General features: G+C 43.8%; 1 protein-coding gene across 2 annotated transcripts; it reads left to right on the top strand.

Moving 5' to 3' along the window:
• The first annotated feature begins 3,705 nt into the window (after positions 1-3,705).
• LOC306931051 (sodium-dependent phosphate transport protein 2A-like) lies at positions 3,706-42,956 on the top strand. 2 transcript variants are annotated; one of them, XM_079512229.1, is made up of 12 exons: positions 3,706-3,908; positions 4,596-4,772; positions 5,904-6,059; positions 8,396-8,539; positions 11,473-11,584; positions 12,782-12,977; positions 14,756-14,851; positions 18,553-18,673; positions 19,723-19,890; positions 20,299-20,415; positions 40,641-40,765; positions 41,607-42,956. In XM_079512229.1, exons 1-12 carry the CDS (start codon positions 3,848-3,850, stop codon positions 42,210-42,212), a joined length of 2,079 nt encoding a protein of 692 aa, XP_079368355.1. In that variant the 5' UTR covers positions 3,706-3,847; the 3' UTR covers positions 42,213-42,956. The 2 variants fall into 2 exon arrangements, with proteins under 2 accessions (XP_079368355.1, XP_079368356.1); XM_079512230.1 differs by lacking the exon at positions 3,706-3,908 and having other exon boundaries at positions 4,642-4,794.
• The last annotated feature ends 19,124 nt before the right edge of the window (positions 42,957-62,080 follow it).

Raw genomic sequence — 62,080 nt, 5'->3', positions numbered from 1 at the left:
CATGACATGGAGAGCAAAATACAGCACGAGAATATAGTTTCACATGCGGCTATGCACACACCACGCATAGACTTGTTGGTGTACTGTGCAATGGCATTTGGCCTGGGCCCTTTATAGGTTAATATCCACAGTTTATCTGTAGCGTCCGCAATTAACCTATTGTTCAAGCTTCGCACTCGGCACCAATACAAATGAAACCACCAGTCCGCACTGGACTAGTAGGCTGATATATTATTTATTATTGGATGCAGCAGAGCAGAGCCTTTGCTCGCTGCATGTTGATGCAACATATGATACGTTTTAAAGTTGTTAACAGTGATAAATAAACATGAACAATCGGATAGATATCCGTGTAGTTTCCATGCAGGCACAAGCTGCATTTCTCACCTAAGTATAGTAAAAATCACACCCGTGTGAACTGAGTGGTGCAATTACACATTTATTGTTATAGTTACTGTACATTAGAACAGTATAGTATAGTTTGTGACAGTTTATCACAAACTATACATACACCAACTGAGTACTTTTTCAATTCGGCTTTAACTCTCAACCCAAACAAATGATATAAGGTATTTGTATCTATTCCTCTACATGTCCCTAAGGTATTTCTATGTAATTCAGGGTCTTTGGATTTTTCCATATCGTCTTGAAATATCTCCAATCTGATCTTTTGCCACTATGCCTAACATCTGTTGAGGAATAACTATAAAGATTGATTATATAGAGATTGATTCACTCTGACGTGATATCTGTTATGTCAGTGACGTCACATACTAACCATAGCAACCATGCTCGTTTTTTTTGGTTGCTAACCATAGCAACCATGCTCGTTTTTTTGGTACGAACAAACACGGGTACATGGGTACGAAGCCAGTTGTTGGAGTGGTTTGCACCACTCAAAATCACACCCGTGTGAACTGAGTGGTGTAAGGTCTTATATAGACTGATCAGCTGTGGTCTGACGTAATGTCTGACGTAATGAAATCACACCCGTGTGAACTGGGTGACCATAGCAACCATGCTCATTTTTTTTGGTACGGACAGACACGTAAACTAACAAAGCCAGTTGTAGGAGTGGTTTACACCACTCCAAAAATGATATGCGCTAATAAGCGGTGACATCATCGTTTCTCAAAAGCTCCATTTGAGTGGCCGAAAACGCCGTTTGCGTGTGGCTGAAAGGACCAAACGCACAAAAAAATTTGCGTTTTGCAAAAGATCCATATACGTGTAGCCTGGGTCTAAGTGTCAGAGTTTGGGAGTGCTCGTTGGATATCACTCAACAGTGACACCTGCGTACCACCTGTTTTGAATTTGCACATAATGCAGGAGGCAGCAGGAGGTTGCTTTACTAAAAAGTGCTTCCACTTCCAAACTCCAATACTTAGGAAAGTATCATAAATAACATGTCTATGGTGGATTTTTATTAAACAAAAACCTTACAGATTGAAAGAGGATAATTCAAGCTTTCTGTACAGCTGCAATGTTGGTGAGTTTGACATTGTTTAATGCAATTATATAGGACTTTTCTGTTTGGATGAATGGGCTGTCTATGGGAAGTTGAGTGTCTTGCCCAAGGACACTTCGACATGTGGACAGGAGGAGCCGGGACTCGAACCACCGACCTACGGATCATTGGACGGCCTGCTCTACCTCCTGAGCGACAGCCGCCCCATCTTTAACTCTTGAGGGTGTAAAATGTTATGCTCTCAAGAGTTACATTATTGTTAAACATCTGCATTACTTAAGATGTTTACACAAGTACAGAATGTAACACACACGCACGCACGCACGCACGCACGCACACACACACACACACACACACACACACACACACACACACACACACACACACACACACACACACACACACACACACACACACACACACACACACACACACACAATCGGAATGCAGAATTTGTTATCTACAGCAGCAGTCTGTGCGTGCAGCCTCGCTGAGTAAGGGACATAGCCTACATACAATACCACATCATCCAAAGACACGTTATTTTGTTCAGCTGCGGTTGAGTTTATAGTAGCAGCATTTCCTAAAGCAGTGGTTTTCAACCATTTTCACATCAAGGTCCATTATTTATTTGACATTTCAGTCACGGAACCCGATTTGATGAGATTTAGCGGACCCAAGATGGCCAAAGAATATTTTGTTGTTGTTGGATAGGATTTTAGCTGCAGGGACCACCTGGAACCCCCTTAAGGTCCTCTGGCGGTCCCCAGACCACTGGTTGGAACCCCCTCAAGGGCCTCTGGCGGTCCCCAGACCACTGGTTGAACCCCCTCAAGGGCCTCTGGCGGTCCCCAGACCACTGGTTGAACCCCCTCAAGGGCCTCTGGCGGTCCCCAGACCACTGGTTGAACCCCCTCAAGGGCCTCTGGCGGTCCCCAGACCACTGGTTGAACACCACTGTCCAAAAGCATCACATAAGGTGCTGCCACACTATCGAAAGAGCCGCGCACGTTTTTAGACAGCTGGTGGATGGAAAAGAAGCTCCACCTCCGCGGACTTTTTGCGCGACGGCCAGATTCCCGGAAACGCTCTCCTCCGCGCAAAAAGTCAGCGGAGGTGGAGCTTCTTTTCCATCCACCAGCTGTCTAAAAACTCGGAATTTAAGCTGCGCAGAGCTTAAGAAGTGCGCAGCTTAAGACCGTTTTGCGCTAAGGTGTGGAGACGGTGATACAGCCTGCTGTAGAATTTCCACAGAGAATGCTCGTCTAGCCACAGTAATTACTGTAATTAAGTATACTGCCATTAAAGCAACATCTGCGTCATCGTTATCATTCTTTTCTTCACTGGCAGCATATGGAAAGGAAAAGCTTAGACATTTGTACTGTGAGAGTGGCCTTTAGTGAACTGGATGATTTCAGCCAATTGACACCATTGAAATCTGACTAGCATCTTCACTTCAGTTAAGAGGATGAGACAGTCAAAAATGTATAGAGGGTATGCGAGACTTGCGAGTGACATCATCAACATACAACAACATAGCCGGAGGTTATGCGGGAACAGCTACTGACAAAAAAAACCCCTAATTTCTGGCCTTGACAGCCCATGCATCCAAACCGAAAAGTCCTATCTGATTGCATTGAAAGACGTTAAACAACGTTAAAGGGGTTGTGACATAAAAACAAAGTTTTTGTTATTATTTTGTTTTTAAGGTTTTCTGAGCTCCATTGCACCCAAACAACGTTTAACATTCAGTAGATGTTCTGTGTGCTCTGATTTTCCTGCTGTTTGTGATGTCACAGCATGCAAATCCCATTATATGTCAATATATGTTCCAAACCCCAGAGAAAACTCCAGACCACAGAAAATCCACTGAATGTTCAAAGTTCAGGTTGTTTGGGTGTAATTGAGGTCATACAACCTAAAAGAAAAACGAAAAATTAAAATTAATGAAAATTAATGTCATGAAACCTTTAAACTCACTTTGCCACTCGATTTGCCACTCGATTTGCCACTCACAAACAATACCCTCTAGTCTATATGACTGTTGTCTTATTGATTCTGGCGAGATGTTAATTTGTTAAAGCACATTAACAGCCTCCTGGCATCTGTGCTGAAGCGGTGACATTATTGCATCAAGGACAGCTGCCAATTAATTACAAATGCAGGCTGACTTTGTTCCCCTGGTAATTGCTCATTTGTTGCTCTCAGCACCTGGTGAAATGGCTGTCTACAAACAAGGCATTTTGCCCTCTGTGTCTGTTTCCTTTAAACTGTAGGTGGTTAATGGATTCATTTATCTTTACATGCATTTCTCCCCCCCCCTCTCTCTCTGCGTGGTTTTCATAATTTTTCTCAGCCACAGTCGAGTCGAGACCCACTATGTCGTCTCGATCAATCACAATAGTGTCCTCCAGGAGGAGCCTGGTCGTGGACTACAGTGGTAAGGATTTTACACTCCACTGCCGTCGTTCACACAACACGCAACGTGTAACACAAAGATGTGTTATGTTGTGTCCATCCAGCCGTCCGCCCGTGGCAAAGACTACCTTGGCCTTGTCTGTATAGGCTTAGATTTTCAGTTTTACACACCATGATTATAATGTTCTTATTTTGATGATTTGATCATAAGACCCAATTACTCAAAGTCAGGTTCTTCCGAGTATGACTGACACTGATTTACTATGACACTGAGGGCAGTATTATGCGTGTCTTAAGTACCAGGTCTTATGACTTAACTTAAGACCTGGAGGCGTGGTCAATGCTGTTTGGAGGCGTGGTCAAATGGTATTGACCACACCTCCAGGTCTTAAGTTAAGTCATAAGACCTGGTACTTAAGACACACATAATACTGCCCTATATGTACATGTATGGCACTGCACATTAGGAGCCCACGATACTTGCGGGCCCATTTGGGCCCATTTGGTTCCATTTGTACACTCTCAGAGTTAGACCATGCAGAGTTAGACCATCATTATTAGACCTGTTATGGTTATTCAGGGCTAGCGCTTTATGTGTTTTTGGTAATATTATTGTCCGCTCATTTTATATGTCCATGCATGGCAAAAATTTAATTTTGACAAAAATGTCTGCCAGCCTCATGGTTGTTGTGTTGTGTTTTGTTGTCAGGGGTCGTGTTGTCGTCCTCCAAACCCAAGCTACTGATGGAGGAAGACAGGGAGTCGGGGCTTGGCTCCACCCTAGACCTAATTGGCAGCTGTGAGGGTGACAACAACAACAACACCTCCCACCACATCTCCCAAAAAACTCCACCTGCGGATGCAGACGTCTCCCTCAAAGAGACAGGTACAAGGGAACATTGTACCGGGTGGGTAGAAACCTTGTACATAATATTATCTCCATATTTCATTCATAAAATTAATGCCCTATTTAGTAATTTGTCATGACAGTTTCGTTGTGCAAAAGTGACGAAAATAGTTCATGTACGAGCTCAAGTCGTTGCATTGTGAGGAATTGTAAGCTTGTAGATTAGCTATTTTTTTTGACAATTTCTTTTTGAGTGGTGCAACCACTCCAATGCCCAGCTACAGTATGTCCGTCCATATGGGGTACCATAGGGTACCAACTACCAACAGGTAACAAAGTGGCGCTGTTGAGCTTCACACTGTGCACAGGTGCATGATGGGAAGCTGAGTTTTTAGCAGCCATTACGTGATTTCTGGTGTGACAGTACAGTACAGTGACAGTAGAGTACAGTAGAGGGACCCCCTGGGGACCCCCACATGGTAACTGTAATTTCTCGACCGTTTCGGACGCGGGGCGTTGACCACACACAGGTTAAGAAAATGGTGTCTGACCCCTCCCATCATCCCATGTACTATACCCTGAGTATCAGGGTAGTATCAGGCCAGAGGGCAGACAGGGTAGGGGTCGAAGGTTTTGAGGTGATGTTCTTCCCCTCTTTTGCTCTTTTGCACTAGGTATGGTGGTGTGTGGTATTTTAATGTTGTACGGGTCACTGTGTGCCTTTGTTGTCTTGTATTGTGTATTGTATTGTATTATATTGTATCTATCTGTATGCTGCAGGGCGGGTCCTTGGGGTCCAAGACAAATGTCTCCCTCGGGAGACAAAATAAAGAAACCTTGACCTTGAACCTTGAATATTACAGAGGTCTTAACGAAGCCCTTTTTTCAAATTAACAGATTATTGATTAATAAATAATTTTGTAGTGCATTCAAATTTCCCATTGACTTACATAGGAAAATGCAAAAACTCACATCAAGTATTTTTCCCTCAGAAACCGTTGGAGCTACAGTTACCACACACACACACACACACACACACACACACACACACACACACACACACACACACACACACACACACACACACACACACACACACACACACACACACACACACACGACTATCACTTTTCACTTTTCAAACATTATCTGACCCTTTGCTTTGAGCAGACAACTCTGCCGAGACATCCACTGGCTTCAATCCACATCATCAAAGCATCAAGGACTCCTGCATCAATATCTCCAAGGCCCCTCTGCTCCTCCTCCTCCTCTTCCTCTTCGTCTGTTCCCTGGATACGCTGAGCTCTGCCTTCCAGTTGGCAGGAGGTAAGACAAGTGGACCCTTCAGTCCACGAATGAGTCACTGACTAACTATAGTGAGTGTTATTGCAAGTGGTACCCCAAATATTCTATTCATAATATCACATCTCTCTTTAAAACCTTCATTGTGATACAGATAATTAGGAACCTAAAGTGTGTTTGTTCAGTTGCACCCGAAAGGCTGACTCTGGTCCAGTGGACTCTGACCCAGAAAAGGTTGAGAACTCTGGGCTAATGAATGAATCACTGACTAACTATTAGAGTTGTTCACATTGTCCTGATACGACCTGTACAGTAGATGGTGGATATTCGACCGGCGCCGACTGGGGGCTAGTGTGGTGTGTGCGATATGAAATGTGAGCTTACCATAATCACAGTAATCCTTTTTTCACCCAGTGTCAATTATCTAATGTAATCCTGGGCGCTACTCTTCCTCTGCCAACCTGGGGGGGGGGGGGGGGGGGGGGGGGCTGACTGACTGACCTCATGCGTCCTTCTATGCATGAGGAGTCCAAGCTGCGTCTTTTCACCTGACAGGAGAGAGTTGACCCCGGCCGGACGTAGCGCGTGGATGGAACACGTTATTCTGACCAGTTCCTTTCCCCTCCATCAGGCTGGCCATGAGGAGGTAGTTTAGAGACCAGGATTACTGCATGTTTTTTGTGAGGGTATATCTACCCTAGGGGACACGGGGAGAACATGCATGCAAACTCCACAGAGAAAGGCCCTTTCGCCAACCCCGCCTCAGGTATGGGCACTGATGATGCGGAGGAGAGAACACGCCCCCAGCGCCCACAGCAGGAATCAAACCCATGCAGGACCTTCTAGCTGTGAGGCGACTACCGACTGTGCCACCGTGCCCCCCATAATCACAGTAATACTTGATCATATTCCATCATATTCAAGGGCTTTTGGAGAGAAATGAAACAGACTCCATGCAGTCTCTTTCAATAGAGCCAGTAGCGTAAATGTCGACGGTGCAACCGGTGCGATGCACCGGGGCCCAGCGCCCCCAAGGGGCCCATGAAGGGGAAGAAAAAGAGTCAGGACGACGGTGAAAGCCTGGTTTCAGGGGCTATCGGTCGCAGGAAGAGTAACACCAAGGATTCGTCAGTGATGTCACTGATTGCTTGTTTATAAACAGCTTCAAGTCCATACTACTTCCGTGTTGCATAACAGTGACATCACTGTCCACTCCTTCTTGGTATTTTTACCACCTTGTTTCAACGTGTGTGTTTGTGTTCATGCGCTGCCTGTCAGCAGCACAACATAGCTCAGCTGTAGCCTATTCTGTCACGTTCCGTCACGCTAATGAAACACTAGATGGGATTATTATGTCATGTCAGCACTATCAGAAGATGTAACCCAGGTAAAGTAATGTCACTCTGCAAGTTTAACTAAAGTTTTTTCCATCTGTCCAAAGTCATTTCTGATAGCCTGTAGGCTGCAGCCTTGCAGTCCTACAGATACACAGATACAGAATGATTGAAAGTGAAACATGCAAATTGATTGAATATTTTACTATCAGATCGCTTAGGTACAGTTCAAAGACGCATTTGGTACAATGAAGCGCTACGCATCATTTTACATCGCATCGCATCGCACCCCCCCCCCCCCCCCCCCCCCCCCCCAGCACATTATTAGTATTATTATTATATTTTAGGGGGCCCACAAAAAATATTTGCACCGGGGCCCACTGCCAGGTAGTTTCGCTACTGAATAGAGCACTGCAGAGCACTGTCAAATTGGTCTACATCTATTATAATCTTACATATCTAATCCTCTTAAATAAAAGTTGTGAAAACGATATTACCATTTTATCCCATTTAGACCTGAGGCTGATTAAAAAAAGGCTTCTAAATCCTGACAGTTTTCTGAAAAACCTATGTTTCTATGTCAGTCGTGCTCAACCTTTTCCATGTCAAGGACCCCCAGATTTATCTGAATTTGGCCGCAGACCCCCATCTGAAAATATGTAGTTTCAGGGACCCCCCCCAACCCCCGCCCCCCCCAGAAGCAAAGGTATGAGTTAAAACGTTCATTGTGACAGAATATATTCAAAGATTTGTGTCACATTTAAAAAAAATAGCAGATCTACAAGCTTGTATCGCAGCACTCGGTGCCTCTGCTATTTTTCAATATATAAAGTTTTAAATAATGGTTAAAACACCAAAAGGGGTTCCCGGGGTTAATGTTAAGGTGGCGCGTGATCAGGTGTACTGTACCTCTGAGATTGATAACCGTGTGTGCATGTGCCCATCCTCCTGACCGCTCTAGGTAAAGTAGTGGGGGACATCCTCCAGGAGAACCCTAACCCTAACCCATCCTCCTGACCACTCTAGGTAAAGTAGCGGGGGACATCCTCCAGGAGAACGCGGTGCTGTCCAACCCCGTGGGAGGCCTGGTGGTGGGCATACTGGTCACTGTGCTGGTCCAGAGCTCCTCCACCTCCTCCTCCATCATCGTCAGCCTGGTGGCGTCTGGACGTGAGTGGGCTGAGAGAGACGTGTGTGTGTGTGTGTGTGTGTGTGTGTGTGTGTGTGTGTGTGTGTGTGTGTGTGTGTGTGTGTGTGTGTGTGTGTGTGTGTGTGTGTGTGTGTGTGTGTGTGTGTGTGCGTGTGCGTGTGCGCGCACAGAGTGAATATATGCCATCTGTTCGTCTCGGTTGGTCTATAGGGCTCTTTCTGGAGATGATAAATCAAATCAAGCTTTATTTTATATTAAGCTTTTATTTAATTTTCTTAAATTATATACTCAACCTCAACCTCCATCATCGTCAGTCTGGTGGCATCAGTCTAAACGTGAGTGGGCTGGGAGGTGCGTGCGTGCGCACGCGTGCATGCCTGCGTGCTGTAGAGTGAATATATGTCATCTGTTCACCTCGGTTGGTCTATTAGGGCTCTTTATGGAGATGATGAATCATATCAAATATAACTTTACTTTATAGAGCACATTTAAGTGCTGTATGTATGCAGTCAAGTCAACGCGTCGACAACAACATTGGCTGCTAATGGATGGAGGTCACCTGTATGCTGCTGCCTTTAAAGAGCTTGTTTATCCGTATAGTGAGACTGCTCTGAAACCCTGTGAATGGAAAATGGATAGCATTTATATATAGTGCTTCTTCTACTAGTGTTTCCAAACACTCAAATGCACTGAAGAATGTACTTTCATTCACCCATTCGCACATGCCGCCCGCAACGGTGGAACACCATTACACATTAGTACGTTGTGTAACATGTAGTCAGTCAGTGGTGGTATAAAAGTATCAATGACGCAATTTATAAATGCTCTGTTAGAAGTAAAAGTCCATACCTCTCATATTTACTTGATAAAAGTACAAAAGTATTGGTCAAAAATGTACTTAAAGAACCAAAAGTAGAAAGTACTCAATACAGTATGCTAATTATGTATGTTTTGTAATAATAGTAATAATAATAATCAAAATCTACAAAGTAACTAGAAGTTTTCAAATAATTAAAAGTACAATATTTGTATCCGAGATGTAGTGGAGTAGAAATAAAGTATTGGAAATACTCCAGAACAGTACATGTACTGTGTGTACATAAAGTTCATTCACACATTACACTGCTCTTCGGGAACAGTGGTACAGTACACACCTGGTAATTTGATGTGTTACCATGTGTTGTTCTTGCTTAGGCCTCACTCAGACCTTTACTGCATTGCTGTATGCTTGTTGGATGAATGTTGTGTAGTGTCATGGCCGTCCCAATGCATTTCCAATGGAAGTCACATGGTTTTGTAGTCCACAAAGCTGTTACCATACAAGCTGTTGTATGGCTTTCGGCTGTGTTTCGACTGTGCCCCTCCCCCTCATACAACACAAATGTTGTGTCAAACCATGTGACTCCCATTGGAAATGCATTGGGGCGGCCATGACACTACACAACATTCATCCAACAAGCATACAGCAATGCAGTAAAGGTCTGAGTGAGGCCTTACTCTGGATTAAGAGCGTCTGTAAATTGTAGTTATAAGGACCAGTTACAGTAACATTTCTGTTTACTTGGTCCGTGTCTCAGAGGAGGGCTGTGGACAGTTCAGAAACCATGACTACAGTGACATCAGCGGTAGCTGGTAGGAAGGTTTGGTCATTTGAAACAAGATAATTTTTTTATAAACGAATGCAAGAACGTTGGCTTCTATTTGAGGATGCTACCTTTCCATGCAGGATGAAAAAGGTCGCAGTTGTGTTTTGAAAGGTTTCTGAATTGCCCTTCTTGCCCTTGCACCAATGAGACATATGCCATATTTTATTAAAGTATAAAGTAGTAGGACCAATTATGCGATGATACGTAAGGTTGAAAATGGGTGATGTGCTCCATTTAGAGTTGTGTCTTGCTCAAGGACACTTTTAGACACACGCAACCAGAGCTGGGAACCGGTTAACACTCTAGACCAGGGGTATTCAACTGGCGGCCTTGTGGCCCTTGGAAAAAAATATATATATTTTTTTTTCTTAAAAAAAAAAAGAACTTCCAAGGGCCACAAGAATGAAGGTTACAGGTATGGTGTGTGCGATATGAAGTGCAATATGAAGTGAGAGAATACCACTTCATATTCAAGGGCTTTTGGAGAGAAATGAGACAGTCGTTAATGTCAAGGCAATTATGTTTATGCACTGTCAAATAGGTCTACATCTATTCTAAGGTAGCATACCGGTATACCTGTATAGACATATTATCCTGCTCATAACTTTGCAGACATGTATTATATACTGTATACATGAATCATGATTGTAAAAAAAAAAAGCATTTTGAGAACCCACAAAATGTCCATGTGCGTGAACGCTGTGCGGCCCCCCCACACACAATCATTCTACAGTTGTGGCCCCCGGCCTGATCTACTTGAATACCCCTGCTCTCTAGTCCTCCTAAGCCACTGCATTGCATTCACCATACTAAAAGTGTGTGTGTACTAAAAAAAAAAGTGTGTGCGTGTGTGCGTGTGTGTGTGTGTGTGTGCTTGCGTGCGCGTGCACGTGCGCATATGACATGCATGGATGCCCTAAACATTAAACCTCCCTCTGGAGTTAATTGTCTTGCAAATTGAAATCGGCTCTCATCGCCTATAAAAGTTTGGATGCCATCTGAAAGGTGAAGGGTCATATCATATTTAATCATCAACTTGCATATTATCACCCCATGTAACTAACCCATGTGCACTGTGTGTGCGCATGCTCCCACATCCGTGCGTGTGCGTGTGTCAGGGGGATACTCACAATGGCAACCTTCCTTCCTCACACACACACACACACACACACACACACACCCCCACCAATGTGGTGTCCTTTACACTTATGTAAATGTATTCTCGTTGTAATGCCTGCAGGTGAGAGATACTCCATGAATTATGGCTGCGTGCCACATATGCATAACAGCATGTCTCTGTTTCACAGTACTGGGGGTACGATCAGCCGTTCCTATCATCATGGGCTCCAACATTGGAACGTCAGTCACAAACACCATGGTGGCCATGATGCAAGCAGCCGAGAGGGATGACTTTAAACGGTGTGTTCGGGTGGTAAGATATACAATCCATGACATGCCGCTATTCATTGCCTCTGTATGTGACTTGAAGCCTATAAAGCCTGATTTAACCATCCCGATAGCGATAGCAGAGCATGTCAGAATCACGTTAGGTTTTACAGCTGTGAATCATGCTGGTGAAATTTGTTTTCGTGCAAGCTCCGTCTTTTGGGTTGTTTGCTATAGGGAAGAAAGAAGGGGCGGGGGGCGTGCAAGGAGAAAAAACAAACAAAGATACTGTAGACATAGCATAATAAGCAAGAAGTATACGTGAGGTTAGACACAAGGTTCAAGGTTGTACTTTATTGTTACATCTTGTGTACATGTACATAAGAGTAAAACTTATTTTTGTCCTTACAGCAGCATATAGATAGCATAACATTCAAACAACAAAACACAGCAAGCACAGCAAACAAAGAGCATTCAAAGAGTAAAAATAAAATAGTAACATATGTACAGCATGTGCATGTTTTCCCTGTAGTAGCAAAAGTTAGGTAAACTTTATGTGAACAGCTTCACAGTATATATATATATATATATATATATATACCGTATTACAACATAATTTAGAAGGTGCAATTTGAGGTTATGTTCCGTATATACATATACGGTACATATAAGGTGCTACAGTGGCAATGCATTATAGGCCCACATACAGTAGTAGCCAAATAATATTAATACACTTTATTTGTGTAGAAACATTACGTGACATGAAATGCAGCTCAAAGTGCTTTGCAGAGCAAAAAAGCATGACGCATAAATCAACATTAAAATAATAGCAAAAAGGCGGTGAATCACACAAAACAGTGAGGACATGAATAACAACACAGAATTAAAAATCAACTAAAAACTAGAGTGAAGAAATAGGTCTTGAGCTGTGCTTTATAGCTATCTAAAGCTATCTAAAGCCTGTCTAATGGTGTAATACATTTTAACTTTAACAAAAAAGTCCACCACAAGCCAACATGCCAATCACCCCTGCAGAACTTGACATAAAACTCATAATTGAAAACATGGTTCATTACCTCATCTGTGGCCTGTTGTGTTGAAATACACATGTTTTCTCTAATTACGTATTGATTGTACGCAGTGTAAATGCTCCAATAATTTTATATACACACACACACACAATACTGTGAAGCATAACATTGGAAATGAAATGATTAAATCCATGTATAGTGCATTCGCTGGGGCCACGATCCATGACTGCTTCAACTGGCTGTCGGTGCTGGTTCTGCTTCCCCTGGAAGTGGCGAGCGGCATGATCTCCCGGCTGGCCCACCTCATGGTCACCTGCTTCAGCCTGCAGAGTGGGCCGGATGCTCCTGAGATGCTCAAGGTCATTACCGAACCCGTCACCAAGCTCATCATACAGGTAAGGAACCAGGCGGCGTTCATTTAAATTCTCAGAGAAATCATTTACAATGATGCCGAGATTACACAAACAACAATGATACAACAACACAAGAACAAAGAAACACAAAAAGTTAACAACAAAGACCTAAAAACTGTTACATGTTGACAGCAATCAGTTAAAACAGTTACGTATGGCCTCGGCCATGGCTCAGTGGTCCAGGCACCTTGGCTGGCAATCCAGTGGCCCTTACTGCATGTCTTCCCCCATCTCTCTCCCCATTTCCCCATTTCCTGTCAGCCTACTGTCTGTCCCTCCATAAAAAATATAAAATAAAGGCGAAAGCCACAAAAAAACATTAAAAACAGTTACGTACATACAGGTAATGCACGATTATTAAGTATGTTCCTAAAATGGCCAATATTGATGCTAGGGTGTTCAGTTTAAGTTCTTGTTGTAAAAGATGCCAATAATTGGGTGCACCAATGCTGAAAGCAGCATTTCCCAGCTCAGAGTTGGCAAAAGGAGCCAGAAGGCCTAGCCAATCACTGGAGTGAGTTAAAATGTGACTAGGTTTCTGATGTAGCATGGATGAGAAATAATGGTGGTAGTTTTCCAACCAGGGCATTATAAATTAAAAGGTGACAATGATTACTCATAAGCTCAGTGGTGGAAAATGTACTTTCATGTTTTGCTTAAAGCATGAAAATATGCTTTAAGTACCAAAAGTAAAAGTACTACTACTACTCATTGTTGTTTTCAAATCTATAAAATGTATAACAAACTTCTGAAAATAGCAGGTCTACAAGCTCAAACTGCGACACACTGTGAGCTTGTAGATCTGATATTTTCAAATTACTGAAATATATAGGGTTGAAGTGGTTAGTGTCTTTTGCAATTATAATCTAAATCTACAAAGTAACTGGTATTAAACTAAAGTTTTCAAATAATTATAGTGGAGTAAAAGTACAATATTTGCCTCTGAGATGTAGTGGAGTAGAAGTAAAAGTACAGAAATGTGGAAATACTCCAGTGAAGTAAGCATACCTCAAAATTGTACAGTACTTGAGTAAATGTACTACTTAGTTAGTTCACAGCACTGACATATAAGCCCAATTGTCCACTGGTGACCAATTAAGCTGCTATAAGAGGCTGCATTTTATGCACAGGCTGGGACAGTATAACGTGGAAAGAAAATGTTATGGCACTTTTTCATCGATCCTCTGTGGAGAGTGCATTGACATTTTGTTTTGTTTCATGGTATGGCTCATTATCATTGGTTAATAAGAACAAACTCCATAAAATCATCAACGTGTCCAGCAAAATAGCTGGGGTACGATTTGAGAGTATGACCTCAATGTATGAGACCCGGGTACTCAGGAAGGGGAAAGCTGTTACTAGGGACAATACACACCCGTTACACAGCCAATACCATCTCTTACCAACCGGGGCGACGGTACATGGTACCTTCCCTGCAGGCTAGGGCCTCAAGATCGTTTGTTCCCATAAGTATAGGACTTATGAACAAGCAGGCCCCGTCTCAGTTCCGTGCATAAAGTGTGATGTGATGCCTCTTGGAACTATGACTGGTGGCCTTCTGTTGGCATTGTTTCTTTATTGTCTATGTACTGTGATCTGTTTGTTTCCATATGTTTTATGTATATCCTGATGACTGCTGTGCACAAAACAAATTTCCAAAAGGACACAAAAAGTATCTATCTATCATGTATTCGAAGCAGATCGAATACACAAAACATGGAGAAGTTTAGACCTTATTTTGCTCTTAATTTCCCCCACAGTTGGACAAGGATGTGATCCTGGGTCTCGCCATGGGAGATGAAAGCATGAGGAACAGGAGCCTGGTGAAACGCTGGTGTCAGGCTGACATCGCCATGGTATTCAACATTTATTTACCACGGGTCACATCACGCTGGTGTCAGGCTGACATCGCCATGGTATTAAACATTTCTTTACCATGAGTCACATCACGCTGGTGTCAGGCTGACATCGCCATGGTATTAAACATTTATTTACCATAAGTCACATCATGCTGGTGTCAGGCTGACATCGCCATGGTATTAAACATTTATTTACCACGGGTCACATCACGCTGGTGTCAGGCTGACATCGCCATGGTATTCAACATTTATTTACCATGAGTCACATCACGCTGGTGTCAGGCTGACATCGCCATGGTATTAAACATTTATTTACCACGGGTCACATCACGCTGGTGTCAGGCTGACATCGCCATGGTATTAAACATTTATTTACCATGTGTCACATCACGCTGGTGTCAGGCTGACATCGCCATGGTATTAAACATTTCTTTACCATGAGTCACATCACGCTGGTGTCAGGCTGACATCGCCATGGTATTAAACATTTATTTACCATGTGTCACATCACGCTGGTGTCAGGCTGACATCGCCATGGTATTAAACATTTATTTACCATGTGTCACATCACGCTGGTGTCAGGCTGACATCGCCATGGTATTAAACATTTATTTACCACGGGTCACATCATGAACGCTGTTTAATATCCTCTGTATACACATGGGTTTTCTTTTATTGTTAGTGGTTTTCAACCCTTTTCTTTGCCCATTATTAATTCAGCATTTGAGCCACGGACCAGTGGGACCACCGTTTGATCAGATTTAGCCTGTTCTCGAGTCGTTATATAAGATTTTATCCACAATTCTGTGCTGTATTGATGTGGTACCATATAGGAGAGATAACAGGCAAAGGTTACAAAAATATTTTACATTCTCTATTATTGCTCTCAAAGTTAAAGATCTACAAGGGTTCATTTGGTTACCAACTCTCCCATCATTAAGACCACATGGAACCCCCTCAAGGACCACTGGTGGTCCCCGGACCACTGGTTGAAAACCACTGTTTTATTGTGTGGAAGCAGTCTAGTTTTTCTTCATTTTTGTCTAGTCTAGTAGACATTTTGAGGGGCAGGTGATCAAGTGAAAAAAGGCCACCTTGTGCGGCGCATGGAACATCTGGCTGCCTTAATAGTTAAAGTGTGTGAGATTTATAGATTTTTGGGTATAAATAATATATTAGACGCTTCTAATGCAGAATTGGTCGATGTCACCAATGTGCCGCATACTGTTTTACACTGTACAAAACAAAAATAAAATGAACAAACTGTACAAAAAACTAACTCTCAAAGTCCAGAGGGCAAAAGGGCAGGTGATCTAGCACAGGGGTGGGAAACTTTGACGATGGAGAGGGTCACTATAGTTCCACACTCACTCCAGAGGGTCACTATAGTTCCACACTCACTCCAGAGGGTCACTATAGTTCCACACTCACTCCAGAGAGTCACTATAGTTCCACACTCACTCCAGAGGGTCACTATAGTTCCACACTCACTCCAGAGGGTCACTATAGTTCCACACTCACTCCAGAGAGTCACTATAGTTCCACACTCACTCCAGAGGGTCACTATAGTTCCACACTCACTCCAGAGAGTCACTATAGTTCCACACTCACTCCAGAGGGTCACTATAGTTCCACACTCACTCCAGAGGGTCACTATAGTTCCACACTCACTCCAGAGGGTCACTATAGTTCCACACTCACTCCAGAGGGTCACTATAGTTCCACACTCACTCCAGAGGGTCACTATAGTTCCACACTCACTCCAGAGAGTCACTATAGTTCCACACTCACCCCAGAGGGTCACTATAGTTCCACACTCACTCCAGAGGGTCACTATAGTTCCACACTCACTCCAGAGGGTCACTATAGTTCCACACTCACTCCAGAGAGTCACTATAGTTCCACACTCACTCCAGAGGGTCACTATAGTTCCACACTCACTCCAGAGGGTCACTATAGTTCCACACTCACTCCAGAGGGTCACTATAGTTCCACACTCACTCCAGAGGGTCACTATAGTTCCACACTCACTCCAGAGGGTCACTATAGTTCCACACTCACTCCAGAGGGTCACTATAGTTCCACACTCACTCCAGAGGGTCACTATAGTTCCACACTCACTCCAGAGGGTCACTATAGTTCCACACTCACTCCAGAGGGTCACTATAGTTCCACACTCACTCCAGAGGGTCACTATAGTTCCACACTCACTCCAGAGGGTCACTATAGTTCCACACTCACTCCAGAGGGGCCACATTGCATATTACTGTCGTAGCAAAAATAGCCGATCTACAAGCTCAAAACACGTCGCAGTTGCCCATGCATGCTCTATAGCAGGGATCGGCAACCTTTTGGACATGAAGTGCCATGTTTACAATTTCTTGCCAGTCAGTGTGCCACATCAACACTAACTTTAATGACGCCACATCGAAAATGTAATATTTTCAACTGATTGTGTAAAACAACCTTTATTTCTCATTCTTTGGAAATGTTTTCTTCACATCAACATAATGATCATTAGACTTAACCCAACTATCTCCCAGACTCCCTCCCAGTCCCCAGTCAGAGTTTGAATGAATATAGAATTATATGCATGGGACTTCATTTAACTGACTAAATGTTATTGAATAATTAATTTTAAAAGAAAACCCCTGTCTCTCACACTTATGCCAGTGTGCCACTGATCACACTCTCCTGTGCTAATGTTGGCACCCGTGCCTAAGGTTGCCTACCCCTGCTCTATAGCACTACCTCGTGTCTCTCTGTGCACGGCCCCTGGGTTCATCATGCTCTATAGCACTACCTTGTGTCTCTCTGCACAGCCCCTGGGTTCATCATGCTCTATAGCACTACCTTGTGTCTCTCTGCACAGCCCCTGGGTTCATCATGCTCTATAGCACTACCTTGTGTCTCTCTGCACAGCCCCTGGGTTCATCATGCTCTATAGCACTACCTTGTGTCTCTCTGCACAGCCCCTGGGTTCATCATGCTCTATAGCACTACCTTGTCTCTCTCTGCACGGCCCCTGGGTTCATCATGCTCTATAGCACTACCTTGTGTCTCTCTGCACAGCCCCTGGGTTCATCATGCTCTATAGCACTACCTCGTGTCTCTCTGTGCACGGCCCCTGGGTTCATCATGCTCTATAGCACTACCTCGTGTCTCTCTGTGCACGGCCCCTGGGTTCATCATGCTCTGTAGCACTACCCCTGCTCTATAGCACTACCTCGTGTCTCTCTGTGCACGGCCCCTGGGTTCATCATGCTCTGTAGCACTACCTCGTGTCTCTCTGTGCACGGCCCCTGGGTTCATCATGCTCTATAGCACTACCTCGTGTCTCTCTGTGCACGGCCCCTGGGTTCATCATGCTCTATAGCACTACCTCGTGTCTCTCTGTGCACGGCCCCTGGGTTCATCATGCTCTATAGCACTACCTCGTGTCTCTCTGTGCACGGCCCCTGGGTTCATCATGCTCTGTAGCACTACCTCGTGTCTCTCTGTGCACGGCCCCTGGGTTCATCATGTTGCCCATGCATGCTCTATAGCACTACCTCGTGTCTCTCTGTGCACGGCCCCTGGGTTCATCATGCTCTATAGCACTACCTCGTGTCTCTCTGTGCACGGCCCCTGGGTTCATCATGCCAAACCATGACTGCCTTTCCTCACACGTTCCTACCTGTATGGGTCTGTTTCTTCAGCCCACAGTGAACGTGAGCTCCAGTGGTCCAGTCAACTGTAGCAGCGGCGCTCCCTGTTGGCTGGTTGATGACATGACCTCGATTAAACAGAACTTGACTACAGAGATCAGCGTTCAGAGATGTGAGTTAACTTGTGCAACTCAGTACCTCATTGTTTTGATATGAAACATATGCATGCCTATTATATTGTGCATTACATGAAATGCTTTTATACACTATGCTTTAGATAGAAGTATTACTCAATTTGCAGTCATTTTTATCAGCTTGCAGAGCTGATCAATGATCAGACTGTCTAGTCTAGTCACGTGTGGTCTAGTATCGATGTAGTGGCGAGATCTTCGTGATTGGCTGGCCTCTAAGCCAATGGGAGACTAGCCCTATAGGCTACGGCCAATGGGATATTTCTGGCAGAAACCCTTGACGGCTGATTTCACCAGACGGCACCGGAATTCCCCTCCCATCCACTTGCATTGAGTTGCTCACCCAGCGCATGAGGCGTTTTCACCACCTCTTACCGATTGGAAAAGTGTTTGGCTACGTCATCGCATTGCATTCAATTCAATGGAGCTTTCACGAACCCGCTGGGCCATAAACATGAACGAGCACCGCGAGTCACACGTGCGGCCGTGAGTCACCCATAGAGACATCATCGGCCCAATGCCGCTCGAGCTGCAGTACCTACTTTCGGCCACCATGTCCATTTCGCTTCAGTGTTTCCTCTCGGTGGTCGGGTCTTGATTTCACGCTTCTGCTGGGACACTAAGCTAGCCTGGCTAATAAGCCAGACTCAAATAAATCACACTGTCGTGTGGCAATTCTTTTTTGCCAGCGGCTGATTCGGTCTGGCTTATTAGCCAGGCTAACACTAAGCCTCACGGCCAGTGGGACAGTAAGCCCCACGGCCAATGGGACAGTAAGCCCCACGGCCAATGGGACAGTAAGCCCCACGGCCAATGGGACAGTAAGCCCACTCTCCTCTCCCCCACCGCACCATGACTAGAGACTGCAAACGAGACTATAGAAAGCCCCACTAAGCTACAATATGCAAGAGAATGGAATGCAAGCTGATATATAAGACTTGAGTCATTTCTTGTTCATCTGCAATCTTTTTGCCAGTGTGAAATGGCGTGCGCTGAATGATTCATCCCCAGTGTTGTCTACTGTGGTCAGGCAGGCACCTGTTTGCGTCTGCCCAGCTGTCAGACCTGGCTGTGGGGCTCATCCTTCTGGCATGTTCCCTGGTTGTCCTCTGCACCTGTCTGGCCGTCCTGGTCAAGTTGCTCAACTCCCTTCTGAAAGGCCAAGTGGCAAAGGTCATCCAGAAGGTCATTAACACAGGTGGGAAAACCTTGATTATTATTTTTTTTTTAAAGAAAATGGCTTGAGTCAGTCATGCGAGATAGATCAAGGTACATATTGGGGTTAGGGTTCAGGTTAGGATTAATCCCAGTGGTGTAAAGTAAGTGTACATTTACTCAAGTACCGGTCCCGTACTTTATACATTTTATAAATTTTTTACATTTCATACACATGTGAAATGAGTGCATAATGCATAATGAGTATACTTTCTACTTTTGGTACTTGTATACATTTTGATAGCAATACCTTTGTGTGAGTACTTTTTCTACCACTGGTTAATCCTAACACGTAATCCTATAACCAACAGCTGACAGCAATGAAGAATGAGTAGCAAACCAAATAATAAAAAATGGTATATTAATATCTGATCTCTCTCCGCCACAATAGATTTACCGTACCCATTTGGCTGGCTGGCTGGATATGTGGCCATGTTGATGGGAGCAGGGATGACATTCATTGTCCAGAGCAGCTCTGTTTTCACTTCAGCATTGACCCCACTGATAGGTGAGTGACCCTTTGGCCCACGTGTAATAAAAAATCACAGCACTCGTGTGAAGTGAAGGGCGCTAATATATTAAAGTCTAACTCATGTTGATTAGGTGATGTAATGGTGATGTAAAACAAACGGTGCCAACACAAATATTAAATGCCATTAACAATAAAGAGACAATATGACGAAATGATGGACAATATGACGTAAATTTTCCCTTCATTGTCAATGGCGTTTTTAAAACAAACATTGAACTAAAAACAAACATTAAACCTGTATATAGGACTCAAAAATATATATTATGTCCTTGAAATAAAACTCATAACTCAATCACTCAATTATATTAAAAAACACATACAAATAATAATAATTATATCATGACAAAATCCAACTCTCTATACTACAGTATCTGTTGTCTTGCAAAATATGATAGCACATTTCAATACAACTGTGGACTAAGGAAATTAGTTGTATTACACATTTGTCCACCAACTAGAAAAGACCGACTGTTCTGTATCTTGCTAAGGTTTCTCACAGCAGGGACATGGTGTTCCTGCTGTGGACAGACCTTAGCTGAGATTCGTTCCAGGATAAACAAAAACAAAACAAAAACAATGCTTTTCATACCTGTTGCCTGCAGGCTAGACTTACAGTAATCCAAGGCATGATTCTTCAGGCAGGCGTGATAAGCTTGTTTACTGCTGTCCTTTTGGGCGTCTATATTGCTTTGCAATTCATGTAACCCACAGGGGGGTTACTTATATTAGATGACCTCAGCATCTCAGCAATGGAAACCCAATCAGAAAGCTCTTATAGCAGTGAAACGATTGTGTTCATTCCAATGATGTATCAATATCATTTTTGAGAAAGGCTTATACCAGGGGTCCTCAACTAGAAATGCTGAAGGTCCACTAATCATTTTTGAAAAAGACTAAGGTCCGGTCCCATGCCACGCAGCGCGGGCCACGCAGCGGCCAGCGGAGAGCGGGGCTCTATATTTTTTAGTACAGTCACACCAAGGCAAGCTTATACAAATCGGATCCCCTCCCAACCAACCAATACTGGGGTGCAGAGTATGGAAATAAAATGTTTCACAAATATTCCCCTCCAAAAATTCACAGCAAATGAGAGGTGTTGTGTTGTTTTTTATGCCCCTGTCCGCGGTCCGGTCGTGGACCGCGGTCCGCCTATAGAGCGTCGCAGTCCCGCCTCCTACCCTGGACCAGGAAATGAAACCCAATGCATTATTCTCATAGACATTTCTTAAAGTATTTATTTAAAGACGGTTATGCCGCGGACAAAGCCAACTCGAGTCGTGACAACTCATGACAACACAAACAATATTTTGGACCAAACAAATAATTACAAAGAAGAAAAACAACAAAAAAAGTGTTGTAACCTGCCGTTTTTTTCTTCTTTCTAATTATTTGTTTGGTCCAAAATATTGTTTGTGTTGTCATGAGTTGTCACGACTCGAGTTGGCTTTGTCCGCGGCGTAACCGTCTTTAAATAAATACTTTAAGAAATGTCTATGAGAATAATGCATTGGGTTTCATTTCCTGGTCCAGGGTAGGAGGCGGGACTGCGACGCTCTATTGAGGACCCATGGCTTATACAGTGTACTACCAGCAGCACCAAAACATATCTCTCTCTCTCTCTCTCTCTCACTCTTTAAGTGCCCTTGAGTCGGAGAAAGGTCCTCTCAAATCAAATGTGGTATTATTATTATTTACCTCGGTCTATTGTCTGTCCCAGAGTTATGTCTAACTCTGTAAATTCGGCAATGGAAACCCAATCAGAAAGCTCTTATAGCAGTGAAACGATTGTGTTCATTCCAATGATGTGTCAATATCATTTTTGAGAAAGGCTTATACAGTGTACTACCAGCAGCACCAAAACATCTCTCTCTCTCTCTCTCTCTCTCTCTCTCGCTCTCTCTCTCACTCTTTAAGTGCCCTTGAGTCGGAGAAAGGTCCTCTCAAATCAAATGTAGTATTATTATTATTTACCTCGGTCTATTGTCTGTCCCAGAGTTATGTCTAACTCTGTAAATTCTTTTTCAAGTTTTTCTTTGACTTTACACATCCATTTTATTGAAAACTAAATACAATAAATCGTGCTCAACTTCAAATCCCATAACATAATGCAGGGAGCAGAGAGTCATGGAAAAGAACGTAGGCATTCCATCTTCAGGTGCGAATAGTGAGGATTTATTTATTTGAGCACGTTTTACCTCCCTGCCCCTTAGAGTATATACTCTAAGGCTCTAAGCCCTGCCCTTGGAAAAGAAAGCTATTAGGAGGATGCTCAATAGCTTATTCCAGAGGAGAGTGAGGATTATAAATACACTTTCCCCCCTGCCAATGCCCCCCCCCCCCTCCCTCCCTCCCCATCCTCCAAAGTAAACTGAACTGAACCAGTTGACCCTGATGAAGGCCCATGCAGGCCGAAACGCGTTGGTCGTGTTTTTAAACCCTTGTTTTTAATATTTAAACTAATCAATGAAATAAAGGATTTTTCTACTTCTACTGGACAGAGCTGCCTTGGACCCTCTTTTAAGTTCGCCACCTTATACTTCCACAGTGACATTGACTCAAGGTATAGAACTTTTTAAGAACTCTTGTGCTTTGTGAACTGAACTGAATTGGACTGGACTGCACTTGACATCATTTCACTTGCACTTGACACCTATTTCTATTTCTATTCTAAGCTCCATCTCGAAAGTGATGGAAAAAATAGTCTATGAACAGGTTGAAAAGTATCTTGCCACTAATAAATTATTGTACGAGTTCCAATCTGGCTTCAGAACATCCCACTCCACTGACACATGCCTTCTCTATTTGAGCGACCACATCAAACAAGAGGTGGACGCTGGCAAATACTGCGGCATGGTCATGCTGGACCTCCAAAAGGCTTTTGACACAGTGAACCACTCCATACTAGTTAACAAGCTAAAAGCAATTGGTTTCGATAGCACATCAGTGAGCTGGATGCAATCCTACTTGGAGGGGAGAGCACAGATGGTGGAAGTGAACGGAACACTGTCCCCCCCCCCTCCCAGTGAGCTGTGGCGTTCCACAAGGAAGCATACTAGGGGCTCTACTGTTCCTAATATATGTTAACGACATGACTTCAGCTTGTGACTGCAACTTGTTCCTGTTCGCAGATGACTCGGCACTGCTGGTCTCGGACAGGGACAAACTGCAGGTTGAAAATGCCCTCAGCTCTGAACTCGGTAGAATCTGCACCTGGCTCGCTGATAACAAACTATCTTTACACCTGGGAAAAACTGAATCCATTCTCTTTGGATCTAATAGTAATCTCAGCAAGGCAAATGGCTTCTTGGTTAGAGTGGGTGACAATGTTATCACACGTAAAGATGAAATTACCTACCTAGGTTCCATCCTGGAGGCTAATCTTTCCGGTGATAAAATGGCCACCAACGTAATCAAAAAAGTCAACCAAAGAACAAGATTCCTTTACAGGATCTCCTCACTGGTCGACAAAAACACCTTGAAGACCTTAACAGGAGCCCTTGTACAAGGCTTCTTTGACTATGCATGCACCTCCTGGTACCACAGCACCTCAAAGGCCCTTAAAACTAGGCTCCAGACCTCCCAAAACAAACTGGTCAGGCTCCTACTTGGCCTCACCCCCCGAACCCACCTCACCCCTGCCCACTTTGACAGACTGGCATGGCTTAGGGTCGGCGACAGAGTACAGCATCTTGCAATGGGTCTGGTCCACAAGATTCGATACTCCACCAAGATACCCATGTACCTGTGTAGATACTTCCTTAATGTTAACGAAGTCCACACCCACAACACCAGAGGGAGTGCAACGAATCATGTTCAACCCAGATTCGGCACAAACAAGGGACTAAATTCTTTTCGCTCCTATGCCACCAAAATGTGGAACGCCCTACCAACAGTCATTAAGACATGCGAATCCCTTGACTCCTTCAAAACCGCTCTCAAAGGGCACCTACGGATGGCTGCAATTCGAAACTGGCCCCCGTAAAATCTGAATCCCCCCCCACCGCCCCCCCTTTTTTCTCCTCACTGTATATGTTTCTTTTCCCTTTATACCTCCATTATGATGAATTCCTGTACTGTTCTTTGTCTATATAGAACTGTCTATTTGTACGTCTCTAAATGTTTTGATGAATTGAACATGGTGGACCCTGTTGTAAACAAGTGTAATGCTTAATTGGGTCGTCCACTCACAGTTAACAGCCTTTGTATTGAGTTTGTGCTTGAAATGTACTGTAATTCTGCAAACTGTTAATAACATTTTCAATCAATCAATCAATCACTTTTTAGAATGCACAACACACTTTATTATACTGTGCTGTAGCTGTTCCCACTGAGCATCTTTATTATACTGTGCTGTAGCTGTTCCCACTGAGCATATTTATTATACTGTGCTGTAGCTGTTCCCACTGAGCATCTTTATTATACTGTGCTGTAGCTGTTCCCACTGAGCATCTTTATTATACTGTGCTGTAGCTGTTCCCACTGAGCATCTTTATTATACTGTGCTGTAGCTGTTCCCACTGAGCATCTTTATTATACTGTGCTGTAGCTGTTCCCACTGAGCATCTTTATTATACTGTGCTGTAGCTGTTCCCACTGAGCATCTTTATTATACTGTGCTGTAGCTGTTCCCACTGAGCATCTTTATTATACTGTGCTGTAGCTGTTCCCACTGAGCATCTTTATTATACTGTGCTGTAGCTGTTCCCACTGAGCATCTTTATTACACTGTGCTGTAGCTGTTCCCACTGAGCATCTTTATTATACTGTGCTGTAGCTGTTCCCACTGAGCATCTTTCAGGCTTTTAGACGTCTAAAATGTGTCTAAATGGCCGTCTAAAAATGGGTTATAAATGGTTTAAAAATGAGTTTTTTTCCACGGTCTAAACTTAGATTAGACTTTGAAACAACGTTGTTTCATAGTCTCCAATGCACAGCTATGTGTGCCTGTCTGTCTGTCTGTCTGTCTGTCTGTCTGTCTGTCTGTCTGTCTGTCTGTCTGTCTGTCTGTCTGTCTGTCTGTCCGTTTGAGTACGGAATGCAGCTGCCTGCAGGCCCCAGCGATGCTTTTGGGCAACATTTATATTTATATTTTTTACATTTTTTTACAATTTTTTTCTGTTCTTTTTTTCACCTAAACATCATCATTGATGTTCATTGTCTTACAATGCCATTGGTCAATGGTCATGATATTTGCATATAAATATCCCCCACAGAGGCAGAAATTCACACAACTTCAAAATCTCTGGACTGACATTTCTTTAAACAATTTATAACCTTTAACCTTTAACCCTGAAAAAAGTAAATTAGAATGTCTAGAACATGTACATTTATTATTGTGAAAGAAATCCCCCAAATGTAAATTATTAATTTATTATTCTAATTGTAATAATTATTATAAATGTGCATAAAATGTGCATATTCTTTTTAAACATATTTTCCTCTGCAAAGTACTCGTAGTACAAAGTAGTAGTAAGGTTGAAATCTCTTTTTTGCAATTAGAAATATACTGTATCCGGGGCTTGTAGGAACCTACATGGGCTTGCCCACTTCCAACCCATGCAAGTTAGCCCACATGTAGACCATGTTGGAACTAGGCTTGCCCACTTCCAACCCATGCAAGTTAGCCCACATGTAGACCATGTTGGAACTAGTATAGGCTTGCCCACTTCCAACCCATGCAAGTTAGCCCACATGTAGACCATGTTGGAACTACATAGGCTTGCCCACTTCCAACCCATGCAAGTTAGCCCACGTGTAGACCATGTTGGAACTAGGCTTGCCCACTTCCAACCCATGCAAGTTAGCCCACATGTAGACCATGTTGGAACTAGGCTTGCCCACTTCCAACCCATGCAAGTTAGCCCACGTGTAGACCATGTTGGAACTAGGCTTGCCCACTTCCAACCCATGCAAGTTAGCCCACGTGTAGACCATGTTGGAACTACATAGGCTTGCCCACTTCCAACCCATGCAAGTTAGCCCACGTGTAGACCATGTTGGAACTAGGCTTGCCCACTTCCAACCCATGCAAGTTAGCCCACGTGTAGACCATGTTGGAACTACATAGGCTTGCCCACTTCCAACCCATGCAAGTTAGCCCACGTGTAGACCATGTTGGAACTACATAGGCTTGCCCACTTCCAACCCATGCAAGTTAGCCCACGTGTAGACCATGTTGGAACTACATAGGCTTGCCCACTTCCAACCCATGCAAGTTAGCCCACGTGTAGACCTAGCCTGGTTAATAAACCAGTGATATTAGTCTGGCTTATTAGCCAGGCTAGTGTAGACCATGTTGGAACTAGCACTTCCAACCCATGCAAGTTAGCCCACGTGTAGACCATGTTGGAACTAGGCTTGCCCACTTCCAACCCATGCAAGTTAGCCCACGTGTAGACCATGTTGGAACTAGGCTTGCCCACTTCCAACCCATGCAAGGTAGCCCACATGTAGACCATGTTGGAACTAGGCTTGCCCACTTCCAACCCATGCAAGTTAGCCCACGTGTAGACCATGTTGGAACTAGGCTTGCCCACTTCCAACCCATGCAAGTTAGCCCACGTGTAGACCATGTTGGAACTACATAGGCTTGCCCACTTCCAACCCATGCAAGTTAGCCCACGTGTAGACCTAGCCTGGTTAATAAACCAGTGATATTAGTCTGGCTTATTAGCCAGGCTAGTGTAGACCATGTTGGAACTAGCACTTCCAACCCATGCAAGTTAGCCCACGTGTAGACCATGTTGGAACTACATAGGCTTGCCCACTTCCAACCCATGCAAGTTAGCCCACGTGTAGACCATGATGGAACTAGGCTTGCCCACTTCCAACCCATGCAAGTTAGCCCACGTGTAGACCATGTTGGAACTAGGCTTGCCCACTTCCAACCCATGCAAGTTAGCCCACGTGTAGACCATGATGGAACTAGGCTTGCCCACTTCCAACCCATGCAAGTTAGCCCACGTGTAGACCATGTTGGAACTAGGAGCAGTTTAACCACAATTTTAAAATAACCAACCGACAAGCTCATTTTGTAGAAACTTCTCTTATGGGGACCTCTGACGCAAAATTCTTTTCAGATGGGGTCCAGTGTCCACATCAATGGGCTCTATGCACACAGAATAACTCTTCCACATCAATGGGCTCTATGCACACAGAATAACTCTTCATCAATGGGCTCTATGCACACAGAATAACTCTTCCACATCAATGGGCTCTATGCACACAGAATAACTCTTCATTAATGGGCTCTATGCACACAGAATAACTCTTCATCAATGGGCTCTATGCACACAGAATAACTCTTCCACATCAATGGGCTCTATGCACACAGAATAACTCTTCCACATCAATGGGCTCTATGCACACAGAATAACTCTTCCACATCAATGGGCTCTATGCACACAGAATAACTCTTCCACACCAATGGGCTCTATGCACACAGAATAACTCTTCCACATCAATGGGCTCTATGCACACAGAATAACTCTTCATCAATGGGCTCTATGCACACAGAATAACTCTTCATCAATGGGCTCTATGCACACAGAATAACTCTTCATCAATGGGCTCTATGCACACAGAATAACTCTTCATCAATGGGCTCTATGCACACAGAATAACTCTATGCACACAGAATAACTCTATGCACACATAATAACTCTATGCACACAGAATAACTCTATGCACACAGAATAACTCTATGCACACAGAATAACTCTTCATCAATGGGCTCTATGCACACAGAATAACTCTTCATCAATGGGCTCTATGCACACAGAATAACTCTTCAATGGGCTCTATGCACACAGAATAACTCTTCATCAATGGGCTCTATGCACACAGAATAACTCTTCATCAATGGGCTCTATGCACACAGAATAACTCTTCATCAATGGGCTCTATGCACACAGAATAACTCTTCATCAATGGGCTCTATGCACACAGAATAACTCTTCATCAATGGGCTCTATGCACACAGAATAACTCTTCATCAATGGGCTCTATGCACACAGAATAACTCTTCATCAATGGGCTCTATGCACACAGAATAACTCTTCATCAATGGGCTCTATGCACACAGAATAACTCTTCATCAATGGGCTCTATGCACACAGAATAACTCTTCCACATCAATGGGCTCTATGCACACAGAATAACTCTTCATCAATGGGCTCTATGCACACAGAATAACTCTTCCACATCAATGGGCTCTATGCACACAGAATAACTCTTCATCAATGGGCTCTATGCACACAGAATAACTCTTCATCAATGGGCTCTATGCACACAGAATAACTCTTCCACATCAATGGGCTCTATGCACACAGAATAACTCTTCCACATCAATGGGCTCTATGCACACAGAATAACTCTTCCACATCAATGGGCTCTATGCACACAGAATAACTCTTCCACACCAATGGGCTCTATGCACACAGAATAACTCTTCCACATCAATGGGCTCTATGCACACAGAATAACTCTTCATCAATGGGCTCTATGCACACAGAATAACTCTTCATCAATGGGCTCTATGCACACAGAATAACTCTTCATCAATGGGCTCTATGCACACAGAATAACTCTTCATCAATGGGCTCTATGCACACAGAATAACTCTATGCACACAGAATAACTCTATGCACACAGAATAACTCTATTCACACAGAATAACTCTATGCACACAGAATAACTATGCACACAGAATAACTCTTCATCAATGGGCTCTATGCACACAGAATAACTCTTCATCAATGGGCTCTATGCACACAGAATAACTCTTCAATGGGCTCTATGCACACAGAATAACTCTTCAACAATGGGCTCTATGCACACAGAATAACTCTTCATCAATGGGCTCTATGCACACAGAATAACTCTTCATCAATGGGCTCTATGCACACAGAATAACTCTTCATCAATGGGCTCTATGCACACAGAATAACTCTTCATCAATGGGCTCTATGCACACAGAATAACTCTTCATCAATGGGCTCTATGCACACAGAATAACTCTTCATCAATGGGCTCTATGCACACAGAATAACTCTTCATCAATGGGCTCTATGCACACAGAATAACTCTTCCACATCAATGGGCTCTATGCACACAGAATAACTCTTCATCAATGGGCTCTATGCACACAGAATAACTCTTCCACATCAATGGGCTCTATGCACACAGAATAACTCTTCCACATCAATGGGCTCTATGCACACAGAATAACTCTTCCACATCAATGGGCTCTATGCACACAGAATAACTCTTCCACACCAATGGGCTCTATGCACACAGAATAACTCTTCCACATCAATGGGCTCTATACACACAGAATAACTCTTCATCAATGGGCTCTATGCACACAGAATAACTCTTCATCAATGGGCTCTATGCACACAGAATAACTCTTCATCAATGGGCTCTATGCACACAGAATAACTCTTCATCAATGGGCTCTATGCACACAGAATAACTCTATGCACACAGAATAACTCTATGCACACAGAATAACTCTATTCACACAGAATAACTCTATGCACACAGAATAAATATGCACACAGAATAACTCTTCATCAATGGGCTCTATGCACACAGAATAACTCTTCATCAATGGGCTCTATGCACACAGAATAACTCTTCAATGGGCTCTATGCACACAGAATAACTCTTCAACAATGGGCTCTATGCACACAGAATAACTCTTCATCAATGGGCTCTATGCACACAGAATAACTCTTCATCAATGGGCTCTATGCACACAGAATAACTCTTCATCAATGGGCTCTATGCACACAGAATAACTCTTCATCAATGGGCTCTATGCACACAGAATAACTCTTCATCAATGGGCTCTATGCACACAGAATAACTCTTCATCAATGGGCTCTATGCACACAGAATAACTCTTCATCAATGGGCTCTATGCACACAGAATAACTCTTCCACATCAATGGGCTCTATGCACACAGAATAACTCTTCATCAATGGGCTCTATGCACACAGAATAACTCTTCCACATCAATGGGCTCTATGCACACAGAATAACTCTTCATCAATGGGCTCTATGCACACAGAATAACTCTTCATCAATGGGCTCTATGCACACAGAATAACTCTTCATCAATGGGCTCTATGCACACAGAATAACTCTTCATCAATGGGCTCTATGCACACAGAATAACTCTTCATCAATGGGCTCTATGCACACAGAATAACTCTTCCACATCAATGGGCTCTATGCACACAGAATAACTCTTCATCAATGGGCTCTATGCACACAGAATAACTCTTCCACATCAATGGGCTCTATGCACACAGAATAACTCTTCATCAATGGGCTCTATGCACACAGAATAACTCTTCATCAATGGGCTCTATGCACACAGAATAACTCTTCCACATCAATGGGCTCTATGCACACAGAATAACTCTTCCACATCAATGGGCTCTATGCACACAGAATAACTCTTCCACATCAATGGGCTCTATGCACACAGAATAACTCTTCCACACCAATGGGCTCTATGCACACAGAATAACTCTTCCACATCAATGGGCTCTATGCACACAGAATAACTCTTCATCAATGGGCTCTATGCACACAGAATAACTCTTCATCAATGGGCTCTATGCACACAGAATAACTCTTCATCAATGGGCTCTATGCACACAGAATAACTCTTCATCAATGGGCTCTATGCACACAGAATAACTCTATGCACACAGAATAACTCTATGCACACAGAATAACTCTATTCACACAGAATAACTCTATGCACACAGAATAACTATGCACACAGAATAACTCTTCATCAATGGGCTCTATGCACACAGAATAACTCTTCATCAATGGGCTCTATGCACACAGAATAACTCTTCAATGGGCTCTATGCACACAGAATAACTCTTCAACAATGGGCTCTATGCACACAGAATAACTCTTCATCAATGGGCTCTATGCACACAGAATAACTCTTCATCAATGGGCTCTATGCACACAGAATAACTCTTCATCAATGGGCTCTATGCACACAGAATAACTCTTCATCAATGGGCTCTATGCACACAGAATAACTCTTCCACATCAATGGGCTCTATGCACACAGAATAACTCTTCATCAATGGGCTCTATGCACACAGAATAACTCTTCATCAATGGGCTCTATGCACACAGAATAACTCTTCATCAATGGGCTCTATGCACACAGAATAACTCTTCATCAATGGGCTCTATGCACACAGAATAACTCTATTCACACAGAATAACTCTATGCACACAGAATAACTCTATTCACACAGAATAACTCTATGCACACAGAATAACTATGCACACAGAATAACTCTTCATCAATGGGCTCTATGCACACAGAATAACTCTTCATCAATGGGCTCTATGCACACAGAATAACTCTTCAATGGGCTCTATGCACACAGAATAACTCTTCAACAATGGGCTCTATGCACACAGAATAACTCTTCATCAATGGGCTCTATGCACACAGAATAACTCTTCATCAATGGGCTCTATGCACACAGAATAACTCTTCATCAATGGGCTCTATGCACACAGAATAACTCTTCATCAATGGGCTCTATGCACACAGAATAACTCTTCATCAATGGGCTCTATGCACACAGAATAACTCTTCATCAATGGGCTCTATGCACACAGAATAACTCTTCATCAATGGGCTCTATGCACACAGAATAACTCTTCCACATCAATGGGCTCTATGCACACAGAATAACTCTTCATCAATGGGCTCTATGCACACAGAATAACTCTTCCACATCAATGGGCTCTATGCACACAGAATAACTCTTCCACATCAATGGGCTCTATGCACACAGAATAACTCTTCCACATCAATGGGCTCTATGCACACAGAATAACTCTTCCACACCAATGGGCTCTATGCACACAGAATAACTCTTCCACATCAATGGGCTCTATGCACACAGAATAACTCTTCATCAATGGGCTCTATGCACACAGAATAACTCTTCATCAATGGGCTCTATGCACACAGAATAACTCTTCATCAATGGGCTCTATGCACACAGAATAACTCTTCATCAATGGGCTCTATGCACACAGAATAACTCTATGCACACAGAATAACTCTATGCACACAGAATAACTCTATTCACACAGAATAACTCTATGCACACAGAATAACTATGCACACAGAATAACTCTTCATCAATGGGCTCTATGCACACAGAATAACTCTTCATCAATGGGCTCTATGCACACAGAATAACTCTTCAATGGGCTCTATGCACACAGAATAACTCTTCAACAATGGGCTCTATGCACACAGAATAACTCTTCATCAATGGGCTCTATGCACACAGAATAACTCTTCATCAATGGGCTCTATGCACACAGAATAACTCTTCATCAATGGGCTCTATGCACACAGAATAACTCTTCATCAATGGGCTCTATGCACACAGAATAACTCTTCATCAATGGGCTCTATGCACACAGAATAACTCTTCATCAATGGGCTCTATGCACACAGAATAACTCTATGCACACAGAATAACTCTATGCACACAGAATAACTCTATTCACACAGAATAACTCTATGCACACAGAATAACTATGCACACAGAATAACTCTTCATCAATGGGCTCTATGCACACAGAATAACTCTTCATCAATGGGCTCTATGCACACAGAATAACTCTTCAATGGGCTCTATGCACACAGAATAACTCTTCAACAATGGGCTCTATGCACACAGAATAACTCTTCATCAATGGGCTCTATGCACACAGAATAACTCTTCATCAATGGGCTCTATGCACACAGAATAACTCTTCATCAATGGGCTCTATGCACACAGAATAACTCTTCATCAATGGGCTCTATGCACACAGAATAACTCTTCATCAATGGGCTCTATGCACACAGAATAACTCTTCATCAATGGGCTCTATGCACACAGAATAACTCTTCATCAATGGGCTCTATGCACACAGAATAACTCTTCATCAATGGGCTCTATGCACACAGAATAACTCTTCCACATCAATGGGCTCTATGCACACAGAATAACTCTTCATCAATGGGCTCTATGCACACAGAATAACTCTTCCACATCAATGGGCTCTATGCACACAGAATAACTCTTCATCAATGGGCTCTATGCACACAGAATAACTCTTCATCAATGGGCTCTATGCACACAGAATAACTCTTCATCAATGGGCTCTATGCACACAGAATAACTCTTCATCAATGGGCTCTATGCACACAGAATAACTCTTCATCAATGGGCTCTATGCACACAGAATAACTCTTCCACATCAATGGGCTCTATGCACACAGAATAACTCTTCATCAATGGGCTCTATGCACACAGAATAACTCTTCCACATCAATGGGCTCTATGCACACAGAATAACTCTTCATCAATGGGCTCTATGCACACAGAATAACTCTTCATCAATGGGCTCTATGCACACAGAATAACTCTTCCACATCAATGGGCTCTATGCACACAGAATAACTCTTCCACATCAATGGGCTCTATGCACACAGAATAACTCTTCCACATCAATGGGCTCTATGCACACAGAATAACTCTTCCACACCAATGGGCTCTATGCACACAGAATAACTCTTCCACATCAATGGGCTCTATGCACACAGAATAACTCTTCATCAATGGGCTCTATGCACACAGAATAACTCTTCATCAATGGGCTCTATGCACACAGAATAACTCTTCATCAATGGGCTCTATGCACACAGAATAACTCTTCAACAATGGGCTCTATGCACACAGAATAACTCTATGCACACAGAATAACTCTATGCACACAGAATAACTCTATTCACACAGAATAACTCTATGCACACAGAATAACTATGCACACAGAATAACTCTTCATCAATGGGCTCTATGCACACAGAATAACTCTTCATCAATGGGCTCTATGCACACAGAATAACTCTTCAATGGGCTCTATGCACACAGAATAACTCTTCAACAATGGGCTCTATGCACACAGAATAACTCTTCATCAATGGGCTCTATGCACACAGAATAACTCTTCATCAATGGGCTCTATGCACACAGAATAACTCTTCATCAATGGGCTCTATGCACACAGAATAACTCTTCATCAATGGGCTCTATGCACACAGAATAACTCTTCATCAATGGGCTCTATGCACACAGAATAACTCTTCATCAATGGGCTCTATGCACACAGAATAACTCTATGCACACAGAATAACTCTATGCACACAGAATAACTCTATTCACACAGAATAACTCTATGCACACAGAATAACTATGCACACAGAATAACTCTTCATCAATGGGCTCTATGCACACAGAATAACTCTTCATCAATGGGCTCTATGCACACAGAATAACTCTTCAATGGGCTCTATGCACACAGAATAACTCTTCAACAATGGGCTCTATGCACACAGAATAACTCTTCATCAATGGGCTCTATGCACACAGAATAACTCTTCATCAATGGGCTCTATGCACACAGAATAACTCTTCATCAATGGGCTCTATGCACACAGAATAACTCTTCATCAATGGGCTCTATGCACACAGAATAACTCTTCATCAATGGGCTCTATGCACACAGAATAACTCTTCATCAATGGGCTCTATGCACACAGAATAACTCTTCATCAATGGGCTCTATGCACACAGAATAACTCTTCATCAATGGGCTCTATGCACACAGAATAACTCTTCCACATCAATGGGCTCTATGCACACAGAATAACTCTTCATCAATGGGCTCTATGCACACAGAATAACTCTTCCACATCAATGGGCTCTATGCACACAGAATAACTCTTCATCAATGGGCTCTATGCACACAGAATAACTCTTCATCAATGGGCTCTATGCACACAGAATAACTCTTCATCAATGGGCTCTATGCACACAGAATAACTCTTCATCAATGGGCTCTATGCACACAGAATAACTCTTCATCAATGGGCTCTATGCACACAGAATAACTCTTCCACATCAATGGGCTCTATGCACACAGAATAACTCTTCATCAATGGGCTCTATGCACACAGAATAACTCTTCCACATCAATGGGCTCTATGCACACAGAATAACTCTTCATCAATGGGCTCTATGCACACAGAATAACTCTTCATCAATGGGCTCTATGCACACAGAATAACTCTTCCACATCAATGGGCTCTATGCACACAGAATAACTCTTCCACATCAATGGGCTCTATGCACACAGAATAACTCTTCCACATCAATGGGCTCTATGCACACAGAATAACTCTTCCACACCAATGGGCTCTATGCACACAGAATAACTCTTCCACATCAATGGGCTCTATGCACACAGAATAACTCTTCATCAATGGGCTCTATGCACACAGAATAACTCTTCATCAATGGGCTCTATGCACACAGAATAACTCTTCATCAATGGGCTCTATGCACACAGAATAACTCTTCATCAATGGGCTCTATGCACACAGAATAACTCTATGCACACAGAATAACTCTATGCACACAGAATAACTCTATTCACACAGAATAACTCTATGCACACAGAATAACTATGCACACAGAATAACTCTTCATCAATGGGCTCTATGCACACAGAATAACTCTTCATCAATGGGCTCTATGCACACAGAATAACTCTTCAATGGGCTCTATGCACACAGAATAACTCTTCAACAATGGGCTCTATGCACACAGAATAACTCTTCATCAATGGGCTCTATGCACACAGAATAACTCTTCATCAATGGGCTCTATGCACACAGAATAACTCTTCATCAATGGGCTCTATGCACACAGAATAACTCTTCATCAATGGGCTCTATGCACACAGAATAACTCTTCCACATCAATGGGCTCTATGCACACAGAATAACTCTTCATCAATGGGCTCTATGCACACAGAATAACTCTTCATCAATGGGCTCTATGCACACAGAATAACTCTTCATCAATGGGCTCTATGCACACAGAATAACTCTTCATCAATGGGCTCTATGCACACAGAATAACTCTTCATCAATGGGCTCTATGCACACAGAATAACTCTTCATCAATGGGCTCTATGCACACAGAATAACTCTTCCACATCAATGGGCTCTATGCACACAGAATAACTCTTCCACATCAATGGGCTCTATGCACACAGAATAACTCTTCATCAATGGGCTCTATGCACACAGAATAACTCTTCATCAATGGGCTCTATGCACACAGAATAACTCTTCATCAATGGGCTCTATGCACACAGAATAACTCTTCATCAATGGGCTCTATGCACACAGAATAACTCTTCATCAATGGGCTCTATGCACACAGAATAACTCTTCATCAATGGGCTCTATGCACACAGAATAACTCTTCATCAATGGGCTCTATGCACACAGAATAACTCTTCATCAATGGGCTCTATGCACACAGAATAACTCTTCATCAATGGGCTCTATGCACACAGAATAACTCTTCATCAATGGGCTCTATGCACACAGAATAACTCTTCATCAATGGGCTCTATGCACACAGAATTACTCTTCATCAATGGGCTCTATGCACACAGAATAACTATTCATCAATGGGCTCTATGCACACAGAATAACTATTCATCAATGGGCTCTATGCACACAGAATAACTCTTCATCAATGGGCTCTATGTACACAGAATAACTCTTCTACATCAATGGGCTCTATGCACACAGAATAACTCTTCATCAATGGGCTCTATGTACACAGAATAACTCTTCATCAATGGGCTCTATGCACACAGAATAACTCTTCATCAATGGGCTCTATGCACACAGAATAACTCTTCATCAATGGGCTCTATGCACACAGAATAACTCTTCATCAATGGGCTCTATGCACACAGAATAACTCTTCATCAATGGGCTCTATGCACACAGAATAACTCTTCATCAATGGGCTCTATGCACACAGAATAACTCTTCATCAATGGGCTCTATGCACACAGAATAACTCTTCATCAATGGGCTCTATGCACACAGAATAACTCTTCATCAATGGGCTCTATGCACACAGAATAACTCTTCATCAATGGGCTCTATGCACACAGAATAACTCTTCCACATCAATGGGCTCTATGCACACAGAATAACTCTTCATCAATGGGCTCTATGCACACAGAATAACTCTTCATCAATGGGCTCTATGCACACAGAATAACTCTTCCACATCAATGGGCTCTATGCACACAGAATAACTCTTCATCAATGGGCTCTATGCACACAGAATAACTCTTCATCAATGGGCTCTATGCACACAGAATAACTCTTCAATGGGCTCTATGCACACAGAATAACTCTTCAACAATGGGCTCTATGCACACAGAATAACTCTTCATCAATGGGCTCTATGCACACAGAATAACTCTTCATCAATGGGCTCTATGCACACAGAATAACTCTTCATCAATGGGCTCTATGCACACAGAATAACTCTTCATCAATGGGCTCTATGCACACAGAATAACTCTTCCACATCAATGGGCTCTATGCACACAGAATAACTCTTCATCAATGGGCTCTATGCACACAGAATAACTCTTCATCAATGGGCTCTATGCACACAGAATAACTCTTCATCAATGGGCTCTATGCACACAGAATAACTCTTCATCAATGGGCTCTATGCACACAGAATAACTCTTCATCAATGGGCTCTATGCACACAGAATAACTCTTCATCAATGGGCTCTATGCACACAGAATAACTCTTCCACATCAATGGGCTCTATGCACACAGAATAACTCTTCCACATCAATGGGCTCTATGCACACAGAATAACTCTTCATCAATGGGCTCTATGCACACAGAATAACTCTTCATCAATGGGCTCTATGCACACAGAATAACTCTTCATCAATGGGCTCTATGCACACAGAATAACTCTTCATCAATGGGCTCTATGCACACAGAATAACTCTTCATCAATGGGCTCTATGCACACAGAATAACTCTTCATCAATGGGCTCTATGCACACAGAATAACTCTTCATCAATGGGCTCTATGCACACAGAATAACTCTTCATCAATGGGCTCTATGCACACAGAATAACTCTTCATCAATGGGCTCTATGCACACAGAATAACTCTTCATCAATGGGCTCTATGCACACAGAATAACTCTTCATCAATGGGCTCTATGCACACAGAATTACTCTTCATCAATGGGCTCTATGCACACAGAATAACTCTTCATCAATGGGCTCTATGCACACAGAATAACTATTCATCAATGGGCTCTATGCACACAGAATAACTCTTCATCAATGGGCTCTATGTACACAGAATAACTCTTCCACATCAATGGGCTCTATGCACACAGAATAACTCTTCATCAATGGGCTCTATGTACACAGAATAACTCTTCATCAATGGGCTCTATGCACACAGAATAACTCTTCATCAATGGGCTCTATGCACACAGAATAACTCTTCATCAATGGGCTCTATGCACACAGAATAACTCTTCATCAATGGGCTCTATGCACACAGAATAACTCTTCATCAATGGGCTCTATGCACACAGAATAACTCTTCATCAATGGGCTCTATGCACACAGAATAACTCTTCATCAATGGGCTCTATGCACACAGAATAACTCTTCATCAATGGGCTCTATGCACACAGAATAACTCTTCATCAATGGGCTCTATGCACACAGAATAACTCTTCATCAATGGGCTCTATGCACACAGAATAACTCTTCCACATCAATGGGCTCTATGCACACAGAATAACTCTTCATCAATGGGCTCTATGCACACAGAATAACTCTTCATCAATGGGCTCTATGCACACAGAATAACTCTTCCACATCAATGGGCTCTATGCACACAGAATAACTCTTCATCAATGGGCTCTATGCACACAGAATAACTCTTCGTCAATGGGCTCTATGCACACAGAATAACTCTTCATCAATGGGCTCTATGCACACAGAATAACTCTTCATCAATGGGCTCTATGCACACAGAATAACTCTTCATCAATGGGCTCTATGCACACAGAATAACTCTTCATCAATGAGCTCTATGCACACAGAATAACTCTTCATCAATGGGCTCTATGCACACAGAATAACTCTTCATCAATGGGCTCTATGCACACAGAATAACTCTTCATCAATGGGCTCTATGCACACAGAATAACTCTTCCACATCAATGGGCTCTATGCACACAGAATAACTCTTCATCAATGGGCTCTATGCACACAGAATAACTCTTCATCAATGGGCTCTATGCACACAGAATAACTCTTCATCAATGGGCTCTATGCACACAGAATAACTCTTCATCAATGGGCTCTATGCACACAGAATAACTCTTCATCAATGGGCTCTATGCACACAGAATAACTCTTCATCAATGGGCTCTATGCACACAGAATACCTCTTCATCAATGGGCTCTATGCACACAGAATACCTCTTCATCAATGGGCTCTATGCACACAGAATAACTCTTCATCAATGGGCTCTATGCACACAGAATAACTCTTCATCAATGGGCTCTATGCACACAGAATAACTCTTCATCAATGGGCTCTATGCACACAGAATAACTCTTCATCAATGGGCTCTATGCACACAGAATAACTCTTCATCAATGGGCTCTATGCACACAGAATAACTCTTCATCAATGGGCTCTATGCACACAGAATAACTCTTCATCAATGGGCTCTATGCACACAGAATAACTCTTCCTACTTTGGGCCGCTTCCCTATACAGTACTTTAGGTGTTATCGATGGTACTAATTAAGGCTCTGTTGCATTTAATGTGCAGTGGTTCTCAAACTTTTTTAATTTCAAGGACCCCCTGTCATATCACCCCCATAACTCTGAGAGTGTACAAATGGAACCAAATGGACCCTTACCGGTGCCGTACGGGGACATTCGGAACCCACTCAAGGACACGTTGAGGCCCACTGGTGAAGCAGAGTGTTTCCAGTGAGCCAACATGCACAATAACAGCACCCTGACTCTGTTTGACCATTAATGGACCAGAGCCTTCATTATAGTATCAGCGGTATAACACCTGTGAAGGAAGTATAGGGAAGGGGCCCCAACTTCTTTACAAAATGGCGTGTGTGCATATAGAGCCCATTTGGTGATTACAACAACCATGTTATTGGTGCTCTACCTTCAGGCATTGGCGTGATCAGCCTGGAGAGGGCGTACCCCCTGACACTGGGCTCCAACATTGGAACCACTGCTACCGCCCTTCTAGCAGGCCTGGCCAGTCCTGGAGACAAGCTGGCTGCTGCCATTCAGGTAACCTCACTTCACCAGGCATTCCACCTTGGAGGAAAGCCTCGTCTGTGTTACTAAATCGCAGTGTGATCCGGTCGGGAGCGGATGATATCATACGTGATGTTGTAGTCACTGGTTTGTATATAGTCATCAGATTGGAACCACCATATAAAGGCTAGATGGCTCAAAGCGGAGTCTCTGACGGAGTCTCTGACGTAGTTCACCCGCGGCCATCTTGCTGAGGGGCTACAGTACAGTATGTTCTATGGTAGCTCAAACAAAACTCCCCCAAATCTTTACAAACGGGTTGGTTTAATACAAACGTTATCAACGTGGCTATGATTCAGGACGCTTATCTGCTTACATTTTTTTTTAATAAAAATGTAATTTAAAAGCATATAAGTATGCGGACGTCTCTGACGTTTATAACAAACCAAACCGTTTGAAAATCAGTTAAATAAGTTATAATGGTTATTTAAAAAGTATATGCCCATAGACCCAATGTTATGCTGCGGCTTGCTGCCCCTCTGTGAGATGGCCGCCACGTAGCAACGTCGCTCTCATTGGCCAGCAGCGCGCGGGTGAGCCATCTAGCTTTCTTATATATATCTATGGGAACCACAACCAGAATAAGAGCTACCCAAAATAATTCCCTGCGATCATAATTTTAGGGCCTACCCAATAAAATAGAATTTCCCAGTGGAATAACGAAGGTAGACGCTAAATGGTCTCTGGAAAGTGCACTCACATTTATATTTATTTTGTATTTAAAAAAAGAAATCAGCAAAACTACGCCGCACCAAGGATTTTATTGTGTAGGCAACTAGGCGCCTTCTATCTTGACCCTTGTACTTTTTTTTAGATTGCGTTGTGTCACTTTCTCTTCAACGTCTTTGGCATCTTGCTGTGGTACCCCGTGCCCGCCACTCGCCTGCCCATCAGGATGGCTCGAGTCCTGGGCGAGCGCACCGCCAAGTACCGCTGGTTCGCCGTGCTCTACCTGCTCCTCTGCTTCCTGCTGCTCCCCGTGCTGGTGCTGGGCCTCTCGCTGGCCGGCTGGCGGGTCATGGTGGGCGTCGCCTCTCCCTTCCTGGGTGTGACCGTGTTCATCACCGTGGTGAACCTGATGCAGTCCCACAGCCCCCGTACGCTGCCCAGCCCGCTGCGGAGCTGGGACTTCCTGCCCCCGTGGATGCGCTCCCTCAAACCCCTCGACCGCCTGATCGCCAGGGTGACCGCTTGCTGCGGTCCCGGACGCGCAGAGGGGGGACGAGGGGAGGTCGAGACAGCCGCCTCCACACTGCCGACACCCCCTACAGACCCTAACCCTCCACCTTCCTCTGCCCAGAGGAGGGTGGAGTCGGCTGCATATGACAACCCCATCCTGGCCTATGTGGATGAGACCACGAGAGGCGCACGTGTGTTTAAACTGAAGGGGTTGGAGCGGTGCAACAGCACTCCACTCTAACAGAGCATGGATATTCTAGGTCGCACGTTATAGCTCAATAGCGTCACGTTTCAACCATGTCTGATGTCTTTGCAGCTGGTAAGGTCTTCACACACCAGGGGCGTGATGAAATAATTATGCAAAAAACGGTGAACACTTAACAGAGAATACTGTATGTAGCATCAAATTTATTCTTACAGTTGATGTCTCTATCCTTATGCTTTATGGAAAAGCTCAGAAAAATCAACCTTGTTCCAATTAAAAATCACGTCGCTTTATCGCCATGAATATTCATGTTGTGTGGCGAAGATCCGTGGGAATCAAAACGGTGTTTGTTTGTTGCGAGCCTTCCTTTCTTCAACTGAATATACTCATGCTCACAAATAACATTTCAAAAAATATATTTTCAGGTGAATTAATCGCACAAATTATGCCCCGGAGTGTGTAAGTGTAAGGACTGTATTGTAAGACTAATAATTACTAAACGTTCCAATGTGGTAGATAATTGAAAGGTAATGATGCTTTGACCAGAGTCCCTATACTTTGTGGGCTTAGGCTTCTGTTTGTAAAGGTCTGGTTAGAGTGGAAATATATCAAACCTGCACTATTAATGTTTAAATACCACAATCAACTGGGCAAATAGGCCTATTACTGCATGTTTACCGACATTATTTTGATGGTAGTGATGAAATACTGTATAGTGTATATTAACAATTTTACTATTTTTATTCAGTCAAATTGCACTGCTGAATGCACAAAATGTGATTCACTCAGTGAATTAATGGAATGATTTCATGACCTAATCACTGGTTCTAATGTGTTTGAATGTGTACTGTACTGTATGTACAGTATTTGTGATTGTTGCTGAATGTGTGAATGTTGCCTGCCTTCTATTTTGGACTGTAAATATTTGTCATAAGTAAAGTCAATTTGATTTATAAACACTTTAAGATGTCTCTCCTTTTTTTCCTCATTTCTAGAATCGTTCTGCTTGTCCCTCACTCCTTTTTTTTCCCCCAATGTTTTTTATTCACTTTGCCTTGTTTTATCTATTTATAACTTTGAAAGACAGAGTATAAGTCCTAATATATTAGGCTGAATTAGTCATAGTGCCATGGTGTGACTAATTCGGTCTGTTTACCGGCGTTCTGCGGCGTATTATCGCATAGTGCCTTAATTGCCGTCTTCAAAATAGCAAAACAGCTGGTCTCCTGGTCTTAAGTGAAGACATAAGACCTGGTAATTAAGATGCCAGGTTTGTTAGTCACAGGCCAGCAATAGAGAAGAACTGATTGCCCTTAAACTTTAATCAGTATCATGGAGTGGACAATAGTAATTGGTCAGAGGATCTAAGAGGCCTGAGGGTGGAATGGGGGCAGAGAAGGTCAGGAATAGAATGTGATGGCAAATCATGTATTGTTTTAAAATAATAATTGAACAATAATTAAACTGTGTCATCCGTGTCCATACCCTGTGATGTGTGTGTGCGTGTGTGTGTGCGTGTGTGTGTGTGTGTGTGTGCGAGGGCGCTACGTTGGATGGATGGCTGAGTCACAAAGAATAGAGTGGCCATTTATTTCTATTTCAGACACTGTATAATAAACAAACACATCCGCCTTCCCCTAGCTTCAGCAATTTGACGGATCATTTGGTGTGTGCGTGAGCGTGTGTGGGCTGACAGAATGCTTTGAAAGGAATCCAAATAAGCCAGCTCGGTTAAACTCATCCATGACTCCTGGTCACGATATCAGCGGCGAAGGTAACTGGAAAAAAAAAAAACAGTTCCACCAATATGGGAATCAACAGATTACAATGTAGGTTAATGGGGGTTATATATATAGGCTATACACACCATTCTGGTGGTAACGGACAGGCGGTGTGGCGAACTGGAGATAAGATAAGAAGCTTGTGTTTCCCACAATGCAGTTCAACTCAAAACCCCAACCCAATTGTTGCAGTGATTGTCTGAGATATGCAGTGGAAAAAGCACTCGCTTTGTCTGAGATGAGCACTGGAAGCTCTCACTTTGCTTCTGTCGAGTGGTGGAAAGTAATTAATTATACATTTACATAAGTACTGTACTGAAGTACAATTTAGTGGTATTTGTACTTTACTTGATTATTTCCAATCTCCAATACTTTTACTTCTACTCCACTATACATCTCGGATCCAAATATTGTAGGCAGAGCATGCCTCACGAGCCTCAGGGCCTCACTGTCAGCGCACCTGCCTTGGTTTACAATTGATGTAAAAAAAAGCCAGCCTGGCCACGTGTTGTTGCCATTGCAAAACCTTTGCTGGACATGGAGGGAACCAAAGGATGGCTCCCTCCATGCGTCTCAGAGGGCGGGAGCCAGCTAGGGCACCTTTATCTGATCTGACACAGATCTGCTGTGCTCCTACTTAAAGCACAAAGAGGTTTCATTTATCACACCGTCGACGTACCGGAACCAAATGGTAATAACTTGTCATTAGTTGTGACAGTGCATGCATGGCCAGCTGCAGCCTGATCTTGTATTGGTATGTGCTAGCACAGGGGTTCTCAACACGTGGGTCGCGACCCCTCGGGGGGTCGCCAAATTATTTTAGGGGGTCCCCAAATTATTTTCAAAAAAAAAAAAAAATAGCAGACCTACAAGCTCGTAGCGCGCCACTCGGTGGCGCGCTATGAGCTTGTAGATCTGCTATTTTTCAATAGCTAAATTATAACAATGCTTAAAACACCAAAAGGGGTTCCCGCCCAAAATGGTTTAAGGTTATTGTAGCAGTCAATTTATATTGGGGGTCGGGAGGGGGCAGGGCGGGGGTCCCGAGACATTGCCAAAGCATTTCCGGGGGTCCCCGGCCAAAAACGTTGAGAACCACTGTGCTAGCATGCAGATCTGTCATGTCGGAAGACATTACCACACAGGCAGCCAAAGGTCACTCAAATGCACTGGCACGTTTCCATTAAGCACACCCATACCTTAGGTATTCATGAATTCATGGAAGAATAATACAATAGGTAGTGGCTCCTGCATGAACTTGCAGTATACAACACCTTTCCAAAAAATTAGAATATCATGGAAAAGTTGGTTTATTTCCATAATTCCATTCAACAAGTTTAACTTTCATAGATTATAGATTCAGTGCACACAACGTAAAGGATTTCAAGTATTTTTTTGTTTATCTTTACACAATTTTGGCTTCCAGCTCACAGGGACGGATTAACTCCTACGAGGGCCCCTGGGCCAGTCATTTTTGCAGGGCCCTCATAGCGTGCTTGTGCGTGACATATTTGTGTTTTTCCGTGTTTTTATCATCTTTTTGACCTAAATGTAAAAATCAATGGCCAATGAATGGCCCCAGGAGCCCTTTTCAGGGCGTCAAACCTAGTACCGTGCGGTCCAATTTCCCCGAGGGGCCCCTGAGAGCCAAGGGCCCCTGGGCCACGGCCCCACTGGCCCAATGGCTAATTTGTCCCTGCCAGCTCATAAAACCCACTAAAACAGAATTTCAAAAAATTAGAATACTGTGAAGAAATCACCATTTACTCCTCAGTTTTTGCAGAGCATGAATGTTTTAATCTGAATGCCACATTAAGAAATTAGGATCACATCAAATCAATCAAAATATGGTACTTTCAAAACAAATGTCAATCTTCAATACTTGGTTGGGAATCCCTTTGCCTTCATCACTGCCTCGATACACCGTGGCATTGTTCAGGAGTTACGGAAGCCCAGGTTTCCTTGATGCTTGCTATCAGCTCTTCTTTGTTTTTGGTAATGGGTCTGGTGCTCCTCATTTTCCTCTTGACAATAGACAAGCGAGTTGGCTGGCCACTCAAGCACTGTGATGGCATGCTCATCAAACCAGGTTGTGGTGCTTCTGGCGGTATGGGCAGGGGCCAGGTCCTGCTGGAAGATGAAATCTGCATCTCCATACAGATCCTCAGCAGAAGGAATCGTGAAGTCCTCTAAACATTCTGGTAGACTGTTGCGGTGACCTTGGATTTAAGAAAGCAGAGTTTACCAACACCTGCACTGGACATTGCACCCCAAATCATGACTGACTGAATCTATGGGGTAATGTCAATAGGAAAGTGAGGGGCACCAGACCCAAAAACAAAGAAGAGCTGATAGCAAGCATCAAGAAAACCTGGGCTTCCATAACTCCCGAGCAATGCCACAGGCTGATTGACTCAATGCCACGTATTGAAGATTGACATTTCTGTTTTGAAAGTACCATATTCTTATTGATTTGATGTGATCCTAATTTCTTAATGTGGCATTCAGATTCAAACATTCCTGCTCTGCAAAAACTGAGGAGTAAATGGTGATTTCCTCACAGTATTAATTTTTAGAAATTCTGTTTTAGTGGGTTTTATGAGCTGTGTTACGACCCTTAGTGTCTAGGGGCAAAGACCCGCAACATGTTGGAAATGAGAAGCAGCAGCTTGTGCAAAAATATACTTTAACAAGAATGTGGATAAATGAATGAATATTTACATAAGATGAACCAATGAGTTGAATTCAGACTAACAACAAATGACAAACTACAACTAAGCAAACCTAATCCTTTCCGAAGGGATTCAAATCATAATCAAAGTCACTAGTTGGTTGGGGTAGGGGGAAAGAGGATTGCCTCCTTCCCCAGCGACGGTCAGGCTCAGACTGGCTTTTATAGTGAGGGCTGGGCCTGTCACCTCAGCGTTGCCATGGAGACGAGAGCAGCCACCAATCCTCTGAGGGTGATCAGTTCCTCACAGGTGAGAAGGAACCTGGCCACGCCTCCGTGACCAGAGCATCAATTACTATTGTTGATTGGCAATGAAGCCAACATCCAAGCCTCTTTCACAGAACACTGCAGCTCACCACCTGGACTGAAGACAGAACACACACCAACACAATACCCTCCTACTACTAATATCACCTCATACTATCATTAACCAAAAGTAGAACTCCAATAATAATAAATATGACCAGGGGCCATCACACCCCCCATCCTAAAGAAAACTTCTTCTCCCAAAAGTTTTCTCCAGAATCTTAAATCCAACATGCTCAGGTACACATACAAAAACTGCAACACATGTAAACACCTAGCCATTTGCCACCCTACAGAGGTGCAACGTGGCCAGTGTGCTAGACAACCCGAGTGGCAATTAAAGAAAACACATCTGAACTCTCCTTAATACGTGGGGGTAAAAGGACTGGCCAAGTACCCTTTCTCATTTACGAATTCACGACAAATTTCAAAACCATCGGAACTACAAAAACAGAATTCGAATGTATATTTGATCAAAAACACACAAAAAACAGCACAGAACACATTAGAAGGCACCTGAGCACATCACAATTTCACCTCATCTATTTACGTGTGGACGTGCTTGACCAATCACAGAATAAAACGAATAAAACTAACTCACTTTGGTACGTCAGGTTAACATAACCCTTCTCATTTTAGAATTAATTTTAATATGCCAAATGGACCAAAATCAAACTTGTTCAGGTCGGTACGTGAGGTTATGTCACATAACCCGTCTAACACTATACAAAGCAATATGGTTCAAGCATAATAATCCATACAATGAAGCCAACACCCAAGCCTCACTGCACACACACCAACACAATACCCTCCTACTACTAATATCACCTCATACTATCATTAACCAAAAGTAGAACTCCAATAATAATAAATATGGCCAGGGGCCATCACAGCTGGAAGCCAAAATTGTGTAAAGATAAACAAATAAATACTTGATTTACGTTGTGTGCACTGAATCTATAATCTATGAAAGTTAAACTTTTTGAATGGAATTATGGACATAAACCAACTTTTCCTTGATATTCTAATTTTTTGGAAAGGTGCTGTACAGCAGCGGTTCCCAAAGTGTTTTTTTTAACATTAAAATTATGTTTATCTACGTGGTCATTTCTGCCAAGGTCATTTCTGCCGCAATAAACGTATTTTTTGTGTATTCATTGTGTTTCTCCCATGTTTGCTTTGGGCCAATAGCTGACATGATTAGGCCTACTAAAACTACAACATCAGTCAACCTGTCGTGACCCCAAACAGTAACAGCAGGACGCATGCTGCAGAAACAACATAAAGACTCAGGACACTTGAAAGGTTTCTGCGGCCGCTTCAGATGAGGGGGTACCTGGAAAAATGTCTACCCCAAAAGGGGTACCTGGTCCAAAAAGGTTTGGGAACCCCTGCTGTACAGCCCAATGTATTGTGCGAACAGCCAAATTAGGTTGGTGCCTTGCATAGTGCCTTGCATGGTTTCCTCCATGATGAATATGAATGAGTGTGTGAATGTAATGCACAATCTACAGTATGTAAAGCGCTTTGGATAAAAGAGCTATATACAGTAAATGCACCATTTACCATGGAAGAATATAGCATAGATAGTGGCTCCTCCACCAACACACAGACGTAAAGGGTGTTCAATAGCACTGATTTATGAAGTGGTGGTTTCTTCTGGACAGCAACAACAATGACAAAACAACTACTATAATGAGAAATGAGAAAAGAAAAAGAAGTTAACAAAAGACAAGACACAATTCGGCTAGTCTGTTATCTGGTATCTGCGTCATTATGGGCACAAGAACAGACAATTATCCTGCAGCTTCAGACTCATCCGAGATAGACCATTGTCCATAACATACTGAATAAATCATCCTCGTATCTTTTGAAATACTTCTCTTTTAGTATTATTTATTTATTTTTTCCAAAGAAAGGCACACAGTTAACTCCTCAAACCACTCAGCGATGCTTGGTCTTCCTATCTTTTTTTCTCTTTTCTTTTTTCCTTTTGATAAAGCAATTTGATAAAGCAACACAGATCTAAAACTTCATTCTTGCCCTGATGAAGACCTGTTAGGTCGAAACATGTTGGCACTTGCCTTTTAGATTGATAAAGGCGTTCCTCATTTTTTAACCTTGTTCCCCCCCAGAACTCCTTCACTCTCGGGCATGTTCACAAACAATGGAACAGTGTACTTTCACCATCTCCACATCTGATACATCTGGAACATCAGCATTGAATTTATGTTGTGTTTCTGGTGTGATATACACCCTCATCAGCTAGTTATATTGCAGTAATTTTGGCAGAGTATTACCCGCCTGGGTTTGAGCCTCCTTTACGGGAAGGCATTTGCGTGCGTGCGTGCGTGCGTGCGTGCGTGCGTGCGTGCGTGCGTGCGTGCGTGCGTGCGTGCGTGCGTGCGTGCGTGTGTGCGCGTGCGTGCGTGCGTGTGTGCGTGCGTGCGTGCGTGCGTGCGCTAATCTCCCCATTAGGCCATTCAGCATCATTTCATAAATCAATTCATTTTTTCCCCCTCAAATCAGTCAGTGGCAAATTATGTCATTCTTTAGAGAGAGACTGAGAGTTAAGTACGTACTGTATGTGGTTAAAATTCTTGTCATTACGCAAGTTTAAGTACAAGCTTAAAATGCTTGTCTGCATTGGGCTACGTTTGGGGTTGCTATCGTCAGAAACACAACGCTAACCTATACAAATACATAGAATTCCAGTACGTCATTTTGGCTCGGCCCCCGACACATTTTCAGTATGTGGAATGGTTGTGAAAAATATACCCTGAAGAATGCAGTTGGTTTCTTTTATTCTCTGCGTCCTATAATAACATTTGTGTGTGCGGCCACTTTTTTGTCTTTCAAAGACTATGCCTTTTTTCTGCCGGGCCGGCATCACTACAAGGATTGGTGTGCATAGCATCCTTCTGCACAATATTGTGAAAAATATACCAGTGAAAGATTATATGACTTTTGTTTAATTGAAAAAGTTACACAGTATAGTCATAATGGCATTGCATGACCTCTACCCTCTGGAGCCAGGCTCTGCGTATCACTCTCAGGACTTCAAACCCACAGAGCTGAAGCTTGTAGACACATGGGTACTGATATTAGTTCCGGAGCCATGACCTGTAAATTATACGTCCATTTCAAGCAGAAAATCAGTTACAGACCTTTGACCCTGTGGCATTAATTGGCGGAGTTATGCAAATGTGAAGTGAAATGAGTTGAGAGCAGCATGCAGTTTAGAGGTGATGGCAAAGGTTCAGCAGAATCACATATTCTAGACAATTAATACAAAATAATTAAGGGGACAATATTAAGGGACCATAATCAGTTATTTTACCATATGTCTTTGAGGGGAGCTAACCCCTCCTATGTCCAGCTTTGAGGGTTTGTGTAAACAAACATTGAAGACAAACGTGTGTAAACACAAATTGTGATTGGCCAGAATGAGATGATGTATGATGATAAGAGCACCCCTCACTTCACACGGGTGTGATTGTATTCACTATATTTAGTTTGAATTATGATGGATAAGCTAGTATAGTCTGGACCAGACCTTTCATACAGTCTTTATTGAAGTCATGATCTATTGTGAGACTTACTAACTGTTAATGGTGCATTTATATAGCGCTTTTTATCCAAAGCACTTTACATAGATTGTGCATTACAGTGACCCATTCCATTCACACACCCATTCATACACCGAAGTGGAGGAAACCATGCAAGGCACCAACCTGCACATCAGGAGCAATTAGGGGTTCAGTGTCTTGATCAAGGACACTTCAACACTAACTCTGGGGGAGACCTCACGGTTCCCATCCGGCCACTTTAACAGCCACTCTACCCCTGAGCCACTGCCGCCCCTGTAGCTGCCAAAATGCAGACAAGCAGAGTCAAGCTCAAGATTTAACTGGGGCAAACCAGTCAAAGGGAGCAGGCAAATTCCAAATCCAAAAACAGACATCAATAAGGTATAAACACAAGGCTGCCTGGCACAAGAACAAATCTGGGACATGACCCAAACCTACAAAACACTTTGAACAGAAGGCTCTAAAAGCCAAAGCACTTTAGCACACAGAGACAAACTGGCAGTGAATGCAGTAGAACAAGGCCAGTTTTATAGGCTGTGAGCTGATGAGTGAAGAGGCCACAGATGAGTAATGGGAATGGAACTGCAGCAGACTGGGGTGCAGGAGGTGACTGAAGAGGAATAGAGTAAAACGGCAATAGTCTGAGACAGAAAGAGACAGATGTGCCATTTTCTGTGTTTGAGTGTCACTCTTCCTGAGTACTAATTTACAGTAGAAACATTTGCTTTCAAAGTCTTAACTATTTAGTTGTTTTAGGGGAGCCGCTGTATGATTGTTTTAGGGGAGCCGCTGTATGATTGTTTTAGGGGAGCCGCTGTATGATTGTTTTAGGGGAGTCGCTGTATGATTGTTGTTTTAGGGGAGTCGCTGTATGATTGTTGTTTTAGGGGAGTCGCTGTATGATTGTTTTAGGGGAGTCGCTGTATGATTGTTGTTTTAGGGGAGTCGCTGTATGATTGTTTTTTTAGGGGAGCCGCTGTATGATTGTTGTTTTAGGGGAGCCGCTGTATGATTGTTGTTTTAGGGGAGCCGCTGTATGATTGTTGTTTTAGGGGAGCCGCTGTATGATTGTTTTAGGGGAGCCGCTGTATGATTGTTGTTTTAGGGGAGCCGCTGTATGATTGTTTTAGGGGAGCCGCTGTATGATTATTGTTTTAGGGGAGCCGCTGTATGATTGTTGTTTTAGGGGAGCCGCTGTATGATTGTTTTAGGGGAGCCGCTGTATGATTGTTGTTTTAGGGGAGCCGCTGTATGATTGTTTTAGGGGAGCCGCTGTATGATTGTTGTTTTAGGGGATCCGCTGTATGATTGTTGTTTTAGGGGAGCCGCTGTATGATTGTTTTAGGGGAGCCGCTGTATGATTGTTGTTTTAGGGGAGCCGCTGTATGATTGTTTTAGGGGAGCCGCTGTATGATTGTTTTAGGGGAGCCGCTGTATGATTGTTTTAGGGGAGCCGCTGTATGATTGTTGTTTTAGGGGAGCCGCTGTATGATTGTTTTAGGGGAGCCGCTGTATGATTGTTTTAGGGGAGCCGCTGTATGATTGTTTTAGGGGAGCCGCTGTATGATTGTTTTAGGGGAGCCGCTGTATGATTGTTGTTTTAGGGGAGCCGCTGTATGATTGTTTTAGGGGAGCCGCTGTATGATTGTTTTAGGGGAGCCGCTGTATGACTGCGATGACAGATACAACTTTTAGCAACATATTTCATCTGATATCACCTACTTTAGTAAAGGCCAACATGATCATTAATATAAGGCAAAAAGGTGGCCAAACTCCCTGGCTCGCTCCAGTCTAGCTAACCATGTAGGAGTGACAAACTGTAGGGTTTGTTTTTAATCCTTTATTTACCCAGGGAAGTCGCTGAGCACAGGTGCTCATTTTCAGCAACGCCCTGCACATAGAAACACACACACGCGCACGCGCGCGCACACACACACACACACACACACACACACACACACACACACACACACACACACACACACACACACACACACACACACACACACACACACACACACACACACACACACTAAAACCTGGGAGCTGACAGTACAACCACAGTCTTATACTGTTGGCCACTAGGCAGCTCCAGGGGGAGCAGTTGGGGGTTCAGTGCCTTGCTCAAGGGCACTTCAGCGGTGTTGGGTGAGTGATGACAATCACTTCCCCACCCAGATTTTTCCTGCCCGTCTGGGTAATCGAACCGGCAGCCTTTCGGCAACAAGGGCGCTCCTCTAACCCTTAGGCCACCGCCTGCCTGTAGTGAAAAATCTTGAATTATGCCAAGTTAAGAAACATGGATTTCAGGTGTTCCTTCATCTTTGTTTAGGTTTATCTCCTTTTAGACAGATTGGATCTTATTAAGATGGATGAACTTACCCACTTGGCTCGAGCCTCCATATCGATGAACATGGAACATGGTTTTAATTTTAACATCTGACTCCCTGTCTGGCCTTCATCAGTGCTATAAAGAGATTGCCAACAAAACATATTGTGTTCTTCATGCATGAGGAACATGCAGGAATTATATTTGAGCATTCTGCATGAAACGTGTGTGTGTGTGTGTGTGTGTGTGTGTGTGTGTGTGTGTGTGTGTGTGTGTGTGTGTGTGTGTGTGTGTGTGTGTGTGTGTGTGTGCGTGCGTGCGCGTGCCTGCGTGCGTGCGTGCGTGCGTGCGTGCGTGCGTGCGTGCGTGCGTGCGTGCGTGCGTGCGTGCGTGCGTGCGTGCATGCGTGCGCGCGCGTGCGTGCGTGCGTGCGTGTCAGCCTGCAATGACATGCATAAGATCTGGTCATCCCAGCTTAGTATGTTAAAAGTACAAATATTTAGGACGACCATTGAGCCGATTTATGGACACTTTCAAAGAAATGAGAGAAACGGTTGGATGGCACTTCCACCCGCCTTCTAATGAGAGCGCAAAATCTGTCTTGGATGAGCTACCCAACGACTAATATAATATACGGAAACCTTCCGTGTTTCTTCACTAGTCCGATCCAGAAGAACACAGTTTGCCGGCCACTGCTACAGAGCTGACAATGAGGTTATATCTTCCCTTCTTCTCTGGAGTCCTGCCTCAGGGCGGACCAGAGGTAGAAAACTGTCGTTCCCTGATGTCATCACTATAGGGACACATGCATCGGTAAGCAGGAACTGGGGATGGCAATGAAGGACCGGAAAGTCTGGCGTGGCATTGTGAAATCCATGATCTCGACTGCGGTCGAAAAATGATGAGTGTGTGTGTGTGTGTGTGTGTGCGTGTGTCAGGAATATGATGTCTGTCGCAAGCAAATCTGAACCCTATCCGCGCCACACTCCTCCACCACCACACTAGACACATGTTGTGATAGCTCTGTACTGACTTGCACGTCGATGTCCCCACTGAGGAGTCCATCTTTCCCATTGACCAGGCAAATGGCATTTTTTTTGGTGGAGACACTCAGCTATTTTCACAATGTTTGTCTCTGCGTGCGCGTGTGCGTGTGTGGCTGTCTCTAAAGTGTTTTTTGTCTTTTTCTCTAAAGTATTGACCACTACCAGGAACCTGGGCAACCGTTTCAAGCTGCTGATCCGCTGTGGGCTTCCCAGCGCGGCTAATGAGGGGAAGAGGTGAGCGGGAGCGTCACTGTAGCATCATCTTCTGTATGCGCACCCAGTCACACACACACACAACACAAGCATTTATCCACTCTCCCCTCCCCTGCTGTTAGACAAAGAGTATCATCAGCATCGATCAATCCTCCCCTGTAGTTAAGAGAGAGAGAGAGTGTGTGTGTGTGTGTGTGTGTGTGTGTGTGTGTGTGTGTGTGTGTGTGTGTGTGTGTGTGTGTGTGTGTGTGTGTGTGTGTGTGTGTGTGTGTGTGTGTGTGTGTGTGTGTGTGTGTGTGTGTGTGCATGTGCGTGTGCGCGCATGCGTGCGTGCGATATAGCATGTTGTTTTATCTGAAACAGCTAATGGGTTTGATGTTTACCTGGTAACCATAGTTACTTTGTAGTCATTTTCTTGAACAATTGACCCTGTTGGTTGGTAGGTAGTAGGTACTCCAATGTTATCTTCTTTTGAAGATATTGTTTGGGCTTTTCTGCCTTTATTGATAGTAGCCATATCACAGTAGTGAGAGAGACGTGAAACCGGGAGAGAGAAACAGGGTTGTGACATGCAGCAAAAGTCGTCGTGCTCGAAAATCGAATCTGCGACTCACTGTCTCATTAGAGCCTGTATGTGGTACTGTATATATGCACCTTGACCACTAAGCCAGCGACGCCTCTGCTAAATGCTTTCATTTTAACTGTACTTTTGTTGAGAATATAATATTTTGGTACCTGATGGAAATGAATTCAATACATTATTTAATTCTCAAAGTATTGCCGATATAAAGGGTGGCAGGGCATTACAAAGGGTGACAGGGCATTCGCAATTCGGGCTCCCAAACTATGGAACGCCCTACCTATTAATTTAAGACTTGCAAAATCTGTGTCATGTTTTAAATCCCTTCTAAATCCCACCTTTACGTTAAGGCCTTCTCTTAATTTCCTTTTGCATACCTTATTTTATGTTTTGATTATACAGTATGTGTATGCTTTCATTTTGTGCTTGCTGTTCAATGATATCTTGTTGTAGCTGTGACTACGTTGTTGTTGTTTTTTACCCTGTTATGTAAAGCACTTTGTGACTATGTCTTGAAATGTGCTATATAAATATATTCATTATCATTATCATAATTCATGCTCATAAAGCATCGCTCTTAATTGTCTTTCTGGTCTGTCTTCTAAAATATGTACAGGCAGCCCATCTATCTATAAATGCACCAAGTCTCTGTACGTGTGTGTGTGTGTGTGTGTGTGTGTGTGTGTGTGTGTGTGTGTGTGTGTGTGTGTGTGTGTGTGTGTGTGTGTGTGTGTGTGTGTGTGTAATCCATGTAACTCGAGAACCGTTCGCCCCACCGACACACACGCTCCACACCCTCACAGGGAGTGCAGTGCCCGGTGTCGGACCCACGGTTGTCCAGAACCGCCACAACCTCTGGACAGTGCCCCTGCCCAGGCTCCATGATATTATATGGAGCTGGCCTGTTCTGACATCACAACACTCCATATTTGGGCATGCCTGACACAGAACTCCATATATAGGAATAAAGGGAAACAGAGAGACAGAAAACAGAAATCTCCATATATGGGCATAAAAGGGACACAGACAGATGGGTGGAACGGGTACCCTGACACGGGTACAACGGTACTACTGCATAGCCGGGTGGGGCAAGGATCTCCAACTTCCATCGTTACCGACTCGTGCTCTACAGCCAGGCACCGGTCTAGTTATAATAATACCTTTTCCTAGTATATTAGCTATACTGCGCCTGTTGATGAAGTTAGTTAACGTCCAAACAAATGTGTGTGCCTTTGTTGCAACTTGGTTGGTGCCCTGCTATGGTTGGGGCTTGGTTGGTGCCCTGCTATGGTTGGGGCTTGGTTGGTGCCCTGCTATGGTTGGGGCTTGGTTGGTGCCCTGCTATGGTTGGGGCTTGGTTGGCTTGGTTGGTGCCCTGCTATGGTTGGGGCTTGGTTGGTGCCCTGCTATGGTTGGGGCTTGGTTGGCTTGGTTGGTGCCCTGCTATGGTTGGGGCTTGGTTGGTGCCCTGCTATGGTTGGGGCTTGTGTCCCAGGTGTCCCTGCTATGGTTGGGGCTTGTGTCCCAGGTGTCCCTGCTATGGTTGGGGCTTGTGTCCCAGGTGTGTTTCCCAGTTACTGTATGTGGATAATGAGAAATGTGAAGTCGCCGACACACTCCACTGCCCGTCCCTTTAGTTTGGATTTCTTTCACAGACTGATTAGCCTGGGGTCCACCTATGCTTTCTTTTTTTTCCAATTTACGTTTTATTGAATTTGAATCGAACATACATGACAACTGACAATTGACAATACATACAACCGAAAACAATACAAAACAAGACAAGACAATATATGTACAATACACACAAGGGGAGATATCTGCCTCTCTTCTCTATTGATGATCATATTACATAAGTACCTCAAACAGGTGCATATACAGGTTAAACAGGTTTAACTGAGTTTATACAAAATCAGGTCTTAAGGTAGAAACATGAGTAATCCATCTAAACCAGTTATCTGTGAAGACTTCAACTTGACCTCTAAAACTGAATGTAATTCTCTCCATAATAAATATACTATAGATTAAATCAATCCATTCATTTATATTTGGTATAACATTTGTAAGCCACTTTTTTGTTAAGGCTTTTTTGGATGCCACCAGCAATACCCTCAGTAGATACTGATCCTGCTTTGCAAATTGAAGTCCTTCCAGATCTGCAAGATACATGGTTTTAAAATTAAAACCACCTATGCTTTCTATGGCATAGGCAGCTCCCGGCAGGATCCGCCGGGAGACTCTAGACGCAGCTGCGCGACATGAGACTAATTAATTAGAGCGACAGAGAGAGAGGAGTGTGCGGGTGTGCGTCAATTTAACAAAGGTGCAGACGATCAGAAATCAGCAGAGAGTGATCGATGTTTGGGCTACTGTATGCCGTATTGAAGTAGCCTGGCTAATAAGCCAAACCGAATCAGCCGTTGCCAAAAAAAATTGCCTGCTGGCAGATTACGACAGTGTGATTTGAGTCTGGCTTATTAGCCAGGCTAGTATTGAAGTGGACTCGGATCCAGACTTTTTTTTCTCCCTGGAAATAAAAATGTCTGGGTTTCCGAGGCTACAGACTGATTGACTACCTGCTCTATTAACTACATTATCATTTTTAGATACATATGGATAGATATGGAGGCTGCTGACTGTAATTAAATTCCTGGGCAGATTTAAGTCAACCATTAATTTGTACAAACCACTGATACAAGGAATTAACAATCAGCATCCTTCCCCACCTTTCCCACATATGAGTGTGTGTGTGTGTGTGTGTGTGTGTGCGTGTGTGCGTGTGCGTGCGTGCGTGCGTGCGTGCGTCCGTCTGTTTTGGGTGGAAAAAAAAGGAAAGTAAGTCATACTGAAGTATACTGTGTGTCCTATTCTATCATATGCTTCACATAAAGATATTTGGAACAAGAAGTGACTGCCAAAGTCTGCCATCATAATACCACTGATAGACAGTGTATACTAGGTAAAGAAAGAAAGAGACACACAGACCCATCCCTCTGTCTGTTTGTCGCACCCATCATCATCTTATTATTTTTAGTCCTGTCCCATATTGCCCTGCTACATCCTCCTCAGCCAACCTACTGGTAGCCAACCAATCCGCCGCCTGGCGTGGGCGCCTCGGCTGTTCCACCAGCTGCTCCATGTTTGCAGCGAATATACCAACGAACTCACCCTTTCACCAACTCGCCCCCACGGGAAGTTAAGGAAGACATCCGTGGATATCTCACCCAAAACATATAATACCAGTAACAGTAGGCCTACGTTTTAACAGCGGGAGACATTAGAGACCAACGGCGAGCGTCGCTTGAATTTCATTGGCTATCGCCCAATCGCCCACTATCGCCTGGGCCAACGTTCCTCCGCCCACTTTTCCACCATCGCCTGTTCGCCTGCTATCGCCAGTAGTTGCCGGGTCCCATTGACAAATAATGCACTTCCGGAAAATGAAGTTGTTAAAACATATAGTGTAAGACGCCTCGAGGGTGAGAAGCGACCGCCCATGGGTGACGGCAGATGACATACTGCTGGGCGAGCGCTGGCGCTTTGGCATGGGGGGGTCAGATCAACATATTCTGTACTGGCCATATATGGAGCGTGCCTTGAGTGTACAGGGTTTGATGAGATCAGATCAACATATGGAATGTCAGAAGAGGAAGGACGGGTGGCGAAGGATCAACATATGGAACGTGGAGGCGTGATGTCACAAGGCGTGACCATATATGGAGCCCGACCAACTCACAGGAGATGCAGGTTTTCATAGTAAATGCGACCTAAGGTCGCAATAATAAATACATTTTACTCACCTTTTTCACCTTAATGAAAAGCAGCAGTATAGGCGTATACAGTGTTAAGACCCACATGTCATACGCTGATGTCAGCTGACCAATTGGGCGGGGTATTTAAGCTCGCCTAGACTGCATGCATTCTTCCTGCCTTCCTTCTGCATATGGTACTTCCTGGTTGTTGTTGTTGTTGTTGTTATGTGATATTTGCTCCCACCACCACCACCACCGGTGGGCTCTGTTATTTCTGTTCCCCATGGGGGGGGTTGTTATCTATCTCCCTGCTCTTAATGTTTACTGATTGTGTTTAATTGTGCTGAGCAGGGAGAAAATGTAGCAGAGCCGAACACCAAGATAAAATATTATATGCACACGGTGTCCGTGCGGTGATATTAGGCTAGACAGAAAATAGGAGGTGCAACAACTGCCTCCATGAACTTTGGCACAGCTAATGCATTTGTTTATAGTTGCAATGATATAATTTTGTCCTTATTAATTTAAGTTAGCCTTTTCCCCGCCTGCACGCTCTGGAAGGGATCGAGTTCCATCTTTCATGATCATTGCTGAGGCTCCTTTCTTTCTTCAATCCCCCCATAGATAAATAAATAAATAAAATACCAAAAAATGTGTGCGGATAATATACGATCTCGTTTCAAATATATAGTCTTAATTAGCTCAATAAATCCTAATTAAATATGCATTAACTGCATTATGTTAAATGCTGTCTGCATGTATAAATGTGGGTTTAGTGTGTGTTGCTTGATGAATGTTCCATTTAAAGTTGGGTCAGAGTTTCACTAATGTCCTCCATATGATTTATAATCTTGACATCCTCCTTGCATGGGACCCAGCATGGGACCCCTAAAGTACCCTTTACTTTAGGGTAAAGTACCCTTTACTTTAAAGTAAAGTGCCCTTTACTTTAGGGGCCTATGGCCTGACTCACACCTTCGCAACAGATTGATGTATGGCTGATGCATGAGACTTATTGACTGATGCAAGCTCACAATGCATTTCCAATGGGAGTCACATGGTTTGACACAACATTTGTGTTGTATGAGGGGGTGGGGGGCAGTCGAAACACAGCCGAAAGCCGTACAACACACATGTTGTGTCAAACCATGTGACTTCCATTGGAAATGCATTGGGGCAAGATGTAAACAAACCCTTTCATACATCTAGCATGCATCAATGTTGTATGCTAGATGCGAAGGTGTGAGTCAGGCCTATATATATGGATATAAGTGAGTGCACTATTATCAGGGCAGGCTGACATGGCGAAGTGTTTATACCGGTATATATTTGAGTACCTGGTTGATAAGGCTCTTATAATGACGCGTTTCAGGCACCATTACTAGAGAGTTGGGGCACCATGACATTCAGCCAGCCCGGTACACTGTATTGAGAGAGTTGGGGCACCATGACATTCAGCCAGCCCGGTACACTGTATTGAGAGTTGGGGCACCATGACATTCAGCCAGCCCGGTACACTGTATTGAGTTGGGGCACCATGACATTCAGCCAGCCCGGTACACTGTATTGAGAGTTGGGGCACCATGACATTCAGCCAGCCCGGTACACTGTATTGAGTGAGTTGGGGCACCATGACATTCAGCCAGCCCGGTACACTGTATTGAGAGTTGGGGCACCATGACATTCAGCCAGCCCGGTACACTGTATTGAGAGTTGGGGCACCATGACATTCAGCCAGCCCGGTACACTGTATTGAGTGGAGAGTTGGGGCACCTTGACATTCAGCCAGCCCGGTACACTGTATTGAGTGAGTTGGGGCACCATGACATTCAGCCAGCCCGGTACACTGTATTGAGAGTTGGGGCACCATGACATTCAGCCAGCCCGGTACACTGTATTGAGAGTTGGGGCACCATGACATTCAGCCAGCCCGGTACACTGTATTGAGTTGGGGCACCATGACATTCAGCCAGCCCGGTACACTGTATTGAGTTGGGGCACCATGACATTCAGCCAGCCCGGTACACTGTATTGAGTGGGGCACCATGACATTCAGCCAGCCCGGTACACTGTATTGAGTGATAGTTGGGGCACCATGACATTCAGCCAGCCCGGTACACTGTATTGAGAGTTGGGGCACCTTGACATTCAGCCAGCCCGGTACACTGTATTGAGTGGAGAGTTGGGGCACCATGACATTCAGCCAGCCCGGTACACTGTATTGAGAGTTGGGGCACCATGACATTCAGCCAGCCCGGTACACTGTATTGAGTGAGTTGGGGCACCATGACATTCAGCCAGCCCGGTACACTGTATTGAGAGTTGGGGCACCATGACATTCAGCCAGCCCGCTACACTGTATTGAGTGAGTTGGGGCACCATGACATTCAGCCAGCCCGGTACACTGTATTGAGAGTTGGGGCACCATGACATTCAGCCAGCCCGGTACACTGTATTGAGAGTTGGGGCACCATGACATTCAGCCAGCCCGGTACACTGTATTGAGAGTTGGGGCACCATGACATTCAGCCAGCCCGGTACACTGTATTGAGTGATTGAGTTGGGGCACCATGACATTCAGCCAGCCCGGTACACTGTATTGAGTGAGTTGGGGCACCATGACATTCAGCCAGCCCGGTACACTGTATTGAGTGAGTTGGGGCACCATGACATTCAGCCAGCCCGCTACACTGTATTGAGTGAGTTGGGGCACCATGACATTCAGCCAGCCCGCTACACTGTATTGAGTGAGTTGGGGCACCATGACATTCAGCCAGCCCGGTACACTGTATTGAGAGTTGGGGCACCATGACATTCAGCCAGCCCGCTACACTGTATTGAGTGAGTTGGGGCACCATGACATTCAGCCAGCCCGGTACACTGTATTGAGAGTTGGGGCACCATGACATTCAGCCAGCCCGCTACACTGTATTGAGAGTTGGGGCACCATGACATTCAGCCAGCCCGGTACACTGTAGAGTTGGGGCACCATGACATTCAGCCAGCCCGGTACACTGTAGAGTTGGGGCACCATGACATTCAGCCAGCCCGGTACACTGTAGAGTTGGGGCACCATGACATTCAGCCAGCCCGGTACACTGTATTGAGTTGGGGCACCATGACATTCAGCCAGCCCGGTACACTGTATTGAGAGTTGGGGCACCATGACATTCAGCCAGCCCGGTACACTGTATTGAGAGTTGGGGCACCTTGACATTCAGCCAGCCCGGTACACTGTATTGAGAGTTGGGGCACCTTGACATTCAGCCAGCCCGGTACACTGTATTGAGAGAGTTGGGGCACCATGACATTCAGCCAGCCCGGTACACTGTATTGAGAGTTGGGGCACCTTGACATTCAGCCAGCCCGCTACACTGTATTGAGTGGAGAGTTGGGGCACCTTGACATTCAGCCAGCCCGGTACACTGTATTGAGTGGAGAGTTGGGGCACCTTGACATTCAGCCAGCCCGGTACACTGTATTGAGTGATTGGGGCACCATGACATTCAGCCAGCCCGGTACACTGTATTGAGTGATTGGGGCACCATGACATTCAGCCAGCCCGGTACACTGTAT

Source organism: Electrona antarctica (assembly GCF_951216825.1).
Source record: "Electrona antarctica genome assembly, chromosome: 1".
Classification (NCBI taxonomy): domain Eukaryota; kingdom Metazoa; phylum Chordata; class Actinopteri; order Myctophiformes; family Myctophidae; genus Electrona; species Electrona antarctica.
This window is presented reverse-complemented; position numbering and strand designations above follow the sequence as displayed.

Excerpts from the sequence above, each read along its gene's own strand:
- LOC306931051 (XM_079512229.1), top strand. The coding sequence starts at position 3,848 with ATGTCGTCTCGATCAATCACAATAGTGTCCTCCAGGAGGAGCCTGGTC. Across the intron at positions 8,540-11,472 it reads CAGCCTGGTGGCGTCTGGAC|TACTGGGGGTACGATCAGCC; the intron begins GTGAGTGGGCTG and ends TCTGTTTCACAG. Across the intron at positions 12,978-14,755 it reads TCACCAAGCTCATCATACAG|TTGGACAAGGATGTGATCCT; the intron begins GTAAGGAACCAG and ends TTTCCCCCACAG.